Below are 66657 nucleotides of genomic sequence, written 5' to 3' on the forward strand. Positions count from 1 at the left end.
TAGCTATAACTATAGCTTTATTTAAAGGTTAGTTTATCTTAATAATAAATAAAGCTATTTTTAGCTATTTTTTAATATCCCTAATATCCTTTAAATCTTTAAACTAGTCTTTTATCTTTATAGATTTTAAAATTAGTAATTAAAGTTATTAATAATTAAAAAAATAGCTATAAAAAGTATAAAATTAAGGTAATTATAGTATTATAATAAAAAATAGGTCCTAGCCTTATATAAAGCTACTAGCTTTATAGTTATAATAACTTTAATTAACTGCATTATAATTTATATTATTTAATAGTAAAAGTTAGTTATAAGGTACTAATTCTTTAAAAATCTTAATTTTAAGTAAAAAAAATAGGTAAAAAAAAGCATTAGTACCTGCCCTTTAACTAGCTAATAAGGGGTATTTTAACCTATTTTGCGGTAAGGTAAGGTACAACTGAAAATGCAGAAATGCACATTTGATACCCCTGCGGACTGTAATTCTCGAGGCCATTGACTGCGGGGGATGCAGGTGATAACTTTGACTCCAGATACATACAGATACAGTACATACTTAGCTAGACTTAAGACGGAGGCGCTGGGTTGGATTGGACCCCGAGCTACCCCTCTCAAGCCATGTCTCTGAGGAGCTATAAGAAGATGGGCGCTGCCCTTGTATCGAGACTTCCACTCGTTGGTTTCTGTCGTTCAGTGTACCCTTCTCTATCTCGACCTTTATCACAATCGCCGTATCGACTCTCATCATCTCCTCTTGGCCGATCTATCACAACTACACAGAAACGCTTCAGCAACATGTCGGACTTGTTCGTGAACCTCGAGGCCCCCAACGGCGTCAAGTATAAGCAGCCGACCGGTCTCTTCATCAACAACGAGTTTGTTCCTGGCTCATCGAAGCAAACGATTACATCCATCGACCCTGCGTGAGTTCGCTTCTCCCCGGTCATCCAAACACCAGCTAATATGATGTTTACAGTACCGAGAAGGAGATCGCCACAGTTCATGCAGCCAGCGCTGACGATGTTGATAAGGCTGTCAAGGCCGCCCATGCCGCATTCCATGCACCCTCATGGAAGAAGATGCCCCCTCCTCAGCGAGGTGCTCTTATGAACAAGCTCGCCGACTACATTGAGGAGCGCACACAGATGTTCGCTACCTCTGAGGCCTGGGACAATGGTAAGATAGCACTACCCAAATGCTTTGATTTGCGAATCACTGACACAATGGCAGGCAAGATTTACGCCGATGCTGAGGGCGGCGATGTTGTCGAGGTCATCAACACTATCCGCTACTACGCTGGCTGGGCCGACAAGATCACCGGACAAACCATCACCGCCAACCCCAACAAGCTCGCATATACCCTCCGCCAACCCCTCGGTGTAGTCGCCCAGATCATTCCCTGGAACTACCCTCTCGCCATGGCCGCCTGGAAGATCGGTCCTGCGCTAGCATGCGGTAACACCATCGTTATGAAGGCCGCCGAGCAAACACCCCTCAGCATCCTTCTCCTCGGTCAGGCTTTCAAGGACGTCGGATTCCCTCCTGGTGTTTTCAACGCTCTTAACGGTTATGGTGGCGAGGCCGGTCCTCCCCTGGTTCAGCACCCTCTTGTTGAGAAGGTTGCCTTCACTGGCTCCACTGCTACGGGTGCTAAGATCATGGAGATGGCCTCCAAGACCCTCAAGAACATTACCCTTGAGACGGGTGGCAAGTCGCCTCTCTTGGTCTTCTCCGACTGTGACCTCGATGAGGCTGTCAAGTGGTCACATATGGGCATCATGTCCAACCAGGGCCAGATCTGCACAGCTACTTCTCGCCTATTAGTTCAGGACAAGGTCTACGACGAGTTTGTCCAGCGATTCATCGAGACCACCAAGACTGTCAGCAAGGTCGGCCACCAATGGGATTCCGAGACCTATCAGGGTCCCCAAGTCTCTCGACAGCAATACGACCGCATTCTTGAGTATATCAAGATTGGAAAGTCTGAAGGCGCTACTCTGCTCGCTGGTGGCCAGCCTGTCGATGCCTCCAAGAAGGGTTTCTTCGTCCAACCCACCGTCTTCGGTGATGTGCACCACCAGATGCGAGTCTTCCGTGAGGAGATTTTCGGCCCTGTCGTTGTCATCACCAAGTTCAGCAACGAAGAGGAGGCTCTTAAGCTTGCCAACGACTCTACATACGGTCTCGGCGCAGCTGTCTTCACCAAGGACGTCGAGCGTGCGCACCGCGTCGCTGCTGAGATCGAGGCCGGTATGGTCTGGATCAACAGCACACAAGACAGCGAACCCTACATCCCCTTCGGCGGTGTTAAGCAGAGCGGTATTGGCCGTGAGCTCGGTGAGGCTGGCCTCGAGGCGTACAGCAACACAAAGTCCGTACACGTCAATCTTGGTTCTCGTCTGTAGGGAAGCTGAAAAAGTGTGTGAAACTCTGAGCATATGACAGGGGTCTGGGGTCTGTGGAATTGGAGTTTTGGCGTATTATCGTCGTATTTATTAGGAATTATCACAAATACCAGGATGCACCAATGACCAGTCAATATTGCGCTAAAGCTGGCTGCTGGGACGCTGTTATTGAGCCTTGTGAAACTGACTTGAGGCGAAGTCTTAGTTATGAGCCCACTGATCTCCGCTTGTGAGGCTATGGCCTAGCCCGTCGTTGCCGCCCCTAGTCACTAAGTGATACACGTCATAACAGCTTTACAAGTCCTGTAGATAGTGATTGACTGCACGCGACAGTTGCATTAATATTTACTTCTCTGTTTAATTCATCGATTTTACTCCTAACCAATCTATCATCGGTTACCGATCATCATTGCATCCAAAAATGACGGCCCTGCCTCCGCCCAACTATTCCGACCTGGAATTGCCCTCCTACGACACCACTGCTGCTCCCAACTACACAACCCCCACCACTATAACCCGCCCTAAAGCTTCAATTCTCGGCCCTGCAACGCTCTTCATCGCAGGACGCTTCATCTACTCAACCGACCCTCAAGACCCCCCGCTCTACGAATTCTCCCACGACATCAGCTACCTCCACGATAACGATCGCAATGTCAAAGTCGAGCGCGTAGACCCCGTTACAAAGACATCGGCCGGTCTTCCCCAGGTCGTGCTGAAAAATCGTCACCTCTTCGATCTCAAGCATCCCACTGCTGCCGAGTTCCCGTCTTTTCCGTACCATGCCGAAGCTACCTCACAACGAGCGCTAACAAGCTTTGGAGTGTCTTGTTTCCGCTCCGGTAATATTCTGCGGCAGCTCAAGGGCTTTCGGTTCGAGCGGATGGTGAGAGGGCCAGGTCGCAAGTTTCGAGCCGATGGTGTCTTGTACGAAGCTTGCGAATCACGGAGTAAAGGCGTCGCATATGAGTGGAGAGACTGCTATGGCGACATAATAGCGAGAGAAATCCAGGATGAACAGGGCCGTATAAGTCTCTTCGTTACAGCGGAGATGACTCAGGAACTTCGTGATGCCCTCGTTACCGCGTGGGTGATCAGAATATGGTCTGAGCTGTCAAATGGAAACAAGTCGGCGACTCGTCTCATGATGGTGGGCTCCCGTCCATAAAATACTTCAAGTGTGCAGTTTTCGCTGATGTCAGTCACAGACAAGTGCGGCACGCGGACAGAGGATGTTGGGAGTATGATCGTGAGTGCATCGATGGCTGATGCCAAGACATAGGAATCTAACGGCGCAACTAGACGTTTGAAGATACCATGAGCTGACCGTATTTTGGATCCAAGTTATCAGCGTTGTTACTTTTGCATTTTCACGTTTGTTCGAAAGCCAGGCCGGCCCATTTCGATCACATCTTTATCAAGAGATGCTCTCTTTTCCGCTTCACAGAGCAAGGCGGAATTTGCTACAAATCTATCTAGTGAAGCAGTATCCGTTATAGCATCTTGTTTACATACAAAGCTAATAAATATCCCACAAGCTAATCTTGCCGTCTTTCGCCCCTGCTGCAATCCAATGTGTTTTTCTCGCTGTAGCTATTCGTTGCTCTTTGACGCTCAGCCCTGTTCGAACCAACGACCCCGTCCGCGTGCTTGAACTGCCCGTGGGTTGACTATCGTCAGACGTAGAGCTTTCTTTCACCGTCTGATCCGATATCCTAACATCGGCGAATGCAACGGCGTAGCATCCAACTGCATGCCACTTTAAAACAGCGAGTTCTTTCATGGTTTTTGTAGAGTACACTCGCACTTTTGAATCCCATCCTGCAGTAGCAAAGATCCTTCCATCGGATCGTATATCTAGGCTCTGTTGTCCGGAGTGTTTGGTGTTGATGGCTTTGAGCGGATCTTTCCACGCAATGCCCTTACGAGAAAGCTTCAGCCCCTGTGACGATGAAGACTTCAGGCCAGTGGATAGAAGTGACTTCGCCTTGGGTTCTTCGTCTACTATCTCTACTACACGCTCGGTGCTTTCAGGAGATACAGTGTCTTCCAGAGGAAAGAACAGATCGGTAGGAATAGGATGTTTGGCGATAATAGAGTCGGCGCTGGACGTGATGAAATAGCCATTGTAGACGCTCAAGGACAGGACAGGTTGTGAATGGGCCTGGGAATGGTACGTTGTAACCCACTGATCATCGGACTCAAGACGGTGCACAGTCGCGTAACCATTTTCAAAGGCAGCAATGAGCGTGAGAGCGTCTTTGTGGTGCAAGAGAGCAAGGCACATGGCCATACCCGTTTTATCACCAGCCTTGATGGTATGAATCCGTCTTTGCGAAGGCAATTGGTAGATGTCGATCTATGGAAAATCAGCCCTGATCACAATATGGTAGAGACTCTCCATACAGCATCTGAGTGCAAAGTATTAGGCACCGCGATCAGCACCTCAGAGGCGATATCGACAGAGCCAGGCGCAGTCGAACAAATGGCGAAAGCGCAGAAGTTCAAGGTGTTGACTTCAAGGAGATGTAGCATCCATGGTTGCGGTCTTGGTGTAGCAACCTCTTCCACTGGCAATGCTGTGCTGAGGTTCTCCTCATCCGCCTCGCCAAGTTTCCACACTATGAGCTTTAAATCACGACCATGCCTGCAAAGTGTTGTCAGTAAAGGTATTCTCTAGTCATTACTGATTTTTGATAGAGCAGCTACGTGATGATTTTGTCGTCCCCCCAGCCGCCAACACCCAATAGAGCCTTTTCGTGGGCACGCCAAACAGCTCGTGGGCGCATTATTGTGAGGTCCCATAGCACCACGAAGCCATCCGCATCGCCTGTAATGAGGCGTTCATTGGATCTGACGAATGCTGCTGTGTGAATTTGAGATTTGTGTCCGCGCAATATGGATTTTGGTGTCGGTGTTGAAGGATCCATGTTTTTGACGAGTATGTGTAGTCATGGTGAGAAATGAGAAATTGAAAGCTGATTGAGTTGGGTTATTTTTCTAAGAGTCGCTGTGGGACAACCATCGTATGAAGCCCATATCTATAAACATTATTCTGTCGGCCAGATTTAGACTGACGAATAATCCATCCAACAGCATTTCATTGACTATATAAGCAATACAAAGAGTCTGAAACTATTCTGAGTGTTTTCGGACGAGATCTAGGGTGGCACATAGCTGGCTGATCATTACGGACAAACGGATCAACGAATGAATTTCTAAACACTTAGACAAGACGATAATTAAAAATCTACGATCTAGATAGGTACATAATTTATGCATGAACAGTTTGTATGTATCTCTAAAAACAAATATTATATATTCCATATTGGAAATGTCTTCAGGTAGTGTTTTCAATGTGCTACCATTGGCTGTCAAGCCCGAGTTATTTTGGGCTATTGCTTTCGTCCTACCTATCACTTACAACCGAATTTCCAAAATTGTTGTATAATTCGGGCGTACCCGTGCCACTCAACTCGTGTAGCTCGCCTCGCATCGTACATCGTCTGATGGGGCTGACTCTTGCCGCAGGAAAAGACATCGTGGTGCACGAGCGACATCGACAGCCGATTCAATAAGCGAAGCCTGCGGATGGATGGAAGCCATGTCCGATCCTAATACGAGCATCCCTCTCTTCCGGATTCCGGTAATTTCAGGCATTAGCATGTAAGCCGAGTTTCATCAATCCTGGGCGCCACATGTGTAATCCATACATATAACACTCGAGTCATACGTGACAGTTAAATTCGCTCAAGGAACCAACTGCAGCGTTGTCCTATAAGCTCCGTCGCCAACTTTGGTGGATAGTCTTGCATGCATCTGTCATCCAGGTTGAGCCATATGGCCGGACACTTGACTCTTGTAGCGTCCAGCATCATCATGCCTCTTTTAACGCATGCTCCTTTCTGTTCTTAATAATAAGACAGGACAGAACTGAAATTGAACACAGACGCCATCCGGTGTAATGGTCTCAGTACCAGTCAGCCTGCTCTCCGAATCACAGCCGAGAGAAGAGGCTACTTGTACTCGCACGACAGCCGGAGTACGCTCCGTGATTATTGGCTTGCGTACCTTGGTTAAGGTCATGGTGTTTCGCCATATAACCGTGATGCAGCGCTCGGAATCAGGCGGGCAAATTCAGTTGTTAGAGAAGCTCAGACACCTAATGCTGACCGACATCGATACACCCTTGAATTTATATTCATCGAGTCCCGTCCGGTTCACTCTCTTGTTCATGGTCGTTCATTACTACACCCCGCCTTATCGCTCCTAGTCCTTACTCCGACCGACTGTGGAGCCACAACGACAATCCCGAACCTGCGACGGTTTTCTATACCGAGCCCGGGGTAGGGAAACCGGACCAGAAGCCGTGGCCTGGCCCAAGCAATGATTTCATTCCATGCTTCCGTTCGATCTTCTAGAATCTTTCGACTTGTAGGTGGCCCGTCATCTGGCCTCAAATGTAACAGCAAAAGCACTCATTCTGCAACACCAAAACTCCAAAGCTGTCTCGTCTACTTCAGCATTCTGAACGGGAAATCCCACACCACTGCCCTGGCCTCCTGTAGAGAGCCAGGTAGGTTATAGTGTCTGCTCAAACAAGCCCCAATGACATCGCCGTTCTTGGTGTCAGTTTCGGTGCGGCGATGCAAAATGAAGACTCCAATGAAAGGCAGACAATGCCGTTCCCTGCGGAATGGCAAGGTTATTCACCAGGACCCTATGCGACCGACAACAATCTCGACTTTGAAATGTTCGATTTTGAAGTTCAACCGCATTCACATATGGGGGCGACCCCGATCTCCGAACCCCCGAGCACCAGCCAAGACCCTGCAGGTCTATCCATGGAAAATCCCAGAGAGATGACTCTTCAAAGTCCTATGCCGACGTCAAATCCGACTCCAGTCAAAGGAAGAAGGGTCCGAACAGGATGTCTTACATGCCGGGAGAGACATCTGAAGTGTGACGAAGCCGTGCCTGATTGCATGAACTGCCGAAAGCGAGGCCGTGAATGTAAAAGAGGAGTACGCCTTAACTTTCTGGAAGTCAACCTCCAACCTATTGCTGCTACACCAAATCCTGGAGGCTGGGAAGGTATGGAGTGCGGCCGACATGAATGACTTGTGCTAATCCAGGCGCAGTCGAGTTCCAAGATGAATCGCGGGACATTGCCTCAGAATATCAGGGCGGACTTGGACGATATGCACCATACGCTTCTGAAATTGTTGAAGATAGCGATGGTCGGTACGAAACAGTGCATCAAGCCACCGCAACTCATTTCCAAGGTATAGATGCATCAGCTGATAGACTTCAACCTGGTGCGCAACACCATTTCAACTATTCTCAGGATAACGCCGTCGCTGGACCTTCAGAAAACCCAAGATTCAAAACAGACACCGGTGTCAAGCTTGAGCTTAACGAAAATGAACATGGGACTCTGAGCGACGCGTCGCATATAGCCACACCATCGTCATCAACAAAGGCTGTTGTGACCCCACGAGCAGAAGTATTTCCAGAGCAGCTGATGGCCATGAGAAACCGTTCTCTGGCACAGCAAACGTCGAAAGAAGAGGCGGAAAATTTGGTGATACCCCAGCTAGACACACCGCCTCAAATTGAAAGGCCGCTTGTCGAACAAGTCTTCGAGGATGACCATGTGCAACCTTTAGCAACCCAGAGCGACGAGCCGGTGGGCCGCAACATATTGACATCAGCCGAAGAAATCCATTACATGCAAGTTTTTGTCGAAGAAGTGGCTGTTTGGATGGATTCGTTCAACCGGGAGAAACATTTCACCCGAAGCATTCCGTATCACGCTCTGAGGTCAACAATGCTCCTCAATGCCCTTCTGGCATGTGGTGTCAAACATACTTCTCTAGCTGCCCCAGAGAATCATGACAAAGCGCTGTTCTACTACAATACCGCGACCACGCAGCTCCTTCGAAGCCTCCAGAACCCTGATCGAAACACTGCCGAGTGTGCCACGACAGCGATCGTTCTGAACGTATACGAGATTATGTGCGAAAAGCCTGCCCAGCGTATGAGTCACATAGCAGGTTCGAGAGCTCTTGTGCGAGAATGTGGATGGGATGCCAGGAGTACCGGGATTGGACTGGCCTGCTTCTGGTTGAACATAGGGATTGAAGTTCTCAATTGCCTGGCAACAAATTGGCAGACAACGTGGAGTCCTGACGAATGGGGAATGAGCCTCGGGTCTCATAATAATAACCAGGATGACGAGGATGAGGATGAGCAAACATGGGTACACCGTGCGCTCTACATCATTGCGAAGGTTGCGAACTTCCGAGCAACTGCGTCCCGACCTGATGATATTGGCCCTCATAACGAACAAATGTGGGTAAGAAACCGTCTTTCTCAGTGGCATGAGCTTAGAAACCTCTGTCAAGGTTGGAACATCCATTGCCCGAGAAAGATGCGCCCCTTTGGTTATGTGAAAGCGGAAAAGTCGACAAGCAAATCGCTATTTCCCGGTATATGGTACGTGAAATATCATCGCAGCTGCTAAAGCATGGAATTAATCTGTGCTTAGGATGATTCAGCGGGAGGCAACAATAGGCCAACTGCTTTCTCACACTGCACATTGCATCCTTTCACAGACACATCCCCTGGAATCCCCAGCGACTTCGGAGAGGATGCGATTCTTGCAGCTGCAGCATGCCTATCAGGTCTGCGGCATTGTTGCCCATACCACAGACAAGGGGGTTGCTACAGTTGCGATCCGTTGCTTAGCAATTGCAGCTGCTGTGCTAACGAATCCAAACGAACAAGACGAGATCCTCGAGGTCCTTGATAGGTTCAATAGCACAAATGGCTGGCGTTTGGGTGCCATCGAGATGGAGCTCAAGAAAGAATGGGGCTGGGAGCGTATGAAGATGCCCACCTCGAGCCCGAAAACAGAGAACAGCCAGGAGTCGGTAATATCAGCGGTCCGAAGAGCCTCCATGTCTTTGACACCGTCGAGAATTTTGACACCGCCTGTCATGGGCTCTGTGGGAACGAAAACACCGGTCAACCCATTGAGCTTCGCCGATTTCAAGCTGCCCAACCATCCGTACCAGAATTGGTATGAGCCACCAAGTCGATCGAGCTCGTTTGATCCACCACCATCGTAGGGACTTAAATACTCACAGTACGTACGTACCTAGTTGACAAGGAAAGCCCTGCCATGCCAAAAGTTGGGAGATGAAATATTTATGGCGAAAAAAAAAAGGGTAAAATAGACGGCGTTGGGATATCTATTGCTTTTCTCTATATTGCGGGAATTGGAGTTCTTTTCGTCGGTTCAACAGAATGTCAGGGTAGATTCTCTGATATCTTCAAGGGGCACGCCGTGTCGTTCAAGAGCTTCCTCCAGGCTGGAAATTCATACTGTAGCCTCCGGTCTTCTCGTCCTTGACCATCTGGAAGTTGTTTGTGCTCAATCCAAATGGCTTCAAGATGCCATTTCCAAGGTCTTTCAGTTTACCCCACATCTCGCCCATCTCATTCTCTTGCGCTGCTTTGACGCGAGGAGGTAAGTCTCGTAATTGCTTCCGAACAACTCGAAGGTCTGCTGGAGCCAAGCTTTCAGGCTTCGCGGCGAGTGCCTTACAATCTTCTTCTGCGCCGGCAAGATTATGCCATCCACCAGCCTCTGAACGACCACGAGCCCTTCGCATAAGAGCTTTGCATCGGATGCGCTGAATGTTGGCCTGAAGTGTCTTGAGCTCCGCATTATCGGCATTGGGAGCTGGTGCGGCACGTGAAGCACCGTTACTGATTATCTCCTCTTCGACATCGTCGTCTTCCTTCTTCTCCTTCTTCTCATCAGACTTATTACCCTCAGGGCTCAGCCGGGGGTCACTTTGCTCAAGCTTCTCCAGGGCTTTTAGGGAATCAGAAGCTGACTTAATGGCCTCTTTCCAGTCCTCAAGTTGGATATGGCAGGCGGCGATGTTACTGTAGATGACTGCGCGTGGGTAGTGTAGGTATTTAGGACAGGAGTTGACAGCATCGTCGTATTTTTCCAAAGCATCTTGGTACTTCTTGGCGGCGAACAACGTATTCGCCTCATCTTTGGATGCAGTAGACTCTTTCAATAAAGCCTGTATGCAAGTCTTAGTAGCTGAGGTTGGGTATCAAAGTTACAAGATAGTGATGGGATACAAAACGAGGCCACTTACTTCTTCCTCTTCTGGTGTGAACTTGAGTTCTTGTCCATCTGCAGCCTCGGCGTTGTCTTTCGTTTTTTCGACGTCCGTCGATTTGGCTACATCATCTTTGCTAGGCTCGGTTGTGCTCATATTCGTTGGCAAGGACAAATGACGTATTATTGCTATGACAAAGATCAAACCATAGGATGAAAGGACAGATTTGTCGTGTTGATGCAAGCAGAATTGGTCAAAACAATGCAAAAATTCAATTGCAAGTGGCGGGGACTGGCCGCGTTGTGATGAGAGACAGAAACAAATGGATGTTTAATGAAGAAACATTCAAAGCACAATCTCATGAGCCTCATGAAATGAATTCCATGTGGTTCCTGCCCGCCCTGCCCACCTTAATCATTTGCTAGGCTACAGTGGGCTTAGTGGAAATACACTGACCCGCCGCGGGGTATTCAGCGGAATGATTCACTGTCGATTCACTGATCGGCGAGCAAAAAGTTGCCCCGCGCTTGTTAGTTTCCGTCCGTTCTTGTTCGGTTATCAAAATAAATCTCGCGATTGCCTCGTCTTTCTTTTCTTCGACATCTCTCTTGCTAATAGTACCTTCTCAGTATAGCAAGTTCTGATCTGCCGGTTCTTTTTTGTTCTGATACCGCACTCCGATACCCATCCACTGTCTCTAATTGCCAACTCTTGGATCCAGACGCAATGGCTCCTCGTACTGAGTATGTTTATTCTCCTTGACTAATATTCAAGCATTGTTCGATCGCCAGGGCTATACTAATCAGACCTCACCCTCTAGTTTCCCTCCTGTTCGGGCCTGTCTTTTCGACATGGACGGCCTTCTTCTCGACACCGAAGACATCTACACCAAGTGTGTCAACATCATCCTCGAAAAGTATGGCAAGGGAACTCTCCCATGGTCTATCAAGGCCAAGCTTCAGGGACGCCCTGGCCCTCAAGCCAACAAGATCTTCCACGACTGGGCTCAGCTCCCCATCACCTCCGAAGAGTACGTTGCCGAGAACACCATGCTCCAGAAGCAGCTGTTTCCAGACACAAAGCCTCTCCCTGGCATCGTCGACTTGCTTGGCCACCTAGGCCGAACCCGATATTGGGAGGTTAAGGACGGTGCTACTACTGAAGCTAAGGACAAGTCCAGCAGTGGCCCTCAACGAGTTCATATCGCTCTGGCCACTAGCTCTCATCTGGGCAACTTCCGTGTCAAGACAAGCCACCTCGAGGAGCTTTTTGCTGTTTTCCCTTCCCACCGCCGTGTTCTTGGAGACGATTCCCGCTTGACTCCAGGCCGTGGAAAGCCTCTGCCCGACATCTTCCTTCTCGCTCTGAAGACCATCAACGACAGTCTTCCTGCTGGCGAACGACCCATCACCCCCGAGGAGTGCCTTGTTTTCGAAGATTCAGTCCCCGGTGTCGAGGCTGGCCGTCGTGCCGGTATGCGCGTGATCTGGTGCCCTCATCCGATGTTGAAGAAAGAGTACGATGGACGGGAGGCTGAGGTCCTCGCTGGACGCACTGGTGAGGCTGGAGAAGTCGATCTCCACCAGGTTGGTGAGATTGACGATGGCTGGGCCGAGTACATGCTCAGCCTTGCTGACTTCCCTTACGAAAAGTTTGGCATCGTCGTCCCTCCTCTCGAGGTTGAGAAGGAGGATTGCATGAAAGAGGTGCCCCAGGATATTGTTGCTGAAGTCTAGGAGACTGAGCCAATCATTCCTGGCGGGCCGCTGATGATGAAGAAGTCGCTGGACTACGGTCCGCGCAACTAGATGCATGGCAATGCATCATTTTTGGTGTTACTTCTGACGAATTACCATCGATGAGGACATGGGCGAGAACAGAACGGTTTAGACAAAACGATGTGGCGTAAAGAATTTGCTATTATGCAGTTGGCTTACTTTGTTGCGTTGGTCACATACGAGAATAGATAATGAATTTCAGGACATGATACCCAAGCAAGAATCGATTACCTATTTCTATGTGACATGTCATGGCTGGACCCTGTAAACTTACGGCAATAGGAGCTTATCAAGACCGACAATTTTGACGTGCGGTACGTCTCCCCGCGTTTCAACCCCAGGATGAGCTGCGAGTGTGGGGAGAGGAATAAGACCACCTTGACTTGAGAGTAATACCACCACAGTATCAGCTTCATGTGCTTTGATCAACGTGGCACCGTCTGTGTCATGCCATTACAGAGGCAGAATGCTCCCGAGATTTCCCTATGTATGCTATATGAACCCAATGTTTCTCACGGTGCTGTCCAGTTGTTGCTCATCATCAATGTCACTCGATGGCTTCAATATTATCCCTGCCGCTTCATCTTATTGCTGATGTTCTGCGTTTGCTGGATAACATCCAAGAGCTTCCTCCTATTCTGCTAAGCCATCGAATATTTTACTCTGCTCTTTTGGATACCCCAAGTCTGCCTGTGGATATTATTCGCAGTCAGATTCCCAACAACTTGCTTCCGTTGGCTTTTACCGCATTCAAGTCGCAAAAGTCGGTAAGGGAAACAAGCAGTATAAGCGCGGAGGAGTTTCTGACCCATTGCTACAACAATTCTATGCGAAATGTGGACGGCAGTCAACTTCACTTAACGGTAGGTGAAGCCGTTGAGGTTGTCAGAGTCAATGATGCATTGTCAGGCCTAAGGGATGAGTTTGCTTTGTGTTCTCTGAGCAAGCTTCATGGTGTAAACCAACATAAGCCCATTGAAAGTGGCCAAGGTCTCTCTCCTGGCGAATGCTATCGAATCTCTCGCGCATTCTATCGATTTCAGATACATCGAAACCTTTTCCTCGACAAGGAGCAGGAAATTGATCTTTTCCCATCTTATGACGATGAAGAAGAAAAAGAAGATTCGAGCTCTGACAACGAACTGAAAAAGCTGTTCTTTGATCGGCATTCTCCATGGGTCAATGAACAACTGGCTTGTGTTTATGACTTTCTTGAGACAAGATTAACGGGTGGTAAGGTTGACACCCTAATAATCCTTCACATACAGACTTCAAATGAGCGATCCTAACTTGCGCCCTGAATCTAGTCATGCTGACCATCTTGTCCGCAACCCCAGCCTATAGGCAAGTAGTTGTCAATGGCGTTCAGTGGGGAGACAATCTTACCGAGTGGCTAGCTGAAAAGACTCAATCGTTGGAGGAGCAAAGATGCGTGAGTTGCAGCATTTGTCTGGGACTATGCGATTTCCTGATGCTTACTGACGATATCCCAGATGTCCCTCGGTATTCCTCGTCTCAGTCAGCTTCTCAAGGCCTCAACTTACGAAGAGTGGCAAGCTTCACTTAGTGAGGCTATCAGCCCTTGCCAAAACATGCTTGAGGAAGATCTTGAGCAGTTCAACCGTGGAAGAAAGCCAAATAAGAGAAACGAAGTTTGGCGAGCTGAAGATATTGATAGGCTAGCGAGGGAAGTCGACGCTGACGATGCTTTTACTGATGATCAACCAAGACAGACATGGATGAAGGTACACTATGATCATGCGCATGAGAGATATCGCTTAGGTGAGCACGCATTTGCCCCAATGAGGTTTATCTACGGGCTGAGAAGCATCGGATATGTCATGTGGGATGCAGAGAGAATGAAGAATGATGCCTGTAAAGTCACCTTGGACAAGGCGTACCGAGGCGATGCTGTTTTCTAAGCGATTTGCATGAAACTCGAGTTTGGTATTAGGGATACTTGTGATTCAACAGCTGTTTTTATCGAACCTGGGGTACCTTGGAGCTTGAATGTCAGTTCAAGCCCTCAGACTAACGTCTCAGCACCTGATTGTATGCCGATGAGGACTCGTTTTGCGCTCATGGGCCAGGGCATCCGTAGGAATATGGTCTAGGCCGAGACCTCGGTCTCAGGCGAGAGACAGTTGCTCTCATAAGGTACATATGATCATACAAGCCGAGGATAACTTGGAACGAACTTGGCAGGTAAGTAACTGTCGTCTTATGAAGCCAGGTTGAAGGGCCAAGTCAAGAATGCTTGAATTGATTATTGTGATTTCCCCAGATTGTTGAAGAAGGTGTATCAGCCTTTCCTAATCAAGAAGTTTCGCGCGATGGCTAGTGAGGGAGTAGGCATCGCATTTGGTTGCCGGAATCTGTCGGAGAAGAATAAAGCATCGCGGTTCATCATGGTGGCGGGGATCGAATGGGGAAGTGGTTCACCAACTCTGGACACTGACTGTACTCATGATCCTATCACTGTACGAATTGCATCAGGCTCGGCAAAGGCAGTGATACTATGCAGCGCAATACACCATTACTTAAGAATAACCCGAGATAATATTCTTGTCTTGGAATTCTGGCCGTCATGTCGCATTCTAAACGGCCCGGTCAAGCAAGCAACCGAACCAAGAGAGGTAACTAGTTTATGAGGCCTACAAAACACCTCCATGTCCACTTCGGCTCCGTGGGATCATCAGACTCTTTCGGTACAGGAGTTCTCCATAGAAATGCTGACAAACCATGCCGCGAGCACCATCATGAGAAGTCCAACTGCCTTTGGCAAATTTCTAGGCTTCTCATGATGAGAATGGAAGCCAACTCCACAGGTTTCCCCAGAAACTCGCCCCAGAAGCCAATCGAGTTGACAACCACCTCGGCATACCAACCCATAAAGAGTAATAGAAATGCCCAAGTTCTTTACGTACTTACATCGGTTCCCGGGGCCGGATCCTAATTCCCGATCTCCAACTACCGGGGCCGTAAGTCTACCCCGGCCCGGTTCCGGCCTTTACCGGTTCCTCCAGAGGACATTTTCAGTGAGGAAACGCTTAATTTACAGTGGTCCTCCCCTCCACATCCCCGACCTCGCAGCTCCATGACCCCAACTGGAACCGGAATTGGGAGGTTCTTTGACATGACTGGTCTCAATTGAAGCAATATTTCACTATACGGACATAATGCAACGGTTAAGGCATGCTCGACCAGTGGGGTTACAAAGGGTTAGTGCGACCATGTGACGTTTGTAGGAGCTCTCGTGGATCTTTTCGTCTGTATTTACTTGGACGTAGACCGGAACCTTTTTGTAGCTCGGCCTTCATCCCTCAACTTCTTTCTCTTCCCATTCCTTGACCCTTTCTTCTCTTTGACTCGAGCCAAGTTTTCATCGCCAAATTCATAATACACCGACATAATGGCTGAGAGCTACCACAAGGAGGTCATTGCTGGCGTATGTGCCCCTCAGTCATGAGGCACCTCATCTGCCCCTCACTGAGACTCGCGATGCTAACATTGAACGAACTCAACAGCTTAAGGACAAGAGCCTTTTCATCCAGGATGCTTTCATCGATGGAAAATGGGTCGCCAAGGAGAACAAGTTCGATGTTTTCGGTTCGTGACACCGTTATCATGAGTACCGATTATTCAGAAGCTAATTGGAACCTCAGAGCCCTCCACTGCCACCGTCCTCGGCCAAGTTGCCAACTGCACGCTCGAAGATTTCCAGACTGCCATCAAGAGCGCCGATACTGCCCAGACAAAGTACTTTGATAGCACAACTGGTGCGAGCCGTGGCGCCCTTCTGAGAAAGTGGTATGACCTGGTTCTCTCTCACCAGGAGGACCGTACGTTGTGTCCTTTACATGTTCACGGTTTCACACTGACCCGACCTCTAGTCGCAAAGATCCTCTCTCTCGAGAACGGAAAGACATACGCCGAAGCACTGGGTGAGGTTATCTACTCTGCCAGCTTCATCTCCTGGTTCGCTGAGGAGGCCACTCGATCCTACGGTGTCACTATCCCCTCATCCTCTCCTCACACCACCCTTATGACCATCCGCGAGCCCGTCGGTGTTTGCGGCATCATCACCCCCTGGAACTTCCCTGCCGCCATGATCACCCGCAAGATCGCTCCCGCTCTGGCTGCCGGATGCTCCGTCGTCATCAAGCCCCCCTCCGAGACTCCCTACTCCGCCCTTGCTTTCACCAAGCTTGCCATCGAGGCCGGTCTTCCTCCTGCGACCATTCAGGTTCTTCCCACTCGCGACCGTCAGGCTGCTACTGAGTTGTGCACAAACCCTCTCGTCAAGAAGATTTCTTTCACTGGTTCTACTGGCGTTGGAAAGTATCTTGCCAAGCTTGCTACAGGTACCTTGAAGAAGGTCAGCCTGGAACTTGGTGGAAACGCCCCTTTCATTGTCTTTGAGGATGCCGATCTTGACCTCGCTGCCGAGGGTGCCATGTTCTGCAAGTTCCGATGCTCTGGTCAAACCTGTGTCTGGTAAGTCGAGATATTCTCCAAGTAGAATAGACATAGCTAACGTATCTTCAGCGCCAACCGACTCTACGTCCAGAAGAGTGTCGCCAAGGAGTTCACTGCCAAGCTTGTCGAGAAGGTCAACGCCCTGAAGATGGGCGGTGGTCTTGACAAGTCCACCACCCAAGGTCCCCTCGTCAATAAATCTGCTGTCGACAAGGTCAAGGAGCACATTGCCGATGCCACATCCAAGGGTGCCAAGATCGCCACCGGCGGCAGCACCCCCGACAGCCCCGGATTCTTCCACCAGCCCACCGTCCTCACTGGCGTCACGCAAGAAATGGCCGTCGCTAAGGACGAGACATTCGGTCCCCTTGCCCCTGTATTTGAATTTGAGACCGAGGAGGATGCCATCCGTCTGGCCAACGACACCGAATTCGGTCTCGCTGGATACTTCTTCTCCAAGGACATCAGCCGTGTTATGCGGGTTGCCCACAAGTTGCAAGTTGGTATGGTGGGTGCTAACACAGGCAAGATCAGTGCTGCCGAGGCACCTTTTGGCGGTGTCAAGGAGAGCGGCTACGGAAAGGAGGGCAGTCTGTACGGTATGGCCGAGTACCAAAACATCAAGTCTATTACCATTGGCAACCTCAACAATTAGAGTGGGAGTTGCATAAAAGCATTTGAGCGAGCAAAAAAGGGATTTATTTTATTTAGTATGATAATGACGAGGTGGGAAAACCTCACAGGATAACGACCGAGATCAAAAGCATGATTTCTAAAATAAAAAGAGTAAAACACCAGTCTTGGTTGTGACAACGTCGGTTCAAAAGCGCCCACTCCATCAAACCAATTGTGTATCTACTGATCGAAACGGATTGCCTCTCGTAATTACCTCGTCTCCTGTCATCGACATAAGGATCTTGGTGCTAGACTGTTGAACCTGATGTCTATTCTGATTATTCATGACGATATATGGCACCAAACTGGGTTGGAAGTGACATGTTATCCCCGCATTTGCGATCTCCAAACATTCATGCATGAATCTACCATAGCTTGCTGGTTCCATTTACACTGATTGGCTCTTCTCTATGCTTGAATTATTCGGTTAAATTAGTCGGCCATTCGTGACCTCTTGAACCACTACCATGTTTGTGTTACAGGAGTATCTTATCATCAGCCGGCCTGAAAAAGAATATATAATGTTCTGACGCACATTTGAATCTTAGATAGGCAGAATCGTTGTTATTTCGTTCGGTTTTCTCCCCGACCAAAAGGTATTTCTTGAGGAGAGTTTCCCACCACATCTTGAACCAACTCTACCTACTCCAAAGTGTCTATGAACCACGACGAAAACAAATATTCGATATGTCCACAAACGGAAATACAGTCAACGGCATCATGGTAGAATATGAACACACCCGGCTTTTCAACTTATCTCCGCCTCCTTCTCTTGATGCCTTCAAGAAACTTTGCTCTCAGAAAGCCACCAAAGCAGACTACCCTCTCGCTGCAGACATTAAGGAGAACGTACCTATTTACAACCTTTCCAACTTTCCAACCCTCACCGAAACCCAAAAGTCCGCCCTCCAAAATGAATGGTACAAAGTCCTTTTGTATGGACCTGGCGTTTTTGTCACAGCCGGTCTTTACACCAACTTGGACGTTATCAACAAGTCAACAGCTGCCTTCAGCAGTATCATCAAAAGGGAGAGTCAGGGTACCAAAGCAGCAGGCGATCACTTTGCAAGGGCTGGCAAAAACGATCGGATTTGGAACTCGTTCAGCAAACATGGCCTCCAAGACCCAGACTCCTTCTTCAGCTACTATTCAAATCCCTACCTCGGCCTCATCTTCTCTTCATGGCTTGGTCCAGGGTATCGCATCACTACTCAAGTCAACAACGTCCGACCTGGAGGGCAGCCTCAAGTTTCACACCGCGATTATCACCTGGGTTTCATGTCTACTGAGACCTGTGGAAAGTATCCCAGGGTAATGCAAGTTGCAAGTCAATGCTTGACCTTGCAAGGTGCTATAGCACATGTTGACGTACCTCTTGAGAGTGGCCCGACGAGACTTTTACCGTTCAGTCAGGCATTTGCACCCGGCTACATGGCGTATCGTCTTCCTGAGTTTAACGAGTTCTTTCTGGACAATTATATCTCACTTCCGTTAAAGAAGGGCGACGGTTTATGGTTCAACCCTGCTCTTTCCCATGCAGCAGGCGAGAATAAGTCTTTGGACATCAATCGCCTTGTCAATCTCGTCCAGATTAGCAGTGCATTTGGTAAACCGATGGAAACAATCGACGCTTTGCCACTTGTGGAGAGTACGTGGGACGTCTTGACTACTGCTTATAAAGCCCAGGGCCTCAGTGATGAAATTCAGATGTTTATCGCTGCTATTGGAGAAGGTTATCCTTTCCCAACAAATCTGGACAACAACCCTCCTAAAAACGAGAACATGGCGCCTGATTCGGAGCAAGACATTATTCGAGCTGCATTGGTAAACGGGAAGAGTAGAGAGGAAATTTTAGCTGATCTTGAAGGCTTCCGTCTAAGAGTAAGAGCTTAGCTGAAACATCTGTGTATCACTATTAGTACTTTTAGTGGCTATGCCGCACACTCCTATTTACAGAGACTCAGCCCAGATGCCCTCGAATACTATGCTTTGTCCTTTGTGCTCTGAAGGTTGATGATATTTCGCACCGCCTTGTTCAAATATCCCCTGAAACTCTCGAAAGTGACAGGATCGTGACCTTCAAGCCATCGACAGTGGACTTCCACAGCATCCTTTCCAACCCGTATGGAAACCTTGAAAGCAAACTTGCACTTTACGTCGACCACCTTTTGATCTTCAGTCTCCCCTCTTTGCTTTCTCCGACGCCAAGCTCGTGCCCAGACGCGACCTGCTGCTCTTCCGGTCCCTTCTAGGCGCGCAGTGTCCCATTCCCAGGTGATCAAGTCTAGCTTCTCAAGTTCAGAGCGAAAACAATCTGCAAAGTCACCGATTTTCTGTTGGAGAGGTATATCGGCGACTTTCTCTTCTGTGATCTCTGGAAGCACGTTTTTGGAAACTGCTGTCTTGATACCGCGTGCAACTGACTGGGCTGGTCTCATGTTTCCGAAACTCCATGCAACAGCCCATCTTCTTGTTTTGCTGCCCTGAACAAACTCCGTGACAGCATAATTATCGATATTGTGTCCTCTTAATTTGTCCACAAACTCGATCAAGCTTGTGAGAAATCCGAACATCGATGTATACCACTGTACACGTTCTTGAAGGACGAGCGACTCTTTGAGCATGCGGTCAACAAAGGCGATTTCGCCGCCGTCTGTCACCATCTCAACCTTGGCTCCTGTACATGCGGTAAAAGGAGGGCGAGACTTCTTTTTCGCACTCTCTAGCAACTCTTCTTCGGATTTGTAGAAAGGTGGGTTTGACATGGTGAAAGAAATGCTGTTGACATTTAGATCATCGAGGGGAATGAGGGTATCGGTCGGCTGTCGCTCCACGACTTTGATCCTGTTCTCCAGGCCATTCAGTGCCACGTTCTTGCGAGCATACTCGAGGCTTTTTGGATCGATGTCTGCTCTGATTAGCGGTGCTCTGTCCAACGGAGTGGTGAAAGGATTACCAGTGGCGATAAACTCCCAATCACGTTCAGTGCAGCCCATCAAAGGATATATGCAACTTGCGCCGGTACCAATGTCTAATCCAACGATTTTCCTATCCTGTTTCTCGTAAGAAGTGCTGTCAAGGAGGCCTTTTAGCCACATTAGATAGTTGTGTCGGTTGAGGACCTGGGGACGCGTTAGATGGTAAGACGCGTCAAGAAACGAGATAAAACTCACGGGAGGGCATAGTCGATCGTCAGGAAGTTCAAGCTTCAGTCCAAAGTCCAGCTTGAGAAGTGACTTGGTCAATTGCATAACACATTCCGGATCGTTGAAGAAATCAGTTTTGTGTTTCTTCCACCTGCGATGTTTATTAGTGGGATTTCTCGTGCATTTTGAGGACGGAATAATTCACAATCGCGCAAAATCTGCATCTTGAAGAGCGAGCTGCTGAAAGTCTGGCGCTTTTGAATATAGCTCGCTATAGTGACTATCCCGAGATTTTGCATCTTCTGGGGGACCTTCAAAGGTCAACGTTTGGTCGAAAGGGAGCGCCTGACCCCCAACGTCTTGTGAGGCTTTGCGTTTGCCGCCCATTTTGATGATGGACTTGGGTTTCTCGGATCTTATAAAGGCCTTCCTTCGGTGAGAATTCCTTCAGATACTTTTGATGGGTGTAAGTTGTGACATCTGCAACTGTTATGATAGAGATGAGTTTGCAGGGATCAGTGATGTCAGCGGAGATCTCATAAATTAGCGATGGCTTGTAGGCACAGACTCCTATAAAACACAAGCAAGCAGCCCAGTTCATTTGCGATTGTCATGGACCATCAAACAAACATTTAAATTTCATGAGATCATACAAGTAGATAAACTGCAATCTTACAATAAGAACCGTTGAGTAAACGCAATCGCATCGGCTTCGTTTCAATCATATCCTCATCTTATGTACCTTTCAAGTCATCATAGTGGCACTGTCTTACCACAGTAAGACCCTCCATCGCCAGCCCTCGAGGAGCTTCATGTCCTTCTCATCGATATCGGGATCACCGTGCTCGATTCTCGCTGTCAGCTTCTTGAGCCTCTTCTGCACGGTCCGAGCTACTCGAATAGACACTTCGTTAGAGAACACAACGAGCACGGCAAATACGAAGAAAGCCAATTTGGCGAAGCGGCCTTTTCCAAGTATACCGTTCTTGATGTGCTCGAGAAGACCCTTTGACTTTTTGAAGGCGTACTCGGTGTCGTTGGCTGATGCGTGAGAATCTTCGTCATCGTCGTTTCGTCGCCAGAAGCGGCGGATGAAGGGAATGAACGTAGCACTATCGAGGGTGGTCAATTGCTTGAGTTCAAGCCAGTGGGATGTGTAAGTTACTTACATAGCTCCTCCGATGATCCATCTTCGCCATCGATGGTTCTCGGCCTCTTTCGCGATACTGCGCACCTCGCCCTGCAGGATTCTCAGATCATTCAGAACCATGTTGGTCTGGTTGCGAATCCGGGTCTCAAGCTCATAAGCCGACACGGCAGAATCGCCACCTCGTCGCTGACGCTGCAGGCTCATGTACTCGCGCAGATTGAACTGGCAGTTCACTCTAAGAGCTTGTAACTCTCGCAGGTCATTCGGTGCTGTGGCGGGGACCATTTGCTGGGTTGACGCGGTAGCCATGGCCCCGGCATGGTTGGGAAGATATGATTCAGAGGCGGGACGGATTGGGAGGTTGCCTGGGCCAGTTTGAGGACCTGATACGGGAGGGTAGTTCTGCGGGTTGTAAGGCTGGTTGTAGCCCGGTGAGTCGTAATTCTGAGGGTTATAGCTCTGATTGGCATAATCCTGGGGATTGTAGTTCTGAGGCCCTTGAGGTTGAGGTCCATATTGAGATTCGGGGCCTGGATATGACTTTGCTCTCTCTGGACCTCGATCAAAAGCACGATCCCGCCGGTCTCGCTCTCGGTCACGGTCCCGAGAGGGAGACGGAGTTCGGATCGGCTGAGGATCCAGCGATTGAAGCGGTGACTTGTTTGACTTGCGAGTATCAGACATTATGGGCGTTCAGGTTTCAGTCTTGGCTCAAATTAGTACGTATGATTGAACAGACGAATAACTTGTCCGTGACAGCTCACCCAACCAGTGATTTTCTGCCCAAGGTGACCGACAAAGAATGAGTATGTATGTATGCGCTGGCTACAATTGTGGTGGAGAGCGAGAGAGGCTGGAGAATGAATAAACGAGGCCAGCCCATGACGTCCGAGTGGCCGGGGGGGGATAGGCTGAGCGAGAGGTGGGGTGACGGAATTCATGAGGCTGGGGATGACTTATGCAATTCATGATGTGATTGATGTATTCAATTTAATACATACTGCATAACTTTTCACAAAATGACCGGATTCTCTTCTTATCCCTCGTTCTAGCTTCCGGTGGCTTCTAGTTAACTACCTTAGTACCCCAGTATTCGATACATGCGGTGCGCCATATCGTCCATGCCCTCGACAGGCAGTGCTCTCCTAATGTCAGCCAGTATCTGCTGCTGAACCTCTGGGTCGAATCGGTTCCAGATCCTTCGAATATGCTGCACCTGATCCCTTCGATGTGTCCGGACGATATTCGCAAAAGCTTCAAAGAGAACCGCTGCCTGATTCCATCCCAAAATGTTATGAACTTCTTGGATGAGAAATTCGAAAAAGTCGAAGATTTTGCTGAGAAGGTCTTCTGAACATCCTAGCCCTTGATCATTGCTGAGCACGATGCACAGAGCATGCATTTGAGCTGCCCATTCGTTGACTGCACGACCACGGACTTGGCCATTTTCAATGTCCTGCATAGCAGTGCCGAACATGTCCATCGCTTCAAGGCTGGTGAATTCTGATAGGTGCTGGAACACAAAGTCGAGAGCCCAGTTCATCAAATCGTCTGGATGGTTTTCCAAGTATGGCTCGTGAAAGAAGGTGCTCAATACCAACGTTCCGCGTCTCGTTGCCTCCCGGACTCTGGGTAGGAGATTGAACAGGACTTCTTGGTCGACTCTGTATCTTCTCCTCAATTGTCCGACTCTCGAGTGTACAATGATGATGTTTTGTCTTCCACCAGGCCCCGGAACGAATGGAGGCCGGCGTCTGAAGGCCACGTCGTGTGGCTCACCAAGATCTTCAAAATCGTCGCCATAATCCATCTCAGCGATACCGTTCAGGTGACGACGTCTGTCGCCATCCATGTTGATTCTTTGCGGAATTTGTGCACGTCTTCCTCTGGGGTACAATTGGTGAGGTTGATAGTGATTATAAAATTGATACTGCCTGATCATGCTTTAGAGAGCATCCAAGATGGTTCTGCATGCGCCTCAAAAGTGAAGCATGCTGGAGATATTGCTCGCATTTATAGACGCTGAGAAGCATTGTATCAGTGTCCGGTGCAGGTTTGGTGAGGTTGATTGCGATGCCGTGTAAGGTGGTGAGCAAACCACAAGATGTCAACTGGACGTTTGACTTATCGAGAGTTTGGACTGGAGATTCGGCATACAACTCAGCCAATACTGTCGTTTTCAATAAGCATGTGGCCTTTGTCAAGCAAACATTGGGTTTCTGTTCGTTATTCAGAGCAGCATAACTACAAGCACCCTTAGTTGTGAATATCCAGCTACAGGGTGCGTTTGGAGAGAACTCCAACTGACATTCTATCTGAGGCGATGTTTGCTGATACAAATAAATAAAAACACTCAATCAGTTGCCAATACTGCAGAATTAAGGATTTTGTAAGCATGGATCTCACTGACAGCGCCTAAGGCATGCTATACAAAAAATGAGTCTGGTGTTGTGGCCTTTGAACGATATGACAGACACCTGAAGCCTCAGGCATCAGGATAAGGCAGATAAATCAGTAGGCAGACCCTGGAGACCCTGAAGACCCCAGCCCAGGGACCTCATCTCCCCCCACCGTTTCCCTTCTTGCTGTTGAAGATGCCGCGAGACCAAAAGTGAAGAGGCCCCTTCAAGGGTCAAGGCGGGTAGATTGGTCCTATAGGCCTGCACCCTTCAACACTTACACCCACCTCTTTCGTATACCTTAAGAGGTGAAGCATCCATTTGAGTCGGCCGCTCCGCTAAAAATATTCTTCGTATCTTGTTATCTCGCTGAAGTAAATATCATATTTTCCCTCACAAAGATCAATTGTAGTCAATTGGTTCCTTTACATCACCGGATGCTCTCTGAATGTGTGTTCAGCAGCATCGTGTTAGTAAGTGGTGATCAAGCTCTACACCTATCAGGACTTACATCCTTTTCAACCTCACGTCAAATTGTCCGCTCTGGTTTTTTCTGCCTTATTCCGGTACAAGCGACTTCCGAACTGCCATCTGCCTGGGCCCCAGCATCTGTCGTCCGAGTATAAGTATCTCGTGTTCCCCCCTCTGTCTGTTTTGGCATGCTCAACAGCCCTCTTCTTCTTCACTTCTCCCGTCCTCGAACATCTTTGTTTGTATGAACAAGATAGTCTCTCATCGTACCATCCTACCTCTTAATACTTCTTCATTCCAATCCATTATCGTGGCACCTCGTGTCATTGCTGCTGCCTCCAAGAGCTATCCCATCCTGACCTCTGCATCATGATGGGCCTCGCCACTCCAGCCTTCGACACAGACGTTGGCCATAAGGTTGAATACAAGATTCGTGACATTGGAACATGCTCTGTTACCCTCTTTCCCACCCAAGCACAGGTCAAAAGAGAAATCAAGGATGTGCCTCTCAAGGTATGCCTTTCTTGGCCAATATCTCTCCTTATGATCACTCACCTAGTCAGCCTGGAGTCAACGAGATATCCTTTGTCGGGTTGAGCCCAACCATTGATAAGAACTCGGTCACCGTCAAAGGCAGCGGTTCCGCTACTATTACGGGCATCAGTGTTGAATTTCTCCCCAATCGTGAACTTTTCGATGAAGTCTATCCAAATTCCGATGATGATGATGATGATGATGATGATGATTCAGACAGTGAAGATGAAGAAGAAGAAGGTGAACCCCCAGAAGTACCACATTATGGGCAGTTGCTGGAAACCAAGACGAAACTCATCGACCTCAAAGACGAACAGCAGCGAGCCAGAGAAATTATTGGCAATGCTGATGAGCGTATCAAGGTCCTTGACATATACTCCAAGTCTCTTGATAAGAGAGAGGGTGTTAACATTAGTGAGATGCTTGACACTTATAAGAAAGAGCATCAAAAAGCTTTTGAAGAACGTCTAGTCGGCGTGCAGAGGGAGCGAGAGCTCACGGAGGCCATCAACAAGGTTACCAAAGAGCAGATGCGCTTGAACAAGCTTGGAAACAAGTTTCAGAAGAAGGAGGCCAAGAACAAGGCGAGAATCCAGAAAGCCGTCCAGAAAAAGCAGGAACAGCGGCAGAAGCGCCAAGAGGAGAGGCGTAAGGAGAAAGAGCGTATTCGCAACGAGCGCTCACGTTGCTGGCCGCTCTTCTGCTATACCATACACATACAACTTGAGGTGGGCTCATCCTACACGCCAGCTTCCTCTCGCCGGGAATCAGTATCCAGCGAGGTTGAACTTGTTCAGCGGCCCAGGAGTAAGACTGCAGACCTGGAAGAGACATCCTCCTGCAACCTTGTGTTGTCATATATCACCAACTCGGCATTCTGGACTCCCAACTATGACATCCAACTGTTGACTGTTGACTCCACGGGTACGCTTTGCTTCGATGCAGGTCTGCACAACACAACATCTGAGACGTGGGAAAACTGCAAGATCACACTGTCAACTTCTCAGGCCACATCTTCAAGCCTTGACGAGTCGATTCCCAGTCTCACACCCTGGCATATCAGGCTGGGCAACAAAAAGTCCTCATCTGACGAGAGTGGTGCTTTTGAAAGTGTGGTGGAACTTCGGCAACAAGCCACATGGCGTAATAAGAAACAAGTACCACAGCGGTCTCCTAACTTCGGGCGCGAAATGTTTGGGCTTCCAGGCCAAGCTCTAAATGACTATCAGATGCAGTTGATGATGTTGGAACAGCAGAACAAGAAGAGACTGATGATGGCTAGACAGGAGCAGGATTCCATGGCTCCGCCTGCTAGTCATCCTTTTCCTCCCCCTCCTGTTCCTACTGCTGCGATGATGCAGCAACAAGCACAAGCGCAAGCACAAGCACAAGCTCAAGCGCAAGCTCAAGGGTTGCAGATGCGGCCTATGTCCCAGTCACTCAACATGATGGTTATGAACCAACTGGTACAGCCCCAACAGATGCAGCAACAACAACAGATGCAGCAACAACAACAGATGCAGCAACAGCAACAGCAATTCCCAGGAATGTCACAATTGGACCTTTCCTCTAACTTCGACTTCGATGCCTTTCTAGGTGAAGATACAACTATGACAGATGCTCAGCCATCCCTCGAATTCCAAAATTCTCTCGTTGGAGAGACCGGCTTCACCACAACCTTCGATCTTCCCGGCCTCAAGACTCTCGTGCCCAAGTTCACCGTTTCCAAGCAACGTGTTGCTCGCTTGCAATTCACCAATGTTCTCTTCAGCCACACCATTGTGGCCAAATATCAGCCAGTGGCTTATCTCAAAGCCAAACTCAAGAACAACAGTAGACTTACTTTACTCCACGGTCCTGCGAGCTTGACACTTGACGGTAGCTTCATGGGGCAGACCAAAATTCCTCGATGTAGCTCCGGTGAAGTCTTTACTCTTAGTCTGGGTGTGGACTCGGCGATCAGAGTCATCTACCCGAAACCTGATGTCCGAAGAAGCACGAGCGGAGTGTTCAGCAAAGAAGACAGCTCTGTATATGTTCGCGCTGTCACAGTCCACAACACCCGCGTCACTGCTAAAAAGCCCATCAGCCTTCTGGTGCTGGATCAAATCCCTGTTTCAGAGGACGATCGTCTCCGAGTTGAGTTACTTAATCCTCGAGGTTTGACTGTCGAAGGACCGCGTCAAGCGACTGGCGCTCCTGGACGTGAGACCGCAGAGGACAAAGACTGGGGCAAAGCTACGGCAGCTCTTAAAAAGAGCGGACAGGTTTCGTGGGAGGTCTCGCTGAATGCAGGCAAGGCCGTAAAATTGGGACTCGAGTACTCGGTTTCAATGCCAAGTGGCGATGTTGCTCAGGAATGTTGATTTGCTTCAATATGTCCCGGAGTTGAAATTCATGGATTTAGGATAATTGGATAACTCTGGATCTTTAAAAAGTCGTCGACAAGGACGCGTTACAGCACCATGCTCACCCACTTCTATTTATTCTCGGTGGTTACAATAGTACGCAGTCATTCATTTCATTCTCGTTTTCTTTCCTCTACTTAATAAGATCGTTTATTGTGAAGTTGTGGTGATTGCTCGTATCCTCTTACTTCATGTTGAATGAGGGATCTCAGCTCTTAGTACTGTGCATAATTTGATACACGAATCGGCGTACATAACTCAATCTTCGCTCATCTCAGAGTCACTGTTGTCTTCAGAATCATCCTCCTCCATTTCGGAATTGTCTTCCTCCCCCGAGTCCTTGAGCTCAAGTGTTCGAAATTGATCACTGATGATGCTCGATTCTATTATCGCCATGCGAAACGCTTCCCCTGGGATCTCTGTTCGGGCAGGGTGTAGCCTGTTACCGAAGTTTGGTGTACGCGGAATCCCTGAAGGGCCAATAATCGTATTCAAGGGTGTATCTCGTGGGCCGAGGCCACCTTTTGTATGCATTACTATTGATAGGGGGTGGCGGAGAAGATGATGCTGGGGCTGCGTTCGCCACTCGACCTCGTTTTTCCGGGCATTGGAGATCTCGTGCGCCCAGCACGGTTTGTTTCGATCGATGTAATGCTCGATTTGGCCGAGCATAATCATCTGCGACATCACCGGGTCCTCTACAGAGTGGTGGGAGTAGCTCTCTGGCAGCTGCCAGGGCTTTCTCTGTCTGTGCCGAGACCAATATGGGTGTCTGCGTTCGTACTTTTCAGCGAGTAGAGCTGGGTTGATGAACGGGGCTGGTGTGCTGCCCATCTGGCTGTTCTTGAGACTGGTTACAGGCCGAAGCCTATCGGTTCCATCGTTGGCTGGTCCATACACAACGAGCTCAGGACTGACGTTTAATAGAGCGTCGGGGGCGACAAGGTGACACCCCAGGGTACGTGAGAGCAGTTCTTTTCCGGGATATAAACGTCGCACGCGATCGTATGTGTCGCAAGGCATCTGGCTCTTGAATGAGTGAATATCGGTGGCTCTTGTCCAAAGGACATGGTCGAAAAAGGTCGAAAAGATCTCCTGAAGGTTTGTCTTGGGACATTCGAGTGGAGATGGTCTTGAAGACCCGCGGGGGTCGATATTGGGCATAAACCCTGGTTGTGGCCATGGATGGAAGATCAGTCTGGTCTCGTTATTTTGTGTATGAGACCCTGTTACCAGGCCGTTAAGGAACTTGTTGACTAGTATCAGGGTCTTCATCTTGTCCCAGGAGTCCTGGGGCGCGCTTGTCATCATGATGAACATGATGCCGGACTCTGCGATTGGTGAGAGCGCATGAGGATACAATTTGGCCCATTCTTGCTCGATCCTCAGCTGTTCTGTGAACCAGTCCATTGTGACACCTGCGTCTTCAAGAGAAGGAAGCCCCATACCACCGACAACGCCCTGTCGTGGCTCCCAGGCGAAACTGTGGGTGCTTAACTTCCGATATTTCCCAACCATAATGGCTTCTATGGAGTCGATCGTGGTAGCATGTTCACGTTCGTATTCATCGAAGTCACTGTGCTCACCACAGTCGATATCACCATCTGAGAACTTGCGACAAAGAAGACAGGTAGGCATTTGTCTATAGAAGGATGCGAGTATAAACATCGCGTCCCTCTTGGCCAGCTCCCAATCCCGAGGAGGTGGCAAGTTCCAAAGCTCATGCCTTTGCTTTGGTACACATCGGCAGCAGAAGCCTCTGTGTCCGAGGGAGTCAAGGCTTTTCAGGCAAAGGTTGCAACAGCCCCAGGCAGCACTGCGCCAGCTGCATTCTCTGCAGTAGAACTTTTGTGCCTGGCGGATGCCAGACTTGCAGTTAACACATACATGCTCGGCTGGAACTGGTCTTCCGGGCTTGTCAAGGTAGTACTCTACTTGCTGTTGTATAGTCATGTCGATTTAGGCTTGGGTAAGGTCCTTCGGGAAGTTGTAGAGACTGTAGAGATGTAGTTGAAGGATGGGGATTCTCACTTGCTAAAGAACAGTGGGAGTTTGTGGATGAGAGTGTGTGTTTGCGTTTGGATAGTACCTAATTTCTTGTTTGTGTTTAGATACCTTCTGTGTTTGCTGTGTTTGGCATTGGTGACGAACAAGAGGGACAAAATCTGGCTTGATTCTGAACAATGACATGTGCACGTATCTCTCAGTCGAGGTGGGATCCTCCAACAGCCTGACTCACTGTTTGTCCCCTATAAAACTGCTTGGTGGCTTGTCATATATTGAATGTTACTGAGCAATGGCTTGGTAGATGTTCAAGCGTTGGCACTGCCAGTTGCAACCAAGCGGCATGATCATACCAGGAGCCCTAAGTTCTTCCATACCATCGAACACACTATTTCGATTTGCTATTCATGCCGATTGTTCTTTTTTTTTTTTTGACTCCCTCATCTCGATCCTCTCTCCTCAGACTACGACCTCTCCGTGACGCCTCACAGGAAATATCACCTTCTGATGCAGCCTCTGCAGTCTCTTCCTTCTTTTCAAAGCTTCGTCTTCATATCCATAGAACGCTAGTCCAGTTGCGACTAGGTACAGTGGTACGTCTGCCATGAGATACGAAAGCCCTGACAGGTAATAGTATGCCTCTGTCAACGGCTGAAGAGGCGTCCACTCACGTACAGGTTGTACAAGCTTCACATTCTCGTCCCCTTCCACCCATGAAGCCTTTAGGGCATCATCTTTATACCTCAAAGTCCACGAATCGACCAAAAAGTTCCATCTGGATATTCCATTCGGCGTCTGGTAGGTGGTGAATGTTTTGAGAACTGCTTCGAGAAACTCTCGAAGCTCATCCTCTGTTCTGTCTGACCACTCTTCCTTTGCTAACGCACTGATATTATCAGTCGCTTTATCTGGAAGTTCGCCGTCGTCGAAAGAATATCCAGTCACTGCCGTCGAGGGCTGTGTGGAGAGAGATTCGATTGCCATTGTATGGCTGTTGGCAGTGTCGCCTGAATATGAAGAAACGCCATCCTGGGCATCCTCGTCACCCAGAAGAGATAGTGGCTCCCGAAAAGGTTCATTACCGTCTGCTTCTGTCCATCCTTGGCTACTTTCAGATGCTACCTCTTCGATGGGAGACAGCCGTGATGGTACGTGAAAGTCAATCTCAGTCCTCGGTATCACATCCGGGGCCTGTATCTTGGGCAATTGGATAGCAAGAAAGGAGTGATAATCGCAGGTCCAAGTACGATTTCCCGGTTTCTGGTCCCGTCTGACACACACTTCGCAGAGGTCGACTGTGCAGCATGTGCAACAAACGTAGCGAGGGCCTGTAATTGTGTCAAGACACATGTCACAGTAGTTGTCGTGCTTCAAAACCAAGGGGGCCGTCTCTACAGCTCGAGCACTTCTTTGAAGAGCAATTTGGGCGAAGCTGTACGACCTAAGCTGGAGCAAGAACTTGCCAAGGCGCTCCCATCTTACCCCGTGAAGGTCGAAATCATCCAGTAGACTTTGGGCATCCCGGCGTACACCTTCGACACAGCGATCGAATGGTGCTGAATCATTGGCTTCAGGCCTGGTCAGGTCATAAGCGTTAAGCCCGTACATGTCTCGGTTCTCCGTAAGTATCTTCTCGACATCCGAGTCTTTGGCAGCACCTAACACCATGGCAGGCATCAAGCGTGTTCCCGACTGCTGTGCTATCTGAAGCGCAGTCCGGTCGAAGGAGTCCCGTTGAGTCAGATCGATGGACTCATCCTCAAGAAGAATCTGTAAAGTCTCATTCTGCCGATTGGTGATCGCCCCGAAGACCGGGACGTTACCATATTTCGATCTTCTGTTCACATCTGCACCACGTTCCAGGAGGAATGACACAATCTTGCCGTGACCAGAATAAACTGCCTTGAATAACGGGGTCTCGCCATCTGCTAAGATGCAATCGGTGTCGAGTTCGGGATTCTTTTCCAATACGAGCTTCAAATTCTTCTCAGATCCACCAGACACAATGACAGGTATGATGTTTTCTCCATCCTCAAAGATGACATCTGTTGACGCTCCTCGTTCAAGTAGAAAGTTGACCATGTCCTCATGTCCTTCCACACAAGCGTACCAGAGCGGTGTCCTCTGAGCTCTATCACGTATCTCAAGTGACGAATCATCGACTGCGTCAAGGATGGCTTCCAAAACCTGGGTGTTACCCCCCTCAGCAGCGGCATGGATGATAGTCTGGCCCCTATTGATCTTGGATTGCAACTGTTGGTTTGGGTCGGCGCCCTTACTGAGAAGTAGCTTTACTGCATCCAGTCTGCCACCTGATGCCGCTGCTTTTAAAGGAGTTCCTGCCCAGCCCCATTCGAAGTTGACCAACTCGCCAACATCATCCACAACCTCCAAGAAAGTTTCTATCACATCCAACCATCCCCCTATACAAGCAGCATGAAAGGCGCTTGATTCTTTGGTAGTTTCCGGGTAAGGATCGGCCCCACGCTTCAGGAGTTCTATCACGATACTTCGATGACCTTTGTTGGCAGCAATGTGTAGTGGAGCGCTCGAGTTATGCGGTCCATTCCGCATGTTTGGATCTGCTCCATGATCAAGAAGCATACTGACGATGTCCAATCTCCCAGATGTTGCTGCGATACCAAGAGCAGTGTATTCCTTTTCGCCTTTCGCGTCTATGTTGGAAAAGAACCGACTCGAAAGAATAGCTTCGACCATCTCAAAGCTTCTCCAGTCGACCGCAATATGAAGTGGTGTTTCATAATCCGGTTTACTTGGATCAGCTCCGTGAGAGACAAGGCATTCGACTATGTCAAGATCATTTAGATCTGCCGCTATTGAAAGAGCCGTGCTTCCATCCTTGTCTTCTGCGTTGACCTGGCATCCAGCACCAAGGAGCAGCTCACAGCCCAATAAATTCTGAGCCGCCACTGCGATATGTAGGGGAGAGCTCATTCCCTTCACGGGGCACTCGACTGCAGCACCTGCGGCGAAAAGCATCCTCAAAATGTCATTATGGCCCGACTCAACGGCCAGAGCCACTGGCGAAGCTTTCGGCAGATCTCTGGGGGGATCATTGAGGTTTGCATGCTTCTCGATAAGCATATCAACGACCCCTTTCCATCCCTTGAAGCATGCCATGTGAATCAAGCGCTCATTGCGCCAAACCTGATCCACATCGATATGTTGTACCAGGATCTCGAGGGCATTAGTGCTCCCCATCCAGCTGGCTAAGAAAGCTATAGGCTTTCCGTCGAATGCAGGAGCGTCAAGGTCTGCTGAGAACTCCAATAATAGCTCGACCATTTCGGAACTGTTCTTCCCTGTAGCAAGCGCAAGTGGTGAATGGCCGTTGATAGATGAAATGTTAGGATCAGCCCCAAACTCAAGAAGTGTTCGAACAACATCCACTGCGCCAACATCAACCGCGGTGAACAATGCCGTTTGGTTCCATGGATCAACAGCATCTACTTTGGCTCCGGCCTTGAGAAGAGACCGCACGCTCCGGCAATGGCCACGGACTGCGGAGAGGATCAAAGGTGTTGACCCGTCATTGTCTGGCAGGTCTAAATTCCTTGCGAAAGGCAGAAGCACCTCCAAAGCTGCCCCGGGCTGGGCTGCAGCATAGTGTATTGCTGTAGTGCCTTCCCAGACGTTGTTGACTAATGTCTCTAGGTCTTCGTCGACCTGTTGCTTTGATTTTGGGGAAACATAAACAAGAAGATCATGGATTTTGTGAAGGAAGCGGTTTGGGGTGGTTTCTAGGGCCTGAGGGAAGATCTCTTTGATTACAAGATCCGCGTCCCACTGAGCGAGCAACACCAAGGGTGGCTTTGCTGATTGAATGCGAGTTTGAGCTGTGGTGATCGATCGCCCACGGCCTCCAGATCCGTCAGAGTCACATGTACTCACACTATCGTCTGTGCTGTCCGATAGATTTCCAGCCTCGGCTACGTCTTCATTCTGCTTGCCAGTAGCTGAGGAAGGGGTCTGTAGACGTTCTATGGCAGGGGGTGATCGAGTCTTAGACCCCTTGGAGGACCTACTTCTAGACCTCGAAGGACTCGGCGTCTGGGCCCTGAATAACGCAGGCGATCGTGTTGGCGATGGGCTTCTGGATCCCCAAGTACGTTTCTGGAACGTGTAATATCGCCACTTTTCCCCAGCTGGAGAGCGAATGAAATCCCATAAATCCCAAGATATCTTGTAGGTATCTGGCCCAAAGAACTTCAAATGATACCTTAACCAAGACGAAGAGTATTCCAGAAATACGTATTGATCTGCAAGAGCATCTCGACAGTAGTCCGTCCATGGGTCGTAGTATGATTCCCAATCTATTTCCCTAACATATTCGAGGCATGCGGTTGCGAGGGTTTGATGTACAATGTTGACATCATATGTGTCGAGAATAAAGTCGTAAAGAGTCTGGTGCAGAAGTTCGAGAGTGTCCTCGGCGCCAAATCTAATTAGTCGCTGGCATGTTCTTGTCAAATCGCCGACAAGATCGTAAGTCCTTGTTACCGAGGGATTTAGAAACCGAAGGATCTCCTTGGCCTCTTCTATTCTCAAGGTCGACCTTGCTATGCAGATAATCTGAATCAGCTGAAACAAATCGTTGCGTTCATTCTGAATGCGGTCCATGTCTTGTTGATATATCGCTTCCATGGTTGGAGGACAGCTTGTAACGAGTGTAAAGACTGAGTTAGCCCCTGTGTCTTTGATGTGCCACAGTTCCTTGAGGACTGCTGATGCGAAAAGGAAACTTCCATTCGACCTCTCAACAATGACGGCTGAAACAGAAGCTCGTCCAACAGTGGCTATCCGGCGACTCAAGATAATGCGATCGACCTCCTCGTCGACGACTTTCTGAATATCGTTGAGGACCATATCTGGTGTGACTTCAATATGGTTATTTGCGAGCGCGAACCCTCGGATCGAGTCTGCCATGCGTGATGTTACGACAACTTTGAGGGCTGAAGTGGAAGACTCACGACGAAAAATCGTGTCTAACCCACGGAGCAACCGGATGATGAATTCGTCTTCACATTGATCTAGGCCATCAATTATGAGGCAAGCTGGTCTAGCATCTTCAGCCGTCACCAGCAACTGGACAATTTCCATCAGTTGGATGAAATGTCCGCTATTCTCGGTTTCGAGAGGTGATCGTGACTTCTGTCTATCGACCCCAAGGGTTTCCAAGACTGATTCGAGCTTTTTCCTTGTCGCTTGTGACATGGTGGTATACTTGCTCAGCATAGACTGGACAACAAGATCCAATATTGGAGGGTTGTGTCGAGAGCTCTCCAGACTATCACAGTAGAATGGTATGACGAGGCTCTCCTCCCACCTTTCATCGTTTGAATCTTTTATTGCACCCTGGATGTACTTTGCCAAGTTTGACTTGCCACATCCAGGGCTCCCTGTAATGAATAAGAGACTGCCTCTCTTGCCTTCCTTCCATTTGACGAAAGTAGGATCTTCCAATATCCATGAACATGTCTGCCAGTGAGGAGCCTCGCGATCAAGACCTTTATTCTCTGGTGTCACAGAGCGAAGAAGGCGGGTGAAATCACTGAACTCCTTAACGTCTTTTCCAGGTCAGCATAACATATACTCCTGTAACAACACTTCAGCCTACCAAATTTCTCCGGTTGTGTCCGACTCTGAGCTTGAGACACAGCAGTCTCATGCTGTGTTGGTACGTCGGCATTGATGCGGCTTGTAACTTCTTTCAATAGTTTGTCGACACTTGAGCGAATTGCCGACTCTCTAGAGGCTTTCGATGCTTTCCCAACTTCATGTCGACGCTTGAGAGGAGCGCTCTGGCGTGGCCGAGGTGACGGCCTGGGGAAGTTAGCAGTTTTCGGGCATATCAAAGGTATTTCGTACTGTGTAACATCTTCATCTGTCCATGTGGGTGCCTTTTTAAACGGTTTGATCGGTGGTTCAGCCAGTCTCACTAGCCTTTCAACTTCGCCCCAGAACAGCTCGAACCGTGGGTGTAAAGGGGAAGCGAATTTAGGCAATCCAGAGTGCGTACAATTTAGATCTATGTTATCGACGCCCTGAAGGACAGCAGACCATTGAGGGACTATCTTGGCCAAGTTAGCGGGATTCACTTTGCTACAAGATTCACTTACAATTTCTTTCGCTCCATTGGGTAACCGTTGCGGATGAGACTCATAGCAACATAGGAGCTTAATCGAACGATGAACATCAATAGTGAATTCCATGTTGATATCCTGTACTGAGTTTGAGAAAGCACGGAGTTCCTTTGTGAGGTTTGTCGCAACTGCTGCTTGAAGTTTCATCAAAGATGCCAATTTCTGCACAACGACGAGGTCTTCAGCTTTTTCCGATCCCATATGAGGGGTTCCCATGAATATGATAGACTTCGTGGCTTGCTTGATGGCTTTCCAATCGTCGTTTGTCGCGCATAAAAGTATTGCCTTGGGGTTTGTCAGTTGGAAGATGCATGGAAATTGGTTCTCAGCCTACTCTTTTGACCACTAATCCGCCAAGACTGTGAGCAATGAATATCAAGGGGCGGTCCTATAAAGACATTAAACAAGTTCATTGAGCATTGTGGCCATGCATACTGGGTGATCGAGTCGTTTGAGAACCAGATTTCGGAGTAAATCATTGGCGTGATGGATTATTCTCGTATTGGCGACATCGCCGAAACGGTGAGCATTGTAGCCAAATGACAGGACGCGAACCGAATCTTTAAGACGGCCAAGAAATTCTGGCTTTGTAAACCACGGTTCAGTCGTACCCTCTTGCTTCCAAGTGGTTCTGAGATTCCCCCCTAGTCCATGAACAAAGACGAGGCTTATATAGTGAGTTCAGGATCGGCATTGGTTTCAAGTTCAACTCACTCCACAAGGTCTTTCTGGCCGGCCAATGAGTTATCGCTCAAAGAAGGCACGTACATCTCTTTGAGAATGTACTCATAATGTGGCTCATCATCCTGATCCGATATCTTGAATCACAAATGGTCAGCGGTCGCCCATACGCGGGGCTTGTAGCGCCATCTCCTTTATCTTACCGTGGTATCATCGGACGATGTGAGACTTTCCTCTCGGCGACGCCCAAGTCTCATTTTGAAGACAATCAAAGCAGGAATTTGTAGTCAGGCAGGACAGCCTTGAATCCAAACAATCTTGAGCACGGCTGGCTTATGAGCTTTAATCGAAAGTGCGGGTTTGGGGGCCGTCAGCAAGGCTCAGCCTCATCCAATGATGGAGGCTACCAGAGGCGATGCATGGGTCCTGTTGACCCTTGCAAGTTACGTAGTAGCATCCCTATCTCAAGTGTCAGGTGCCAATATGTGTTGATTCGATATGTTGATTCAGCTCAAGATGAAAAAGAGAAGACGAAGTTTCCAAGACTCGTAACATTGATTTAAATTCCGGCTCAAAATGGTCACTCAGAAACTTAGAGAGGGGGCTGCTGTCCATTGAAGTGGTGAGCACTCAACAAGGGCTGTAGCACAATGGAGTCCAAGCCTGTCTAATGATTGTCAAGTTGATTCTCATTTTGGGGACTCTTAATAACATGCGCCGAGATATTGACAGTTGAGAGTTGTGTCTGTAGTTGTAATCAATTCGGATTGCATGAGTCGAATAGATGGATGCTCACCCGCTTCTTCATTCAAATCCTCTGTCTTATCACAATGAGAGCAGATCATTAATCGTACTACTCCAGGCTTATTTTTCTTTGGGCCGGTAACTACACTGAAGCCTGTCTAATGCCATCATTTCGTTCCTACAAATGATGACTCCTAAGTTATTGTTGCAATACTCTACAAATACAGCTTACCCTGCAACACCGAAATGAATCTTGGATCAGATATGTGATTGGCTCATATTCTTATAGTAGGGCTCAATTACTCACTCGGCGTCCTTCACCCACGGAGTGAGACCTTGACGTGACTCACTTTAAAATGGAGGAAAATAGTTCTTACGCATGATTTAATAATAAATACCAAAGGCAGCTTTATATTGGTCTCCTACCTATTCTACAGCAATACCTGAACATTCTCCACTGCTTCTTCAGTCACTTGAGTCTCCACTACCTGACCTAGAACGTCCAAACCTAACTTAACTCGAAAAAAGACCCCTCCATCCAAGTCAGGTGATCGAAGCAATTGCCCCTCCCTCCTTCCTGGGTTATCAACACCGATAAAAAATCCACCATAGGCTCGACCAGACTGAACGAATATCGTACCATCGCGAATCGCCAAGATGTTGGACATTGAGGATTTTATCGAAGAGCGCGGCGGAAACCCTGAGAAGATCCGAGAGAGTCAGCGTCGCCGACATGCTCCTGTAGAGCTGGTTGACGAGGTTATTGCCCTTTGGCAAGATGCGCGCAAGAGTGAGTCACTGGATACCTGTGCAGTTTAAATTATCTCTTTGAACCAGCTAACACCTTGGAAGCTCAGTATGGAGTTACACAGATCGGCACACAAATAAACGGCGTTCAAAAGGAGATTGGCCTCAAGAAACGAGCCAAGGAGGACGCGACCGAGCTACTTAAGCAGAAGGAGGAGTTGACAGAGAAGAAGAAGATCCAAGAGGAGCTTGCCGCAGCAAAGAATGCCGAGCTCAAAGTCAAGGCAAAGCTCGTCGGAAACTACGTGCACGACTCCGTCCACGTCAGCGACAACGAGGACAACAACACAATCGAGCGAACCTGGGAGCCTGAGACTTTCGACAAGACCAAGCAAGCTGCTCTTTCCCACCACGACGTGCTGCTGCGACTTGGAGGATACGACCCTGTTCGAGGAGTCAAGTTGGTCGGCCACCGAGGTTACTGTTTGACTGGCTACGGCATGTTCCTGTAAGTCAGAAGGGCATGAAGGGCGACAACGATGTCTGACATACATTGACAGGAACCTCGCACTCGTCAACTATGCCACAGCCTTCCTCTTCAACAAGGGTATGCATACTTGAATCTCCAAATTACCATGCACCGTTAACGAACTCTGTGCTGCAGGCTATACTCCTAACCAACCACCCTTTATGCTCAACCGCGACCAGATGGCCAAGACTGCACAACTCTCTCAGTTTGACGAGGAGCTTTACCGTGTCTCCGAAGGACCTACACCTTCTGAGTCGGATCGATACCTGATTGCCACCAGCGAGCAGCCCCTTTCCGCCCTTCATGCCGAGGAGTGGATCCAGCCCTCTGAGCTCCCTATTAAGTACTGCGGTTACAGCACTTGCTTCCGAAAGGAGGCCGGTAGCCACGGTCGTGATGCCTGGGGTGTGTTCCGCGTGCATCAGTTCGAGAAGGTAGAGCAGTTCGTCCTCTGTGGCCCTGATGACAGCTGGGGTCAGTTTGACCAAATGATGGCCAACTCCGAGGAGTTTTACAAGTCCCTTGGCCTTCCTTACCAGGTCGTGGGTATCGTCACAGGTGCGTTGAACAACGCTGCTGCCAAGAAGTACGACTTGGAGGCGTGGTTCCCCTTCCAGAAGGAATACAAGGAGCTTGTTTCTTGCTCCAACTGCACAGACTACCAGACCAGAGAGCTCGAGATTCGCCATGGTTCCAAGAAGGGCAAGCAGATCGTTGGTGGTGGAAAGAAGGAGTATGTCCATGCTCTGAACGCTGTAAGTCTTGGGATGATCCCCGCGCTGGTTGAGTTCATATCACTAATCCATATTTACAGACTCTCTGTGCTACTGAGCGAACACTGTGCTGCATTCTTGAGAACTACCAAACGGAGGAAGGTCTCGTTGTGCCCGAGGTCCTGCGAAAGTATATTCCTGGCGAGCCTGAGTTCTTGCCTTTCATCAAGGAGACCCCTAAGGAAGTAGAGAAGACCGAAAAGAAGGAGGCCGGCAAGAAGGAGAAGACCCTTCCCGTTCGTGACACCAAGGCGTAAATGAATGCATGTCAAGATGAGATGAATGGAATGTTATAGAGGAAGAAAATGCGTTCTGTTTTCGATGACACAGCGTATGATGGGAATGCAGTAGAAATCAATAAAAATCATCAACAAGATAGTTGGTCAGCTTCACAAGCTGAACGAATCTCTGTTTGTTCAACATGTTTGCTGCTCGTCTACGAACAAACCTCTGATGAAAGCTTGAATACGGATCGGAAGAGTTTATCTCCGAAACTCTGCGGCACTGAACGAGTTCGGCCGGAAGCGCTAGCTCACGGATCGTTGAGCCCTTTCCCCGCCCCCTGTCAAAATGACACCGGTCCTCTCCGTGATCAAGACGGAGGTGGGTACCGTTTTGGCATTTAACTGGAAGTACATGGCAGCCATAGTCGGCACCGTCAGCGATCGAATGTGCAGAGCTCTATGATTTTACTACGCAGCAAGATAAAAAATCCTCATATATACGGCGTAGGATGCAGGTAAAGGAGTTTGTTACTGGGCGCGTAGGAATTCATTCCATCCGAACTTGGTGGCGGTGATAAGTAACTAGTTACCGTACAGTGCGGTCGCATCTTATCAAGACTGTGCTGTACTCGGAAACGGCCCCACCATAATGCTTCTGCCGGAGACGCCTCCTTTTCATCACCAGAGCAGGAGGCGCCTGCGAATGGGTGAAATTGTCGGCCGGGCACGGAGGGTGGGTGCCGCATGTCTCTGTGAGAGGGTGAACGTAGAAAGTACCCAAACGTTGCTATGAAAACGAATCCGTTCTGTCCCTGTGGACATTGGCATTGGAGACTCAAAAGCTGGTGCCGCCGGGCGGAGTGGAGGTAACAGTCCCGACAATACCTGGACCATGTCCGGCCACATCCATTGTGATCCGGAAGTGACACAGGATATGTCGAGTACGCGGGATAAGGTGATTCTGACCACTAATCCAGAGGCCCATGTGTGATGATGAAAACAGGGCTGTCTTGGAGGAAAACATGATCTTCTTATTGCCCCTTCACGCGCCGACGAAGCAGGCTGCCACAAGGAGGGGAAGAATAGCCCCGGGTCTGGCTCGGATCATTATTTGCCGGCCCGGAACCAATAAAGGGCTGCAGCGTGCAAAAATAAGACATCGTCGCCATTAGTTATCTGTTTGTATACAAGAGCGAGTGACAGACATATGGGAAAAGTGTGAGTGAATGCCATAAAGATACAGCCGCGGGATGTTGAGGCTCCAAAGCTCTAGCCTTGGTTGTCACCATGTCTGAGGGCTAAGGAATAGGCTATGGACAGCAGGGCGGCGGCTATTGAAGCCACTTGGTGATATTATTCATGTGTGATGCCGCAGCAGAATAGCTCGTGTTTTGTGGTAACACTAAAAGGCTGAGCTTCACATGTACTTTCGATATTGACTGCAGCGCATGGATGCAGGAGAGGACAGCGACGTGGTAGGGTGTCTGCTTGTCCTACCTGGAGAAAACAAGGAGATCTCTTTCGCGATTCGGAATGATGATCGACCGGTCAGCGCTTTAAGCACCAACAAGTATTCTCTGAGAGGTAAATTGGATATTAATTAAAAGGTCTGTCAGGTCTGTCCCCAAACTCGGAAGGCAAAGTGATGAACAAGCCCCAGCTCTGAAGACTGATGAGACTACCGAACACACCCACCCGCCAAATCCAACATCAAATTTTTGTGCACTGTGAGTGTCCGGGGAACAACATCGGCGGTGAATGGTAAATATCAGGGGAAAACCTCGGGCGGTTCGGCCTGGAGGAAGGGGAAATGAGAACTACTAGGCCCCGGTGACGGCGCAATTAAAATCGGCATCGCCACCAGCTTTTACGGGTTTCACAAAGTTGGAATTCGGGCGACAAAACAACCGTGCTTTTTATTGAACTTATGTCTCCCTGTTTATACATACAAAGGTCGATGTGTGATGATCGGAGGAGGATGAAGCTTAATCAAGGCTGGATGGACTCCGACGTTACCGACACCCCGGATATACCGATGCTCGGGGCGCGTCGCCAAAACAACCCATTTCTGCCCTGCAGACGATGATGCCGCTGATGCCACCGCGGTTACATCCACCAAGCTGTCCGTCAAATGAGAGGCTCATTGTGATCAGTCCTGGGGATTCTGGGGATAGTCAGATCGTAGCGACTGTGATGAAACCTCGCGACAATTTCATGCGTCGACCTGTGCAGGACTGTGTGACATGCGCCTACAGCCGGTACGTACCTTGTTCCTGGCTGCGATTTGTATACCTTACTCCGTATTTGCGCCCGCGTTTTGGTTGCTTGCTTGTTCCTTTGTTTCGATCAGGCTGGACTCCGTAGGTGGCCCCGCTACCGTTTTAAACGCGGCGTATGGAGCCCGGAAGCTGGATGAGATGTTTATGACCAGGCCATCTTTGTCAAGAAGAGAATGTGAAAGCTTGAGATGGACACCTGTGATCTACTCATGAATACTTTCCATTAACTACTTGATGCCTTGCACCTCTATTTATATACCCAATCAGGCTTCTCCGTCATTGTAGTGATTGCACGGCGACGACACTACGGCCCCCTTGAAAACCCGATGCCGAAGAGGCCGTAGCGCTGAGTTTGGTTTGCGGTGCGGGCAGCGGCCGAGCATGATTTCCAACCCTCATTTCCATGGGGGTTACAATAAAATAGCTACACCTTGAATGGTATCTGTTGAATCGCGATGTTTTATTCACCTCCGCAGTTCCTCGGGCATACGTTCGATACATAGGTGCTATGATGTATGACGTGCACTTATGGGTTATTCTTGTCTTTCGGATAAAGCTCAGTTGATTTATAGCTCTGTCCTCAGTGATCGAAAGGCCTGTACCGTTCGGGTGTGGATTTCTTTCAACCTCTGCCCTGTCGGTTTACGACCCACACACCCCCGTGGCTCTCCTCCGTTTCCCGTTCTCCGTCCCCCGTTTCTTCTGCCTCTTTTGTTGATGATGTTCCTGCCTTTGTCTTCAGGCTGTCCTGTCCGCTTTGTCGCCCTCTCGTGCTTTTGCCTTGCCAGTCACCTCCGCTTCCTCCGCCCCCTTCTCCTCTTCATTTCCACTTGCTCCCATCTTGCCCCATACACGCGATATTTTTTGTGAAAGCTCTTGTTTCTGCTGTTCATGGTAGTCTGAGACTGCTATTTCCATTCTCCTGCTGTTGTCTGGACATTGTGTGCGAATTGCCTGGACAGCCGGACTTAGGTAGAAGCTCTCCGACCCAATTTGATCGCCCCGGGGCTTGGGTCATCTCCTTCATCCGATCGCACGGCGCCGCCATTTCGGTTGTTTTCGCCTACCAACTTTCCTGACGAGTGCGTAAGCTATCCCTTCTGTTGAACGCGCTGCAGCAACAGACTTTTTGTCTTGTTTTCCTCTTCAATTTCTACCATTTTGTATGTGGGAGCCGTGGTAGTGGCTCCCGCCTTCTTCAGCCGCCCGAAAATCCCCCAAATTCGCGCGCGCCTTCCGTTCGGCCTCGCTTGCCTCCTCCTTCCTCACACGGGGCCCTCCGGTCCTCTGCCGTTATTTTCACACGGAGCCCACCCCGATAATTTCTTCCTTTCATCAACCCTTTTCGCTGCCATTTCATCATCCTAAGCAGCATTTACTTACCGTTACCCTTACAGCCGTCAATTGTTCTTCAGACTCACAGTTCCAACAGTCCGCGCCGACAATGTCGTCTGGCGTTGTACGCTCTACCGCCCTCAGGGCTGGTGGTGCTTGCGTGCGTTGTCGCAAGGGCAAGACAAAATGCGTTTACGAGAATGGTAGAGCACCATGCAAGAACTGCGCAAAGGGAATGCATGATTGCTATCTGCCTTCAGAGAGTATGGCTCATCACCACGGCCAAAGCCCAGCGCGACATGTCAATCCTCATCGGCCACCTCGTGACAGTCTTCCTGCTGCAGGACCTGGCGTTGTTGCTGAAGCGCGACAGCCCGTGGTAGGCTCTAGTGCTGCTCGTCATGTTCAGACAGGCTCTGATAAGTAAGTCGTCCCATTTCCATTGTTGTCTATTGTTACTGTCCTATTTCTTCTGTCGTTGCTATTCTCCGACATCCCATTTCCCCACACTCGGATCTTATCACAGCCCTCACTGTCGCGCGTCAGCAGAAAAGCACAGACAGATGCGGCATCTTCCAGTTGTCTTGTCAAACTGCTCTTCTTCAGCCCGGGTGGATCGGCAGACGAATCATCATCGCCTCGCTTCCCTGTCTCGTCTCATCATAAGACTTTGGCACACTCAGGCTGCTACGTCTTCTTGTCCGAGTGGCTAGCCGGCCACTCGACATGCCTCCATCAGCCCCTTAGCCGGCCCCCGTATCCCTGCCCTGTTCCCCATTTCTCATTACCACACCCGCGCCCGCGCTTCTTTGGTTGCTCTCCCCGATCGCGCGACCCACTTTATCGCCGTCGGCTTACGGGGCGCCCCCGAGAATTCTCATCAGAGTCTTCTGTGAAACTCCAGAGCTGTATCTTTCGAGACGAAATGAGTCGTTTTCTGTTGTCAACCTTTCATTGTTTCTTGGTGAAGTCTCGAATCGAACTCTCAATGATACATGCCCGAGCTTTTCTGGATTCTTCGGTCATTGACGTGCAGGCCCTTGAGGTTGAGACGGGCCGTGCCACCCCCCTAGACCCCATTCGCAGTCTCTGTTTCCTTCAGTTTTGCTAACCGCAGCGCTTAGGCTCACCCCCGAACTGATCGCTGAGTGTGAACGCGTTGTATCGAAAACATTTCCAGCCTGTGTTGCGTTTCACAAGCCCTCTTTTGTACAACAGCTGAAGAGCGCGTCCTTGGATGCTGCTTTGGTCTATGGTCTTTTGACTTGTGCCGCCAGGTACGTTACTCTTGCTTTGTCGTTACCTCATGTCAAATCATCCCTCACACGCTCACTCCCCGGTATTTGGAACCACCGACCGGTGATGGTCGCACCGGGTTGAGCTTCGACACCCCGTAGACCGGATTTGAGCCGAGGCTTCCCGAATCACGGCATTCCGAATCATAGCCTGTTTTCTCTCCATCGCGAGGGCCACAATGCCTCGAGCTACTGATCTAGATGTCATTTTCATGCCAAGTCCCCACTGCTAACATGATGCTGTCTCCAGGAGTTCTCCGAGTCTGATCCGCCGATATGGAGGTCCTACTCAAGCTGCAGAGACATTTGCTGCCAAGGCCATGACACTCATCAACCAAAACTTGGACCATCCTAATCTCGTCGATATTCAGGCTCTATGCTTGATCATTATCCATGAATGGGGCTCGCGAAATGCCGTTCGTGCCTACATTTACTTGGGACAAGCGGCACGAATGGTTCAGATGTATCGCATCTTGAACAGCCATCATGCGTCCCCCGATGGCGATATGTTCTTGCGGGATGAAGCTCTTCGGCGCACTGTTTGGCTTATTTACATCTTGGATTGCCTTCTAACTAGCACACCGGGACGGTTTGCAGCACTTTCTCCCCTCGACACCGCAGATGTGCCTTTGCCTTGCTCCGATATCAACTTTGCATTTGGCAACGCTGTCTTTGTTAAGACCCTGCGACAGCAGCTTGATCCTACTGCCGTCCCTCCTGGCCAACCACCATCTGAGATTGGAGAGTTTGGTTACATAGTCTTGGCATCGACAATCTGGCGTGACGTGGTTGGAATGCTTACCACTACTACTCTCGCGAGTTTCCGTGAGGAGGACTGTGGCGATTTAATTGCCAAGATCGAGGGTCTCCGAGCTTCTTTACCCATGCAGTTCGTGGACAAGCCGGGCCAGATCAACCTACATATGACGATGGGCTCTGGTTACACCTTTGCCATGCTTCACTGCCTCCTACATTGCGCAACGATCTTTGTCCATCGAAGGCGCCTGCTACAAGAAGTTACTTCAGTCAACTTCAACCTAGAGTCATTCCGCCTCAACGCTCGATGTCACGATATCATTGATCGGCTCTTTACTTCTTGCCACGGCACGATCTCTCTTCTCACCGCTGTCGAGGCAGGTTCTGAGAAGGACCACACCCCTTGCTTTCCGATCTTCATGCTATTTTCAGCTTTTACAGCTGGCGCCACTGTTGCTTACCTTTCTCTCAAGGGCCTCACACCGCCCAACGCTGTCGAGACCGCAGCTCACATTGTCAAGGATGGTCTACGATTTATGAGTGATGGCACCGAGAACTGGCCTTTAATGGGCAGCTGGCTTCGACACCTCACCGTCATGCAAAGAGTGCTTAACAATGATGCTGCAGCTGCCAATGGTGGCTCCTTACGCCATGGCTCGACATCTCACGGCGCAGGTGTTAAGGACGAAATCTCATCCAACGCCGACACCAATCCGGATGCGATGGATTATGACCAGCAGACGAACCACGCAGGTAGCGTCTCAGGCCAAGGTAATCCTCGATCTGTCTCAGAGTCTGCGCGTGGCGATAGTGAGCCTCCTGTAGTTCTCGCAAGGCGACCTGGTGTTACAACCATCAACGGATCTGGAGGAGCATCTACGCCTACGACAGTCTCGCCACCACCGTCCAATACGACCCACGGAGCAGTGCCCGATATCAAACAGCAGCCTAGCCCAGAAATGGCAAATGGGATTGTGCCTCCTCAGGATGGGCAGACGACGAGCCAGGATATGACTGCACCAGAGCTTTGCCAAGCCTTTGAGCGACAGCTCCTTGATCTCGACGATCTTGCGGCTTTCATGGGCGGAGGTGTTTAAAGAGACACGAGGTTATGAATAATTTCCAACAGAAATAATGAGGGTCTTTAGCGATTGGTATAAAATCCTGCAAGATCATAATGGTGAAGTCGGGGGATCGGTACATCAACACAAGACTTGCTAGGATTCTTGTAGGACTGCATTGCGAAGGAATACCCAATATACCCTGGAAGGGCGTTGGGGAGAGTCTTTTTTTGGTACCTAGAGGTACCCAGTCGATATATCTAAGAAATCAGCGTTTTCCTTTCCGTCGACGCGCGAACAGTTGCAACCACTGCTTGCTGTGAAGTGCCTGCAACCAACACTGATATGGGTAGAATAGAACCTATCCGCGCACTAAGCATGCCGATTTGGGTCTGAGACTAGGAAACTCTCAAGCGACTGTTGATCTGAGCTTCCTGTTCTAGTGTTGTGTATCTGGCTACGGGGGTTCTAGATGGACTTTGACTTAGACCAGCCCCGAGTTCTCCCGTCATGGTCTGAGAGTGTCTATCTCTACATCCCTGAATGACAAACCCAGACAACGGAAGTGTTGTGACGGACGTAAGCTAGTGGGCCGTGGAGGTGCACCAACCACATCCACTTCACTATCTTCAGCCTGCGAAAGCTATTCGGACATTAGAAATATGGCCGAGGATAACTGATGGCAATGGAACTGGTGATAAATGCCAGATACCGTGGCAAGTCCGGTAACCAGATTTGAACGTGGCTCATTACCTCCACTGGGGCTGTTGTATTTCGGGAAGTTGGGGATGATGTGAAGTAACGTGGAGAGTTTCGTGATATGATGCTAGGCTTCTAGAAGGCTTCTGGAAGGACCGGCAAGAGAGAGGTTGGACTTTGGTTACATTCAAGCTTGAAACGATGGATTGGAAAAGGGCTAGTAGACGAGCTAGAGAGATCAGCGGGCGTAAGTGATGGGTTGGATTTGAGTAAGAGGGATTTTCCGGGGAAACAAGCTTGTGGAAAGGCATAAGCTGTGGAGGGGGTTGATACGCGGAGAAGGAGAAGGAGAAGGAGAAGGAGAAGGAGGAGGGTTTGAAGCTCAAGGTAAGTGCTGAAGGAGGAGACGCTATGTTTGTGTTTAATTGGTATACGATGCTGGCGTTAATTTCTAGGGAAGAATCTATCGAATGATGTTGGCGTCTGTGAGTCATTCGTCCCGTATTCTTCCTCAAAATGGCTCTTGGTCAAAAGTGCAAGCTGGAGTGATGCCAGCTGGTGATGTCAAGTCAAGTCGTATGTAGGCACATGGGTTCCACTTCAGATGCCGGATTGCCGATTCTCCCAGGGGCCGCTTACTCGAAGTAGAATAGTTCCGGGCATCCCTCTCCACTTTATCGGCCGTCGTGTGCCGGGATGGAAGCGGGGACTGGGACTTGGAGATAGAAGAAGCTTCTCCAGGTTTGAGTAGTGCGGAGGAGGCACGTCTAGTCTATAAGTCGTGAGGGGAAGACAGGCAGCTATGTCAGGTTAGTGTAAGAGTGAGCATAAGGGAGAAGAAGACATTTTGGTATTGCTGGCTGACCTGCGTTGCTTGGACAAGCTTGAGAGTTGTTCATGAGAGTACCTAATCATAAATCGAGATGGCTTGCACAAGCTGAGATATCACAAACAGAGGCAGGAAATCTTCCACGGTGTGATGTAACGTGGATCTTAGCAACGATTGCACACAACAGCATGAGATCCCTGTCTCTGCAACCCCCAACACCGAGATCTGCAGCACTACCTCGTAGATGCCGAATCAAAACATGACGCCTCCGGAACCGGCACCCTCTAATCTACGAATCATGGGGACCCCCCGACTCTTCTAGCCCTTGTTTATGCTAGTATCGTAAGGGTATCATTATGATAGGTTCATGGGATATTCGCTCACGGTTCGGAGATGGTGCATTGAGTTTTTGGAGGAGTTGGTCAAGTTGGGGGAGATGGGGAAGAGTATATAAGTGAGGATGATCCGCGCTTGGAGTAGGTAGGTTGGTCTTTGGATAAACAACTTTGACTGTGTGTCTTTACTGATACTCACTCCTTCACATTCATACCTTAACATCCATCGTGGTGACTTCCTTCCATTTACACGAGTTTGTTGTTGATAGCAGTCAACGCCAACTCGTAGCCCCAGAGGGTCACTTCTGATACTCTTCACTTAGTACCTTACTCGTACAATCTCCGATACCATAGGTAACAAGAGCCCACAATGACTCAAGACGAGTACAACACTCGCGCACCTCACGAGGGCATGTCCCCAGGTCGTTACGCAGCCACAAGATTCTCCTCGCTCAAACCTCCCATGCACAATGTCCCGAATCCCATAAAACTCGTGCGCATGCTCAACTCCCAGCAATGGGCATTCTTCTTTGTCGCCTTTGCAGCTTGGGTGCGTTCTCCTTGCAATTGAACCATGCATGCTACCAATAACTGACCCATGATGTACAGACCTGGGACGCATTCGATTTCTTCTCCGTATCTCTCACCGTTACAAGTCTTGCCAAAACCTTTGACAAATCCAAGACCGACATCACATGGGGTATCACTCTCGTTCTCATGTTCCGATCCGTTGGCTCTATCGCCTTCGGTATCGCGAGTGATCGGTACGGTCGAAAGTGGCCCTTCGTGGTCAACAACCTTCTCTTCATTGTTCTTGAACTTGTGAGTACCTACAGCCCTACAGACACCCCTGTCACATTGATGATTGGGGGCTTGGCGAGGCCGATGCCAAGAGATCTACGAGATATGTCCGAACAGTCGCTGACGGAATATCATTCATTGTAGGGCACTGGTTTCTGTCAAACCTACCAGCAGTTTCTAGCTTGCAGAGCCCTTTTTGGCGTTGCCATGGGTGGTCTCTATGGTAATGCTGCCGCCACTGCTCTCGAAGATTGTCCAGAGGAGGCACGTGGTCTTATGAGTGGTATGCTCCAGCAAGGTGTAAGTAGCAATATCCCGCTTCACTAAGGTCCATTATCTAATTGTTGCAGTATGCTTTCGGATACCTTCTCTGTGCTGCATTTGCACGCGGTCTCGTCGATACAACATCTCACGACTGGCGTCCTCTCTTCTGGTTCGGCGCTTGTCCCCCAGTGCTCTTCATCATCGCTCGTCTGATGCTCCCCGAGACACAAGCCTACCAGGAACGCCAACGCGCACGAGAAGTTGCTGGAGCCGATGGAAAAGGAAAGGTTTTCATCAAAGAAGGCAAAGTCGCTCTCAAGCACCATTGGCTTCTGCTGGTCTATCTCGTCCTTCTCATGGCCGGCTTCAACTTCATGAGCCATGGCAGCCAGGACTTGTATCCTACCATGTTGGAGAACCAGCTCAACTTTTCCAAGAACAAGGTCACTGTCACCCAGGTTGTGGCTAACCTAGGAGCTATGCTTGGTGGCACTGTCGTCGGTTTCAGCAGTCAATCTATCGGTCGACGAATTAGCATCATCGCTTGTTGCATCGTTGGTGGCGCCCTGCTCTATCCCTATACTTTTGTCCGCGACTCTTCAATCATTGCGGCTGCCTTTTTCCAGCAATTCTGTGTCCAGGGAGCATGGGGTGTCATTCCTATCCATCTGATGGAATTATCCCCCGGAGCTTTCCGTACTTTCGTCGTTGGCACATCCTACCAGCTCGGTAACCTTGTGTCTTCCGCTTCGTCGACCATCGAGGCTCGTCTCGGCGAGAACTTCCCACTCCCCGACAACGCTGAAGGCCAGACTCGCTACGACTACGGAAAAGTCATCTGCATCTTTATGGCCTGTGTGTACGTGTACGTCATTGTTCTGACGTTCATCGGTCCCGAGAACTTGAGGGGCAAGTTCGATGTTGCTCACGACTCTGACGCCAGGGAGGCCATGGGTGATGGGGCTATGGAGCAGGCTGCTGACCGTCATGAGCATTACGACGAGGAAACCGGTAGAATCAGCAGTGAGAAGCCTGAGGTTGCCCATCTGCGGGATTAGACGTGGTCGATTGTCCGGCAGAAGTGGTGACTGGTTGAGGTGTTCTGCAATGACGACTGAGGTGCAATTTTGCACGTATATAGTTCTTGATGTTAGTCCAGAGATAAGCTAGTCATTAAATTCATGAAATATCCCAAAGCTTCGTTGTGCTTGATCTCATGTGCCGCCGGATCGTCGGTGATGATTCCTCATGACTCTGAGCATTCCCCGCATCGGTGGAGCGGATGTCGGTAGTATAAGTGCATGCCAAGAGTTGATGACCATTTCCCCAGAGAATCTGTTGATCTAATTCGTTTCGGACTTCTTAGCTAATTCCTCCGCCTTTTCCTGAATCAATCATGGTACGTAAAATGTCTGGGGAACCTGTTATCCGGATACATACGTATTTCCCCACTCTCCAAACGCGGATCCGACGATAGTTGCATTCTGAACGAACATGTTGATTCCAAACTTGATCCTGCTGACCTAGTCTGTAAAGAGTTTCATCAATGTCGTTGGTGTCAAGAACTCACACGAATCCTCCGGAGAAAGGGAGTTCGCTTCCTTACCCTCAAGCCTCTGACATAGCTCCAACGCAAAGGGAGATATTTTTCGTAGAATAGCTCTCCACTTGGCGATGCAGGTAGCAATTTAATCAAACTAGCTCCCGCTCTTGCTTAAACGACTAGGACAGTCTTGGGAATCATTACTCACTGATCCCCATTCATTGTGCGGGGATCTATTCAGGTATATATATCCCATGTCCGAGAACCTTGAGAGCTTCTTCACTCCACAGATTGTCTCATAGACACCTTGATAACTCACGCTTTCCCAAAGATACTCTAGCTTTGTGCTTAATTCGTTATTCACTGATCATCATCAATGGCTCTCACTGGTAGCTGCATGTGTGGTGCCATCGCTTACAAGAGCGACAGTAAGTTCCTTGAACCAATCATATAATACGGATTCATCTAACTAGATAGGCGACGCTGCTATTACGGCTCTGTGCCACTGCCTCGATTGCCAGAAGTGGACTGGCGGTGCCTTTACTTCCAATGCTGTTGTCGCTGAGGGCGACTTTTCAGTCACTAAGGGTACTGCTTTTAGCCAATTTTCTCTACCAAGCAGACACTAATGTATTCCAGGTTCTCCCAAGCAATATGATGTCACCGGCGCCTCGGGCAAGATAAACCACCACTTCTTCTGTGGTGACTGTGGTTCCAGCCTGTACACTCGCCTCGACGTCATGCCTGGCAATATCATCATCAAGGCTGGTGGTCTTGACAACGGCAAAGCCAACCTCGACAACAAGATCAATGTCGAGTTTTACTGCCGTGATCGCGTTAGCTACCTGCAGGCTGCTGAGGGAGCCAAGCAGGAGCACCTCTTTGGCTAAGATTGGATGTTGTAGGAGATGGACGTGGTCGTATGTGTGATTGCGAAGCTAGGTGTATAGTATAGCGTTGAATAGTAATGTTGTTGTTCTCCAGGAATTTGTCCCTAGTTTCGTAATTATGAGGCAGTTCATATGAACAGCACCGCAACAAGGTATTTGCAAAAACGTTGCCTCCCCTCTCGCTCGTTGCATCTGCCAGATAAGGCAGTTCGTCTGCTAACCTTCAGTCGGGTACCACCAGGTAAGATTACGTCCTAAAAGGTCAACACGCGTCGGGCGGTTCTCTTCTGCGTTGTAGTGCTCCTCACACTCTGGTCCATAGCACCCGGCTCCCCATGGACAGCGCCTCGAGCCGAGTAGACTACCGGGCTGTCGGCGAGCCTTGCCAACATAATTTCCCTCTGGTTGTACGAGGCCATCTGGACACATCCAGCGCTGCCGTACGAGCCCCGGCTTCTGGGTTCGGCATCTTGGTTCATTCCAAGTACTCCGTTCTGCGGCAAGTCTCCACTTCCAATCGTAAGGCGATCGACAAGAACCAAGCTGTTGGTAACTCGCGACCTCTATGTGCCAGCCTTGCCTCTGGTGACTCCCCCAGCGTATAGTTATGGAGTAATCAGTAAAGCAGATGGGGCACGACCCTAGTGAGTTATCACAGGACTTGAAACCCCTTGATAGTTCTACCAGTTCTGGTAAGGTATAAAGACCGATGCGTGCATACCAGTCGTCGTGGCGTTGAATATTGTTGCTAACATGAAGGCATATAGGAAGGTAAAGGTGGTCAAGGAGTTCCTGCACTCCTAGGTATTCGGGAAACCATATCACCAGAGTTCTTTGGAGGAATAGTTCATCTTGAATTATGCGAGCAATGGATGTCCATTGTTCTGTGCCACCCTTGTATGGAAAGATATCTCCGTGGCGGTTGAGCGTATCGAGGGAGAGTCCGTGGGCAGGGCCGTTGAAATGGCGATTCATGATAAGTCGCGCCTCGGGATATGTTATCATCAAGCCAGAGCCGGTCCACAGATAAAAGTGGAAGTGGTACACACAGTTCTTTCTACAACGCCATTTATAGCACTTGCAAGGGTCAATGTACCCTCGTTGGTCGCGTTGGTGAAGCTTGGTACAGATATGACAAAAGTACGAGCTGGCGCAATCCTTTTCCAGTATCTGCAGGAAGTCTTCCAAATCTGCTGCTTCGAGTTTGACATTGCGGGTGAAGCTTGAAAGAAGAATGTGGTAGGGCTGACAGGTGAGGCTGAGTGAGATCAACGAGATATCGGAGAGGTGCTCGGCGATCTCTAGGATGATCTCAGGGGGGAGGCAAATGAGATTTCCACGGGGATCTTTCAGAATGGTTTTCCGTCGAAGACGATTGAAGAAACGTCTGAAATGACTGCCCATGTTTATATTCGAGGGTCAAGTCGGCTGGCTCAAACCGAAAACCATCAGAAACAGGGGAAAGGGGAGATATATATAGATAACTTGTCGGTGGTAGCTTAGAGTTTTCATAACCTGTCCCAGTGGGATTAGATACAAGCTTAACACGCCACAGCAGCAGATTTGCTTCATTCTGTTTTACTTGGCTTTATTAACGGCAAATTATCGCTGTGCTTCTGATTGGAGTTTCCAGCAAAGAGACAACTACTTCACGAGATAGATATATGCTGACAGTAAGGTGGTCACTAATACGGCCTGGCTCATCCAAATCTGCCGCTACTGTATAAGCACATACATATCCTTGATCCTAAATAAAGGAAATATTTAGACCAATCTAGATGAGTTTAGCATACTTTCAATATAAAAAGCCTAAATTCTACGTACCACGTTATATCCTGCAACTCTCTGCGTCACATGAGCTCACAACGGCGGTGTATGGATCATATATATCACGGACACTCCGTAGTGGCTGTTTCTCTGGAGATTGGCTTACAGGGGCAGGATGTCTTATCTCAGATTCCTCCATCCTTCTTCAATTTGGGTCTCTATAAGAATTCTTCTTTTAGTCTTAATTATCAGCACCTCATCAACACCCACGCAGAGATTGTTTATATACTCCGTAATCGGCCATTGACACGCACGTCACTGATTGCTGACTTGACGTGGTACAGTACAAGCCAAGAGTGGGGCATTCTCAGCTACCTTACCTTACTCCGCAAGTTTAATATTAGGGCGATCTCCCGAAGACCAGCAGCAACGCAACCGTCAAACATCCACGTCCATCTACGTGAACACGCCCTTTTTATTTATTTTGAGTTACAAGGACGCCTCATTTTATACTTCTTGGCTTGTTCAAGATGGGGCCATCACAGTCCACACACAAGTCAGATGACTCTCTCGGACAAGAATTTATTCTCCCGCCCTTCACTCGTGACGTTACTACCACTAAGCCAGAGGCCAAGAGATGGGTCCAAGATGGCATCGTTTGGTGCTACGCCTTCAACCATGCTGAAGGAGAGCGCTGTTTTGAAAGGGCCATTGAAATCGACCCCGAATGCTGCCTCGCATATTGGGGCCTTGCCTTTGCTCTTGGTCCCAACTACAACAAGCCATGGAAAGCATTCGACCGGAACGATCTCAAGCACACCACTTTAAAAGGTCTTGAGGCCTGCAAAAATGCCGAATCTCTAGCCTCAAAAGCGAGCCCCGTTGAACGAGCCCTTGCTGGTGCCATTCGACATCGCTATCCCAAAGATGAGAACGACACGAACCATGCCAGGAGTTGGAACAGTGCCTACGCGGAAGCCATGAGACCTGTTTATGAAGAGTTCAAGGACGATCTCGATATAGCAACCCTGTACACCGATGCACTCATGAATCTCACACCATGGGCACTGTGGGACGTCCGAACAGGGAAGCCTGCGCCTGGTTCTGAGGTCCTCGAGATTCAACAAGTTCTTGAAAGAGGCATAGCTCAGGAGGGCGGGTATGAACATATCGGACTCTTGCACGCCTACATCCACGTCACCGAGATGTCGACCGAGCCTGAAAAGGGTCTCGTTGCAGCCGAACATCTTCGCAGATTGGCGAATGAAGCAGGCCACCTAGCTCACATGCCTTCGCATCTGGACATCCTCATCGGAGACTATCGACGTGCCATCTCTGCTAATGCAAAGGCTGTGATGGCTGATGAGAAATTTGTATCCCTTCGGGGTGGTGGCGACTTCTACACCATATATCGCATGCATGACTACCACTCACTCATCTACGCCGCCATGTTTGCTGGCCAGTACGGTGTCTCGATCAAGGCAGTGAACCAAATGGAAGTGGCCATTCCAGACCAAGATCTACGAATTGAGTCGCCCCCAATGGCGGACTGGCTGGAGACTTTCAGATCAGTTCGTCCACATATCCTGATCCGCTTTGGAAAATGGGAGGAAATCATTGACATGCCACTTCCCACGGACCAGGAACTGCTCTGCGTGACCACCGCGACGATTCACTATGCCAAAGGTGTTGCCTATGCGGCGCTGGGAAATGTCGAAGAGTCAGCTAAGCAGCGAGAACTCTTCATTGCTGCCAAAGCTCGGGTGCCACCGACTCGGACACAGTACCCTAATAAGTGCCTTGATGTCCTGGCTGTGGCCGAAGCCATGCTTGATGGCGAACTTGAGTACCGACGAGGCAACATTGAGCTTGCCTTTGAGCATCTTCAAAAGTCAATCGATCTCGATGATGGTCTGCGATACGCTGAGCCGTGGGCATGGATGCAACCCGCCCGTCACGCGTACGCCGCCCTCCTCATGGAACAAGGCCGCATCGAAGAAGCTGCTGAAGTATATCGCACCGACCTCGGTTTGAATAACAAGCTATTCAGGGCAAGGCATCACCCTAACAACGTTTGGGCCCTCCACGGCTATCACGAGTGTGCAGTGAAGCTGGGACTTGATGGCGAGGCGCGGATCGTAAAGCAGCAGCTTAAGACGGCCATGGCTTTTGTGGATGTGCCTATCGAGTCGTCGTGTTATTGCAGACGGGATGTTGAGAATCCTGTAGGATGTTGCCGTTTGTGATTAAATTGCATAGATGACTAGATTATTATGAAGACATGGCGATAGTTTGTTAGATAGCCTAGACTCTTATTTAATGATTTGATTCACACGACTTTTGGGAATGATTATCTGCGGTCCATGATGGGTTGAGCGTCATTCAGATGAGAGATTCGTCAATAATGATACATGAAGGGGCAAGAAAATTTTGTTCTTAATAATAAATAGAGATAATTATTACGAAACTTGTCAAAGACCGCCCTAAGTTTATGATAATTTACCTAAATCCTTTTGTTATGTAGGATTGAGGTCCTAAGGTTTCCTGCTACCCATGGCTATCTGATCCTTGAAAGTATCAGAATCCGTGAAATGAGCCAAAGATCAATTTAAATACTTGATTAATCTGGTGCCGCTTGAGTATCTAGGGGAACGTTGGCTCACATTGCTTATCGCATTGTATTGTACGCATGTTGGATTGAAGCAAACCCCACAATCTTGGAATGACTCCAATATTATAGCCAACATCCATCCACTTGCCTCCTCCATCCAACAACATAACCAACTAATGACTCGGATCTGATGTGAAGATGCCACGTCCTACCAAGAAAGGAATTTGGTAAGATTAATCGCCACGGCAAAGCACCGCCAGCTGACAGAGATGAAGCAATACTTGCCGTCGTCGCAAACTAAAGTGTAAGAGTGATACTACTTCCAAGACCTTGTTCTAATGCGTTTAGCAGGCAATCAAGCACTTCCCATCTGTGGACAATGCACAACGAGCGGCCTTTACTGCGATAGATCAGAGAAACCAACACGCTTCAGTCTGTCATCTCACTCCTTCTGAGGTACTTAGCTGACTGCTCAGCAAGTCCACCACCAAGAATTGCCCAATCCTGACTCTCCACAAACAGCTCTACAAGACCAAAACATAGCGCGCCTCTTCCATTCTTACACCTCCAATATCTCGGAATGGTATGATCTCAGTGACTCAGCATGCTCCTTTGGCCTTGAAGTTCCGTCTATCGCCCTAGACGAGCCTCTTCTCTTCTGTGCTGTCATCGCACTCTCTTCAATGCATGCGTGTAAAACATCAGCTCCAAGTTTCCGCAAAGTCGCTGAATTCTACCATCATCGCTGTGTCCAATTTCTCATCGCGCTGGACGCAGGCGATGAACTTATCGGCCGAGGGGTGGCGCTCGCAGCGACTTGTCTTTTGCGCTCTTATGAGATCCTTGATGGCGACGTTGACCCCAACATGCATCTTCGTGGTGCTTACTCAATGGCTTCGCTCCATGATGTGCTCTCAGGTATTCCACAAGCGGGTTTGTTAGGTGCGGGTTTCTGGAACTATCTCAGGGAGGACATTACGTTCAGCCTATTTGAGGAGTGTCCATTAAAGATGGACCTGGAGAGCACACCATTGACCATTCAGCATACCTCTGACCAAGATTATCTCAATTCTATTACTTTGATCCTGGGCAAGATAATCAATATGTCTTTCAGACAAGACACTGATGGACTTCAGTGGGACTATATAATGGAAGACCTCAAGCGCTGGCGCGATTCTTGTCCCCCTCACATGAAGCCGTACTCAAGACTGCAGGGTGATATTATCACATCTCATCTACTTCCCGCAATATGGTTCCTACAGCCTTGTCATGGTGAGCTAAGTCCTTCCCCTCCCCAAAAAAGCCAAGTCTCTAATGCGAAATAGCCGCGATACTTCACTATTACCTCGTGGCCATGACAATAGTCTGCATCTACACTTCTCCAAAAAGCCTAGAGGACCTAGGCGGTCTTCAGCTTCCTCAACTCGAAGCTCAGTCCAAAGAACAGTTTCTCGAGAACTTTGCCCTTGAGATATGCGGTATTGCTTTCACTGCCAAGGTGCCATCAGTTCTGGTAAATGCATTCGGGCCAATAGCTTTTTGTAAGTAATACTATCCCGTCTACGCCATGAAATCCAACGTTTGAATAGGCGCAAGATTTATCAAAGGCGAGGCGTCACAGCAAGAGCTGATTCGGCAACTACTCGCATGTAAATCAACAATAGGATGGCCAGTTGAACGACTCGTTGGTGATCTAAAAGGGTCCTGGGGGATGGGCCAAGATTAGAGTGGCAATACCGTAGCCACTTGGCCTTTTACCACCGCCAAAGCCACGGCAAAATGTTACATGAAGCAATCTCATTGACAAGTCTCCTCACGACAAGCTGTTGTATCGTGGCGGCCAAGAATCCATTCCAGTGGGGAAAGGTTTCCCGAGCTCGGAAAACCCACATCACCAAGTTTACTCATTACGAGTATAAATGAGAAGGTCTTTCCACTCCCCGGAATATCAATAACAGGTCTTCAGATTCATTCTAAATATTCTAAATTCCATCAAATATTATTACCAAGGTCTTCATCATGTTCCGCACCCAAAGGCTCTCCTCGGCTTTGGCGAAACATGCACGCACCTTTGCAACAATGACACAACCTCCACGGGTCGGAGTTGTTCGACCTTCAGCTCAAGAATTAAAGAATCGGACTCTTGACTCCAGAAATCTTGAGAAAGCTGTGCGACACATGCACAGAGATGGTTTGGTTGTTGTAGAAGATGTTGTCCCTCACGAGGACATCGACATCCTCAATGAGAAGATGATTGAGGATGCTCATACCCTACAGGCTCGAGGTGACAAGGGCCCTTTCAACTATAACAAGGGAAACATTCAGCAAGATGCCCCCCCTGTTTCTGAATACTTTAGCCCTTCTATCTTCACAAGTCAGTATACCTCTCCGAATTTGTCCTACCTCACTCAATTGACTTACATCTCTCAGACCCAATTGCCACACAAATCACCACTGCCATGATGGGCCCTCGGCCAAAGTGGACGTTCTGCTCTGCTAATTCTGCAATGGCAACTCTCCCTGGAGGAACTCCTCAGCGCCAGCCCGTGCATTCAGACGCGGACTTTGCACATCCAGACCATCCCTTTGCCCTTGTCGTGAACATTCCTCTGGTCACAACTAAACCAGAGAATGGATCCACAGAGATCTGGCTTGGCACCCACAATGGGTTTGGTCTCGATGCACAAGAAGGTGCACATGGCGAGAGAGCCAGCGGTCGTATCAGAGAAGAACTCCTGCGAAAACGGCAAAAGATCTCACCGCCCCTGCAGCCCGTCATCAAGAAAGGCAGCATCGTCGTGCGCGATCTCAGACTCTGGCATGCTGGCATGCCTAATACTACTCAACAGACTAGGGTGATGCTCGCCATGATCCACTTTGCGCCGTGGTTCAGGAACAGAATGAGACTCGAGCTGGGCGAAGATATAAAGCCTATTCTAGAAGGTCTAGAAAAAGAGGGAAAGCTGGGGTTGGATGTGCCAGTGGATTGGGCGAGTAGGGAGGCTGTGCTTGAGGGTTATCTGAACCGAGGATTCGGGAATAGCTATGATTTTAGCCAAGAAGCCTGAAAGCTTGGCATATAAGCTTATTTTAGGATCTAAACTCAGAAAATGATATGTAGTATTGCATATGCTTTAGTCCATTATCACTTAGGAAAACGCCATAAAGTTGAAAGTTACCAAGTATTCATCGTATTCGCAAGATAAATCTAAAAAATAATTGCTACAACACCTAAACTCCATTCCCCATCATGAACAACCATCATTAGTCAGAATCGCTGCTGCTGGAGCTACTGTCCATGCCGCGGGACTTGTGCTTCTTGTCCTTCTTGTGTTTCTTGTCCTTCTTGCCCTTCTTGAACTTGTTCTCGAGCACATTGGCACCGATGGCACCAGCAGCAGCAGCTCCGAGACTGCCTAGAAGTCCACCACCGGCTGTGTGCGCAGCCCAAGCAGCGGCACCTCCACCGACGAGAGTAGCTCCTAGACCACGATCACCGTCGGGGCCAGGCTGGCCTGGAGGGTATTGTCCAGGAGCGCCTCCCTGAGGATAAGCAGGGGCGCCATACTGAGGGTTGTTGTGCTGTTGTTGAGGATAGGACGATGAGCCGCGCTGGTCGTAGGTGGGCTGTTGGCCGTACTGCTGCTGGGGAGGGGCTTGCGAGCCGTAGCTGGGCTGAGGCGAGTGGGAGGAATATTGAGGCTGCTGCTGGCTGTAGCCATAACCCTGAGGTTGTTGTTGCTGGGAGTACTGCTGCTGGAATGTTGTTAGTGGTGGCATACAAGCGTTGAGATGAGGGACATACCTGTTGGGGATAGCCGCCCTGCTGAGGATAGCCTTGAGGTTGGCCATAGTTCTGTTGCTGAGGATAACCACCCTGTTGGCCGTAGCCACTGTTACCATTGCCGTAATAATCGTTGGCGGACATGCTGGTTCTGTAGGTTATAGGTTATAGGTACTAGGTAGAGAATAAATCGATGAGAAAGTGATCAATAGGATCGTTTGAGTGACGAGTAGATAGGTAACTAGGTAGACGAGATGATGATGGATGGAAACCCAAAACGACAGCTCCTCCCCCCGCCTTTTAAATACCACGATCGCTCCATGTCTCCCGTTACAGCAGACGAGCAGCTTTGGCTTAGCTTGTGATTAAATCCGCCTTAGCTGACAAAAAGCCGACAAGGCTTCTTCATGTCGCAGACCACTCAGTACAGTAGGACTGTAGGACCAGGTAGGCGCAGTTCACAGCCGCACACACACACAAGCCTGTAAGCTCAAACTAACCGCTAACGGTGCAGGGCTGAACCACTAATATCGTCGAGTGACATGCTGTGCACCGTTTGTGGGGTTATCGGGTCCCCCGAGTCCGAACCTGGGACACGCTGAGCCACAATCTCTGCTGCAATTGATCGGCAGGGTCTTGTTCTGTGCATGGAACATGAACATGATATGAGGCAGAATATCGAGATGCTCAACAGATGCAGTACAAATCAACCAATAAGCAAAGAAATTAAACATTATTAAGCTATCATCGCAAAGCGGAAACTAAGATACCTTAGTCTAGGTCTACCTTAGGCTATCTCGTTAAAGCCACGCTGCACTTGGTCGCATATCTCCTCCACTATCTTGTCCTCTGCCGCCTCATCACCAAGCCCCAATGCTCCGGGCTGCCACGTAACCGTGTACACCAGATCGCCATTCTTTACAGAGGCGATATTGAAACAAATGGGGCAGCCTCCAACGTGACCAGGCTGCGCAAAGGTCATTTTCGACACCTTGACCTTGTCGTTATTCGCGTTGTCGCCATCAAAGACCCCAACATTGCTGAACTCGTATGACGAATCCCGCTTCTTGCCAATCTTACCGAGGGTCCATTTTCTTATACTCGGGACATATCGAAGCAGGCCAATGGCGTTATCTTCGAGTTTCGTGGAAGTCATGGCGAACTCCTTGGTAGCTTCAGCAGCTGATGCCCACTCTTGTTCAGTCAAAGGACCTGTCGCAGCGCTGCGAGGATGAATAGTGTAGGAGCCCGATACAATATCACTCGCCACGTCATTGGACATGCCGATTGATCTTCGCATATTTATAGCTGTTTGCGCCACGAAGTTGGTGACGTTGTTGTCCTGGACTGCCTTGCTCAGTGCGCGGGTGATGAGCTGGTGCATGACTCCTGACAACCTCGCATCACGAGTCCGCGCAAGCTGTATAACCTTGTTCACCTGCGATGCCTCGACCTGTCGAATTTTGAGTTTGTTGTGATATGTCTCAGGGTTGAAGAAGATGGGCGCTGCTGTCCATGTACCTTCGTCGACATAGGACGCCGAGACACGTAGGCCAAATAATCGGACAAGAAAGTATGGCATGTACTCAGCGAGAACTGGCGCCAGTAGAAATGACCACGAGATTGGAAGTCTTTCCGCCGTGTCGAATGGTTCAGGGAGAGGTTTGTCTGTTGGAGCAACGATCGGTGATGGTTCTGTTGCAGGTGTTTCCCTCAGTCCTGCGAGAAACGTCTTGTGGAAAGCAACGCCCGTGATGCCATCGCCAATGGTGTGAGAGAAGGAGAATGCAACATGGCATTGAGACAGGCTGAGGGGAAGAATTACGATCCTCCATGGTGGAATCCCAGCGACAAAGGGACGGTCTATCTCTATTTCCATAGATCTTGCAATAGCTTCCAGTGAGTCTGTCTCGTCATTTTTGTCCTCAACAAAGCTGATGTGCTCCTCGACATTGATACTAGCCACCCGCTCATAGAAGCCCTTGTCGGTGTTCCTGTCCCCAACAGTAACGCAGAAGAAGGGATGTTCTTCAATGCAGCGTTTCAACGCGTGGAAGTAGGTCAAAGGAGACTTGACGTTGACCCCATCGGCAAAGCCATAGACTGCACCAATGACGACTGCGTTATAGTACCCAACATCCTCACGGGCGATAGTCCGCATCTCATTTGGACCTATCAAGCATCAGAGGAGGCTGCAGTATGGCTGCTGGTAGTGGAGGGTTACATACTCGCGTATCTTAGAAACTCTGTTTTCGCTGGCATGATGAGATATGGTTTTACTAACGATGGATGACCCAAGTGTGCTATTTCCACCGAACTCTGGGAGGTTTACTCTTATCAAGCAAGAGCCTTTGTTGACTCTTGCTGAAAGTGTCAGACGGCCTTGAAACGGATTTACTGGTGATCTGAGGCAATTGATTGGACGTCGGCGGCCTCTCGCGGAAATTAGATGTGGGCCGGTTTACGATCCTTCGATACGGGGAAACCCATTCCCCGAGAACCCGACACTATCTCATTAAGAAGTTATGATATTTGTTCAACTTGTGTAGATATTCAACCGTTCTTCTAGCTAGTTTACTCGATCCTCTAGAATAAGAAACGGCCACTCTCTTGGCAACTGGGGGGCGTCAGCCCGACAAGCATCACGGCAGCTTTCATCTGTATGAGGTCGGAGCAACTCTCGTCCGCTATTACAGGCAACTGAAACCTTTGATAAACAAATTGCGAGCTCAGGAACTGCCAGTCTAGATTTGACGCGTATTCCTGGTTCTATCTTGCACAAAGCCAGCGTTGTATTCGCTCAGACGGCAACAACATCCGATGTCTACAGCCCTGAGTTGACGCTCTCTAGGCAACGGGATTATGTGGCGGCCTCTTTAAGTTAACATCTTGCAAGGAAGTACCGCCCGGACATTTTTGCAGGAAGACCATGTCCAAAGACTAGGTATATTGTGCTTAAGTTGCGAGAACAGCTTGTTGTGGCTTGATACTTATAGCTTAAATAAGGCTTGAGTTGATTTTCCCAATGTGTTCTTGCCTTGATATCTCGTGGAAGTAATTTCTCCGATTTCCTTTTCCTTGAAATATTGTTATTCCATGGCTCTGATGTGAACTGAGAAGGAATTGAAGTGATAGAAGCACAACGGGACTTTTTACGGAAACGCAGCGACAGGGCCTTACCCGCTCTATATATGCTAGATTCCTCAACTATACGTTTAGCAACTATCTCATCACTGAACTCTGCCACCGACGTTTCAAAATCATAGAAAACTCAGATCTAAATGGTACTATTCCCCTAAAAATGCTCAATTAAACATAAATTGCTTAACGCATCCAACTTCTAATATGCATTTCTTACCAGCCTTTGTTGAGCATGTTGTGCTGATCGGCATACTGGGCTTTTCACTAGAATACCTTTGACGTAATGAAGAGTCTTGAAAGTGACTATATATTGGGTTGTAACGGTCACTTTCTCCCTCGCTACTTGAAAGTGCAATTCTTACACGTCTTTCTACATGGATTCGAGCAGAACTCTGGTTATCACGGTGTTGCGAACGATATGCTGCTGAATTCTACCTCAGTGTAAACTCAAACATCTTTGATATATCACTTAGAACCCATGATCATGTCTAGTCAGAGTTTCAAGTCCATGGTCAAATAGATCAACTTACGAAGTGTGAGAAGAGGGCTATCAGATGGGGCGGAGGCATATGAAGTTGTCAACAACGTGTCTCCCCGATACATTTCACATCCCACTCGGCAAGGGTCTGTATGCGGGAATAAACATCGCAGCTTATAAATAAGGGTCCAGCCTGGATTGTCGGATCTTGACATCGTCCTCCACTAATAAGGATTGGCTGATCGAACGACACACCCTTCATGGATAGTCCACATCTGAACAAATATGGACCGATCAGCTCACAGAGATGGACTCTCTAGACTCTCCAGATAAGGCTTTCGATAAATGCATCCAATGAGGTGCTCAAGAATCCTCATTGCATCGAATTCGGGTACATCGACCCGTCGGTGGTGGCCGCAGGTGTCATTATGGTGGACCTGTTTCAATCTGACGCCATCATAGACCCTGTCACATAAGAGGATAAGGATTCAAACCGGAGGGGAAGTGAGCGGGGAACCTTGGGGAATATCTAAAGAGCCAGAGGGCTAATGATGCTGGGAATAGAGTTAGGATATCGACTGGACAAGTTGTTAATTATCATAGTGGGTCAGGATAGGCACGAAGACTTATTTCAGCTACAAACATATTTTTACCGCGTCTTGGACTATATATGAAATCCAAATAGAATTGATCTTTTCAAAGTTATCCTAATCTCTCAGTCAAAGGTTACAGTTGATCTGATTAGCCGAGATCGGGGTGGGTGCGAAGGCGTGATCATCAACTATCTGTCGCAATATTTCGCCATACTCGATATTAATAATGAAACTCGACTAGCACGCATATACAACGGGTCTAAAACAACTTCGAGGTAACGTTAGTAGTGATATAAGATCTTAAGATATCTCTTGCATTTCAGCTTCGTTATTTCTAATCAGATAGTATCTTATGATCAAACGCCAAAATGCCTACAGAATTCATCAGCCTAACTTTCCCTAACCCCTCTACGGAGCTCAACCCCATTCCCGGTGCTGGGATTGATCCCGAGTTCCTTGTCCGGTATGCCCGGAATCTTGATGATTACGAGTTCAACTACACTCTGATCCCCTATCACTCCTCTTCCTTTGATCCTTTCACCATTGGTGCCACTATCCTAGCTGTTACCAAGCAAATCAAGATTGTCATTGCTCTTCGCCCCAATACCCTCTACCCTACCGTCGCAGCCAAGGCTCTCGCTACACTTGACCAGCTTGGCAAGGGCCGAGTTGTTGTCCACTTCATTGCTGGTGGAGATGACACCGAGCAAGCCCGTGAGGGTGATTTCTTGAACAAGTCTGAGCGATATGCTCGCCAGGAGGAGTACATCAAGATTCTCCGACGGGCGTGGGCTTCCCCTGAGCCTTTCGACTGGGAGGGCAAGTACTATACTTTCAAAAACTTTTCCAACCAAGTCCGTCCTACAAATGGTCACATCGACGTCTCAGTAGGCGGTTCATCCGACGATGCCTACCGTATTGGTGGAGCCCTCGCCGATATCTTTGGTCTATGGGGCGAACCCCTTAAGGAAACCAAGGAGCAGATCGATCGTATCTACGCCGAGGCTGAGAAGGCCGGCCGTAAAGATCGCCCTCGCATCTGGGTTACCTTCCGACCTATCACCGGCGATACAGAAGAGATCGCTTGGGCCAAGGCTCACCGAACCCTAGAGCTCCTCAAGGAGAACCGACCCAAGGGCGTTGGCAAGGCTGCACCCAACGACAACCGCCCTCAGAACGTTGGATCCCAGCGTTTGCTAGATATCGCCAAGAAGGGTGAGGTCCAAGATCGTGCTCTTTGGTATCCTACCGTCACAGCCACCAATGCTCGGGGTGCATCTACAGCCCTGGTAGGCTCTCACCAGACTATCATTGATTCTATTCTTGACTATGTCGACCTTGGTGCCGAGCTTATCTCTATCCGTGGATACGATAACCTTAACGATGCCATCGATTATGGTCGATACATCCTGCCTGGCGTACGAGCTGCTTTGAAGGAGCGACAGAATGGCACAAGCGGTGCCAATGGCAGCAATGGAGCTACTAAGGAAGAAGTAAAGCAGGAGGTTAAGGAGGAGGCCAAGGTTGTCCCAGTTGCTGCGTAAGTTCTAGGTTGCAACTTGGGATTAGCATTGAGTTCATAGTGCATAGCGTTCAAATGAAATAATAACGACTAAATTACTGTGGCATTAAGTTTCCTCTCAAGAAGGCCACCAAACATTTTACAAGTCGTTTCCTCGTGCTTATTATACCAAGTGACAGCGGAAGAGCCTCAACCTTGGAATCATGAATATCGCGTTTATGTAATGCAAGTCGATATAACCAGAAAAGGAAACACAATATGATGTTTCCAAATCGCAGAAATTAAGCTAATCATATATACTTATTCATCCTACTATACTTACCTTAGCTTCACACAAGCAGACAAGTCTTTGTCCAGCCGTGAGTTTATACTTTGCCGCCCACGTACTACTTCTTAACTGGATACAACTTCCAAAAAAGGCAAAAATGATGATTGCTTAATGTTTCCTTAATCAGCCATAATTCCAGTCAAGTCACTTATAGTTACGCAATAAAATCCAGCTGATTAGATGAGTCGTAAAAACCAAAGATGCAGCTTAAAACATCGAACCATTCAGACATCTTCCAACCCCGCAGCCCCGCAAACTTGAAGAATGATTCCAAAGCCAAGATCGCATCAATAACCAATCAGAGATTTGGTTTACAAAGTCCAGCTGTAAATATGGTTCGACATTACAGCCTGTAAAGTCCCGGTAGTTGATGACAGGTTTGCAACGAAATTGTTAAAGACTAGGCTTGTTTGACTACTACAGAGCATCACTTCTGTTAATGGTCTGTGACTCAGCTTCACATACCAAGACAAGCCTATCGTCAAAAATATACGAAATAGGAATGGACTTGTGAGACTGATCTACTGGAGCCCGCCATCCTTATGAGTTCCCACATGACTATAACGATTGTGGGCAAAGTAAGGCAGTTTAACGTATACAATGTTATAATGATTCCATATGATCGACTTCGATACCGCTGGCTAAAACAAAGCTCCGAGGAGATACTCAAGCCAATAACTAGGATCGCTATTACAGCTCTGGTAATTGGTCAAGGGCGTGCCTCTGCTTGTATAGAGTCCTTGGATGACTCTTCACAGTCGGCAAATAAATACCCGCCACAAATGTTGAAATTCTTTTCTCTGCCCAGTATCTTCCTCAACTCATACTCTTTGTATTTGAAAATCCAAGTTCAAGAAAAATGTATATCAAAGGACCTCACGCCGAAACCGA

General features: G+C 48.9%; 24 protein-coding genes across 24 annotated transcripts in view; 15 read left to right on the forward strand and 9 right to left on the reverse strand.

Annotated features, from left to right (window-relative positions):
- Positions 1-795: 795 nt before the first annotated feature.
- On the forward strand, positions 796-2405 carry FSUBG_9069 (aldehyde dehydrogenase (NAD+); the record flags this gene model as incomplete). Its single annotated transcript, XM_036687542.1, has 3 exons — positions 796-923; positions 977-1176; positions 1231-2405. 3 exons carry the CDS (start codon positions 796-798, stop codon positions 2403-2405), a joined length of 1503 nt encoding a protein of 500 aa, XP_036535386.1.
- Positions 2406-2826: 421 nt separating this feature from the next.
- Positions 2827-3570, forward strand: FSUBG_9070 (uncharacterized protein; the record flags this gene model as incomplete). Its single annotated transcript, XM_036687544.1, has 1 exon — positions 2827-3570. One exon carries the CDS (start codon positions 2827-2829, stop codon positions 3568-3570), a length of 744 nt encoding a protein of 247 aa, XP_036535387.1.
- Positions 3571-3921: 351 nt separating this feature from the next.
- Positions 3922-5332, reverse strand: FSUBG_9071 (ASTRA-associated 1; the record flags this gene model as incomplete). The annotated part of the gene is made up of 3 exons (XM_036687545.1): positions 3922-4761; positions 4809-5049; positions 5112-5332. 3 exons carry the CDS (start codon positions 5330-5332, stop codon positions 3922-3924), a joined length of 1302 nt encoding a protein of 433 aa, XP_036535388.1.
- Positions 5333-7081: 1749 nt separating this feature from the next.
- On the forward strand, positions 7082-9535 carry FSUBG_9072 (regulatory for the arginine catabolic pathway; the record flags this gene model as incomplete). Its single annotated transcript, XM_036687546.1, has 4 exons — positions 7082-7496; positions 7544-8756; positions 8810-8900; positions 9020-9535. 4 exons carry the CDS (start codon positions 7082-7084, stop codon positions 9533-9535), a joined length of 2235 nt encoding a protein of 744 aa, XP_036535389.1.
- Positions 9536-9760: 225 nt separating this feature from the next.
- FSUBG_9073 (tetratricopeptide repeat 1 (TTC1)) lies at positions 9761-10705 on the reverse strand (the record flags this gene model as incomplete). Its single annotated transcript, XM_036687547.1, has 2 exons — positions 9761-10507; positions 10586-10705. 2 exons carry the CDS (start codon positions 10703-10705, stop codon positions 9761-9763), a joined length of 867 nt encoding a protein of 288 aa, XP_036535390.1.
- A 570-nt stretch (positions 10706-11275) lies between these two features.
- On the forward strand, positions 11276-12285 carry FSUBG_9074 (GS1; the record flags this gene model as incomplete). The annotated part of the gene is made up of 2 exons (XM_036687548.1): positions 11276-11292; positions 11370-12285. 2 exons carry the CDS (start codon positions 11276-11278, stop codon positions 12283-12285), a joined length of 933 nt encoding a protein of 310 aa, XP_036535391.1.
- Positions 12286-12881: 596 nt separating this feature from the next.
- On the forward strand, positions 12882-14249 carry FSUBG_9075 (uncharacterized protein; the record flags this gene model as incomplete). The annotated part of the gene is made up of 3 exons (XM_036687549.1): positions 12882-13560; positions 13635-13759; positions 13821-14249. The coding sequence occupies 3 exons, from the start codon at positions 12882-12884 to the stop codon at positions 14247-14249; spliced, it is 1233 nt and encodes a 410-aa protein (XP_036535392.1).
- A 1490-nt stretch (positions 14250-15739) lies between these two features.
- On the forward strand, positions 15740-17461 carry FSUBG_9076 (succinate-semialdehyde dehydrogenase (NADP+); the record flags this gene model as incomplete). Its single annotated transcript, XM_036687550.1, has 5 exons — positions 15740-15775; positions 15855-15936; positions 15993-16169; positions 16221-16824; positions 16876-17461. 5 exons carry the CDS (start codon positions 15740-15742, stop codon positions 17459-17461), a joined length of 1485 nt encoding a protein of 494 aa, XP_036535393.1.
- A 707-nt stretch (positions 17462-18168) lies between these two features.
- On the forward strand, positions 18169-19374 carry FSUBG_9077 (uncharacterized protein; the record flags this gene model as incomplete). Its single annotated transcript, XM_036687551.1, has 1 exon — positions 18169-19374. The coding sequence occupies one exon, from the start codon at positions 18169-18171 to the stop codon at positions 19372-19374; it is 1206 nt and encodes a 401-aa protein (XP_036535394.1).
- Positions 19375-19463: 89 nt separating this feature from the next.
- On the reverse strand, positions 19464-21014 carry FSUBG_9078 (23S rRNA (-N6)-methyltransferase; the record flags this gene model as incomplete). The annotated part of the gene is made up of 3 exons (XM_036687552.1): positions 19464-20603; positions 20655-20778; positions 20833-21014. The coding sequence occupies 3 exons, from the start codon at positions 21012-21014 to the stop codon at positions 19464-19466; spliced, it is 1446 nt and encodes a 481-aa protein (XP_036535395.1).
- A 382-nt stretch (positions 21015-21396) lies between these two features.
- FSUBG_9079 (sodium glutamate symporter) lies at positions 21397-22461 on the reverse strand (the record flags this gene model as incomplete). The annotated part of the gene is made up of 2 exons (XM_036687553.1): positions 21397-21739; positions 21797-22461. 2 exons carry the CDS (start codon positions 22459-22461, stop codon positions 21397-21399), a joined length of 1008 nt encoding a protein of 335 aa, XP_036535396.1.
- Positions 22462-22855: 394 nt separating this feature from the next.
- Positions 22856-23629, reverse strand: FSUBG_9080 (uncharacterized protein; the record flags this gene model as incomplete). Its single annotated transcript, XM_036687555.1, has 1 exon — positions 22856-23629. The coding sequence occupies one exon, from the start codon at positions 23627-23629 to the stop codon at positions 22856-22858; it is 774 nt and encodes a 257-aa protein (XP_036535397.1).
- Positions 23630-25016: 1387 nt separating this feature from the next.
- Positions 25017-27547, forward strand: FSUBG_9081 (uncharacterized protein; the record flags this gene model as incomplete). The annotated part of the gene is made up of 2 exons (XM_036687556.1): positions 25017-25160; positions 25211-27547. The coding sequence occupies 2 exons, from the start codon at positions 25017-25019 to the stop codon at positions 27545-27547; spliced, it is 2481 nt and encodes an 826-aa protein (XP_036535398.1).
- A 300-nt stretch (positions 27548-27847) lies between these two features.
- On the reverse strand, positions 27848-36695 carry FSUBG_9082 (ankyrin protein; the record flags this gene model as incomplete). Its single annotated transcript, XM_036687557.1, has 9 exons — positions 27848-29520; positions 30265-35181; positions 35232-35437; positions 35483-35688; positions 35734-36042; positions 36092-36145; positions 36193-36424; positions 36472-36575; positions 36642-36695. 9 exons carry the CDS (start codon positions 36693-36695, stop codon positions 27848-27850), a joined length of 7755 nt encoding a protein of 2584 aa, XP_036535399.1.
- A 1144-nt stretch (positions 36696-37839) lies between these two features.
- FSUBG_9083 (seryl-tRNA synthetase) lies at positions 37840-39488 on the forward strand (the record flags this gene model as incomplete). Its single annotated transcript, XM_036687558.1, has 5 exons — positions 37840-37972; positions 38035-38437; positions 38490-38536; positions 38594-39213; positions 39273-39488. The coding sequence occupies 5 exons, from the start codon at positions 37840-37842 to the stop codon at positions 39486-39488; spliced, it is 1419 nt and encodes a 472-aa protein (XP_036535400.1).
- Positions 39489-43178: 3690 nt separating this feature from the next.
- On the forward strand, positions 43179-46217 carry FSUBG_9084 (general repressor of transcription; the record flags this gene model as incomplete). The annotated part of the gene is made up of 3 exons (XM_036687559.1): positions 43179-43492; positions 44194-44346; positions 44615-46217. 3 exons carry the CDS (start codon positions 43179-43181, stop codon positions 46215-46217), a joined length of 2070 nt encoding a protein of 689 aa, XP_036535401.1.
- Positions 46218-48414: 2197 nt separating this feature from the next.
- Positions 48415-50167, forward strand: FSUBG_9085 (major facilitator superfamily transporter; the record flags this gene model as incomplete). The annotated part of the gene is made up of 4 exons (XM_036687560.1): positions 48415-48594; positions 48654-48866; positions 48990-49145; positions 49196-50167. The coding sequence occupies 4 exons, from the start codon at positions 48415-48417 to the stop codon at positions 50165-50167; spliced, it is 1521 nt and encodes a 506-aa protein (XP_036535402.1).
- An 861-nt stretch (positions 50168-51028) lies between these two features.
- On the forward strand, positions 51029-51542 carry FSUBG_9086 (DUF636 domain protein; the record flags this gene model as incomplete). The annotated part of the gene is made up of 3 exons (XM_036687561.1): positions 51029-51080; positions 51130-51240; positions 51292-51542. The coding sequence occupies 3 exons, from the start codon at positions 51029-51031 to the stop codon at positions 51540-51542; spliced, it is 414 nt and encodes a 137-aa protein (XP_036535403.1).
- A 216-nt stretch (positions 51543-51758) lies between these two features.
- FSUBG_9087 (uncharacterized protein) lies at positions 51759-52946 on the reverse strand (the record flags this gene model as incomplete). The annotated part of the gene is made up of 1 exon (XM_036687562.1): positions 51759-52946. The coding sequence occupies one exon, from the start codon at positions 52944-52946 to the stop codon at positions 51759-51761; it is 1188 nt and encodes a 395-aa protein (XP_036535404.1).
- An 893-nt stretch (positions 52947-53839) lies between these two features.
- FSUBG_9088 (TPR domain protein) lies at positions 53840-58988 on the forward strand (the record flags this gene model as incomplete). Its single annotated transcript, XM_036687563.1, has 5 exons — positions 53840-55534; positions 56385-57192; positions 57246-57433; positions 57931-58294; positions 58351-58988. The coding sequence occupies 5 exons, from the start codon at positions 53840-53842 to the stop codon at positions 58986-58988; spliced, it is 3693 nt and encodes a 1230-aa protein (XP_036535405.1).
- A 196-nt stretch (positions 58989-59184) lies between these two features.
- Positions 59185-59848, reverse strand: FSUBG_9089 (glutamine rich nitrogen starvation-induced; the record flags this gene model as incomplete). The annotated part of the gene is made up of 2 exons (XM_036687564.1): positions 59185-59676; positions 59726-59848. 2 exons carry the CDS (start codon positions 59846-59848, stop codon positions 59185-59187), a joined length of 615 nt encoding a protein of 204 aa, XP_036535406.1.
- Positions 59849-60491: 643 nt separating this feature from the next.
- FSUBG_9090 (l-amino acid oxidase) lies at positions 60492-61966 on the reverse strand (the record flags this gene model as incomplete). Its single annotated transcript, XM_036687566.1, has 2 exons — positions 60492-61876; positions 61933-61966. The coding sequence occupies 2 exons, from the start codon at positions 61964-61966 to the stop codon at positions 60492-60494; spliced, it is 1419 nt and encodes a 472-aa protein (XP_036535407.1).
- A 2318-nt stretch (positions 61967-64284) lies between these two features.
- On the forward strand, positions 64285-65460 carry FSUBG_9091 (alkanesulfonate monooxygenase; the record flags this gene model as incomplete). Its single annotated transcript, XM_036687567.1, has 1 exon — positions 64285-65460. One exon carries the CDS (start codon positions 64285-64287, stop codon positions 65458-65460), a length of 1176 nt encoding a protein of 391 aa, XP_036535408.1.
- A 1165-nt stretch (positions 65461-66625) lies between these two features.
- The window catches only part of FSUBG_9092 (transcriptional regulator), a gene marked incomplete at both ends in the record, with an annotated part of 771 nt that continues 739 nt past the window's right edge, over positions 66626-66657 (forward strand). Inside the window, one exon of the mRNA XM_036687568.1 lies at positions 66626-66657. This exon is cut by the window's right edge and continues 739 nt beyond it. Within this exon, the coding sequence (XP_036535409.1) occupies positions 66626-66657 (32 nt within the window).

The sequence above is a fragment of the Fusarium subglutinans genome (genome assembly GCF_013396075.1).
Source record: "Fusarium subglutinans strain NRRL 66333 chromosome Unknown NRRL66333_c0000134, whole genome shotgun sequence".
NCBI lineage: Eukaryota > Fungi > Ascomycota > Sordariomycetes > Hypocreales > Nectriaceae > Fusarium > Fusarium subglutinans.